General features: G+C 35.2%; 3 protein-coding genes and 1 pseudogene across 3 annotated transcripts; 3 read left to right on the top strand and 1 right to left on the bottom strand.

Annotated features, from left to right (window-relative positions):
- The first annotated feature begins 5,377 nt into the window (after window positions 1–5,377).
- On the top strand, window positions 5,378–9,990 carry LOC141704535 (aquaporin NIP1-1-like; annotated as a pseudogene).
- A 14,593-nt stretch (window positions 9,991–24,583) lies between these two features.
- Window positions 24,584–29,907, top strand: LOC141704529 (aquaporin NIP1-1-like). The gene is made up of 5 exons (XM_074507766.1): window positions 24,584–24,926; window positions 25,686–25,910; window positions 26,225–26,422; window positions 28,781–28,842; window positions 29,564–29,907. Exons 1-5 carry the CDS (start codon window positions 24,792–24,794, stop codon window positions 29,775–29,777), a joined length of 834 nt encoding a protein of 277 aa, XP_074363867.1. The 5' UTR covers window positions 24,584–24,791; the 3' UTR covers window positions 29,778–29,907.
- Window positions 29,908–44,414: 14,507 nt separating this feature from the next.
- LOC141704528 (aquaporin NIP1-1-like) lies at window positions 44,415–49,738 on the top strand. The gene is made up of 5 exons (XM_074507765.1): window positions 44,415–44,757; window positions 45,518–45,742; window positions 46,057–46,254; window positions 48,612–48,673; window positions 49,395–49,738. The coding sequence occupies exons 1-5, from the start codon at window positions 44,623–44,625 to the stop codon at window positions 49,606–49,608; spliced, it is 834 nt and encodes a 277-aa protein (XP_074363866.1). The 5' UTR covers window positions 44,415–44,622; the 3' UTR covers window positions 49,609–49,738.
- A 696-nt stretch (window positions 49,739–50,434) lies between these two features.
- On the bottom strand, window positions 50,435–50,842 carry LOC141704534 (secreted RxLR effector protein 161-like). Its single transcript, XM_074507769.1, has one exon. It carries the CDS (start codon window positions 50,840–50,842, stop codon window positions 50,435–50,437), a length of 408 nt encoding a protein of 135 aa, XP_074363870.1.
- Window positions 50,843–59,831: the final 8,989 nt, after the last annotated feature.

Below are 59,831 nucleotides of genomic sequence, written 5' to 3'. Positions count from 1 at the left end.
CCGACCTCCCGAAGGGCGCCCAAGTTCGACCAAAGTGCCAAAATCTGGCGGAACCTCCGGCGAATTTTCCGGCGAACTTTTCCGACCATTTTTCAAAAGTGGTTAGTTTTAGCTTCTTATATGTTCTTTGTATTTAAGCTTTGTACTTAACTTCTCCACTTCATCTTAAGCTCTAATAGCTCTAATACAAGTTCTCTTATAAAAGAAGTTCTCGGGGAGAACTTAGATTCGAACTCGGAATTCGAATAAGTACTTGAACTTCATAAAAATCATTCCAACGAGAAGATCTAAAAAGAAAAGTACTTTATCTCCAAGGGGAGATTATATTTGACACATGTACGAGTTAGCCATTATTTCTTGCACTTTAATTGGATCTTGGCTAACACTCATTCGTGCTCATAAAATAATTACGAAGTTTAAGTGTAATCCCTTCTAGCATCTTTAGTGCTCTCCGGGGGATTATTACTTGTCTCATATAAACATTTCGTAATTTGTCAAATCTTAAAACGGAACGTACGAGTTAGACAATTACTAACGCTCTTTAATTGGATCTTGTCTAACTAATAATGTACATATAAAATATTACGAAGTAAAAGTGTAATCCCTTCTAACATCTTTAGTGTTCCGGGGGATTATAGCTTGTCTCATATAAACTACTTCGTAATCATCCGTTATTTAAAGACGAATCAAATCCACGAGTTAGCCAATTATTTTCACGCTCTTTAATTGGATCTTGGCTAACACATATCGTGTATATAAACAATTACGAGACATATCGTATAATCCCCTTCTAACATCTTTCAGTGTTTGTGGGGTTATTATTCGATATATATAAACTACTCGTAATTATTCGTCTAAACTTCAAAAGCACGATCTTACACCAATTACTTGCACTTCTATTATTTGGATCTTGGCTAAAAATCATAAAACTTATACAAGTACTTGAAGTTAAAAGTATACTTTGACCACATAAGTGTCAAAATATAAGTATACTAAAATCCTTAAGCCTACGAGCGTAGATGATAAGTTACAATTCCGAGATTGTAACTAAAGTATTCTTCGATTTATAAATACATAATCGAAAGAAGAAGAATACTAAAGAAGTCATAAGCCATAAGTGCTTAACATAAAAAGGGACTTCTCATATTATTCCACAACTTTATCAAAACTATAAAGGAGTAATTGTAAATATACTTGACCATCTTGTATTATTCTTAAGTCAAGTATTGTTATTTAGTTTTAATATTCTTATTGGAATATTATACTACTTGTGGGGTAGTACAGTAAAATACTAGTTCAAACCATCTTTTCAATACTTGGTTTGTTTATGAATTGTCTTATTAGTTTTGTAGTGAGGTGAAGTGACGTGAGGTGATTCTCGTTCTAAGACCCAAGTCCTAGACGTACTCACGGGGAGTTAGTAGTCTTCGCACCGTGAAGAAGAGGAAAGACCCAAGACCGGATCACTAAGATCCAAGACCGACAAAAGCTAAGGAAGCCAAGTCCACACAAATGCTCTACAACAACTTTGAAGAAATAGCGGGGAGTTATTGTCTAAGATAAGTTGTGTAGGTATTACATTTATTTTGAGGTGGTGACCCTTGTGTTACGCACCAAGATAAATACTTGTAAAGGGTGTAAAGGCTTCTCCGCCTACTAAATGAGCGAGTTTATTATAAGGGAAAATCCCGAGTCCGGGAGAGGAGCTCGGGGACTGGAGTAGGGGTGAGCGAATCTATTAGAGGTTGCGCCATCGCGAACCAGGATAAAATCACCGTGTGGTATTTTATTTCCTTGCACTTTATCTTCCGCACATATAAACTGCATAACCACTCGGTAAAGTTTTAAAAAGGGATAAAATATTTTTAAAAGCCACAACAATTTTTAAATTGGTAATTAAGCTATTCAACCCCCCCCTTTAAGCTTAAAATAGCCCTCATACGGGACCTTACATCAGCGATAACAAACATCATCCTTATAGACATTATTCTCATTACTGGAGAATATGTGTCAAAGTAGTCCAGACCTTTATGTTGCTTGTATCCTTTAATTACAAGTCTTGCCTTGTACTTGTCGATAGTACCATCAGTTTTAACTTCTTCTTGAAAACCCACTTGTTGCCTAACAGTTTACAACCGTTTGGAAAATCAACTAATTCCCAAGTATGATTCTGCAGAATTGAATCAACTTTTTTTTAATGGCCTCTTTCACATGGGGCCATCGGGTGAGGTAACCGCTTCCTCATAGGATTTCGGGTCACCTTCCTCGAGCAAATATGTCATAAAGTCAGACCCATAAGATTTCTCCGTACGTTGTCTTTTGCTCTTTCTCACTACCCCCACATTTTCATCCTCACTTTCTTCACTCTCATTATTGTTATCTATAGACTTATGAGCTCATTTAGACGTTGTAGGAGGTTCTTTTCCTGGATTGCAAGGAAATGTCGTCTAAAAAAATGAGGCATTCCTAGATTTTATAATCATATTCTTCTGAATGTCAGGAATCTTAGAATCATATACGAGAAATCGATATGCAGTTCTATGTGGTGGATATCCGATAAAGATACAATCCACAGTCTTTGGACCAATCTTCACCTTCTTAGGTGTAGGGACCAATACCTTTTCCAGGCACCCCCACACTTTCAGGTGTTGGTAACTTGGTTTCTTTTTCTTCCACATTTCATAAGGACTTACATCCTTATTCTTGCGCATAGTAATATTTAAAATATTATTCACGCTTAAAATGGCTTCCCCACACATCGACTGCGGAAGTCCAGGGCTTAGCAACATTGCATTCATCATTTTTTTGAGAGTGCGATTCTTCCTCTCAGCCACTCCATTTGGCTGAGGGGAGTATGGTACAGTGACCTCATGGATTATACCATGTTGTGAACAGAATTCCCCAAAGGGTTCAACATATTCACCTCCACGATCATTTCGTATCGTTTTGATTTTCTCAGTTTGTCGTGTCTTAACTTCTTCCTTATAGATTTTAAATTTATCTATACTTGGTCTTTGCTTTTCAGCAAATATACATAGCAGTATTTTGTACAGTCATCTATGAATGTAATAAAATACTTGTTTCCTCCTCTAGTTGGAGCGAATTTTAAATCACATATATCGCTATGTATTAGGTCTAGCACTTTGGTGTTTCTTTCCACACGTTTAAATGACGATCTCGTTAATTTTGCCTCAACACAAGTCTGACACTTATATTTTGTATCAATTGTTAATTTTGGTATGTATTATTTTACACTTAACCTTCGTAAAGTGTCATAATTAACATGTTCTAATCTAGCATGCCATAAATTAGGAGACTCAAGCAAGTAAGCAGAAGAATTCTTCATTTCATTATCGTCCTTAATGGACATAACATTGAGCTTAAATAGCCCATCAGTTACATAGCCCTTGCCTACAAACATACCACTCTTAGATAAAACAACTTTATCTGACTCAATTACAAAATGAAAGCCATGATTATTCAACAAAGAACCAGACACAAGGTTTTTGCGAATATCAGGCACATACAGTACATTCTTCAAAGTCAGATTCTTCCCAGAGTTCATCTTTAGAATCATCGTGCCTTCACCTTCAACAGTAGAAGTCGCTGAATTCCCCATGCAAAGCTTCTCACCAGCATCGGAAGCCTTAAGGCTAGAGAAAATCGCCTTGTCTGAGCAAACATGCCTAATAGCACCAGTATTAATCCACCACTCACGCGGATTGGAGCCGACTAGGTTCACTTCAGAGACCGTAGCACAGAGGTCTATATCACCCATCTCCTTGGACATGTGATCGACCATGTTTGCTTCTTTCTTCTTGTTGGCCTTTTTGGGCCTCTTGCAATCAGAAGACCTATGACCCACTGTATCACAGTTGTAGCACTTCCCTTGGAATTTCGATTTCGAAATCCCTCCATTGGGTGCCAGTTTTTCCCTTTTACCAGAAGTGGCCTTCTTTTGCTTGGAGCTTTCAACATGCTCCACCATGTTTGCCTTCTCAGTAGCAACATTCATGCGTTAGGGTTAGTCGCCTGCTGGTGAACCCCATCAGATCCAGTGATCTGTGCGTTGGGATCAGCCGTCATATTTCATCGTATTGTTCACAGTGTTATCGTTCATAGATCTGTTACTCTACAAAACAGGTAGAGAAACAGATGTATTAGTCACATATATTAATACTAATAGCTTTAAGATTGTGATTCACAATCTGCGATAATAACATACAAACATACGAATAACAGAAAGAACAAAAATGATATAAATGGAGAAGTTCTCGAGTCCAGGGTATAACTGTCTCATTAAAGCTATTACGGCCCTCACTGTATGTGCGAGTCGTTAGCCTCCCAGGATAAAACGAGAAAACGACGTTGCTGCACGCACAGCGCCTTCGGCGAACAAGAACGGAGCAAGAAACTATCACCAGAATAGAGTATGGTTTTTGTTTAGGAGGCGACTGTGTGGTATATTTCGAATTAATGAATAAACCCTAAACCTGATATATAATATATGGGCTTGAGGGAAAATGTGTGAGGTACTTCACGTGTAAGTAAATAAACCGCGGTAATTAATAATCAAATCCACAATTGAATCAGATTATTATTATGCAAATCAATTATAATAATTCGTATAAAAAATGAATTAAGAATTTAAGAGCCCAATCCCAGTGGAAATTAATTTAGCAAAACCAGTCCATCCGTAATTATTCGGGCCAATTTTTCAGCTACATTCGTGTCCGCACCGCGCACACGCGGGTAACCTCGAGGGCTTCGCAAGCCTCTGATTGGCCCTCGAAGCCCAAGATTTGCACCCCTGCGGGCAAGTAGGTGTTGGAGCAATACATAAGTAACACATTTGAACACTACATAAGTGTTTTACTATTTAAAGCTATGCATTCTCCTTTGCACATTCAATGTGGGACTTTCATTATTCTACACAAATTTCCACCAGCTAAGAGGACTAACTTTGAATGATCATATCGCATCCATCTCTTAGTCATTTTGAGTGATTCAAAGTGCCTCATAAGCTCTCTTAGTCGCCCGCACGCGACATTCGTCCACTCATACTATGTCTCAAATTGACTTGACAATGTGGTACTACTACCCAGATTTTCCAACAATAAATCTTAAGTTCGTAGAGTAAGCTCCAATGATCTTATAATTTCTGCAAAAACAACTTTGGGGAAAAAACTGTATATGGAATAGTTATCCTTTACAGCTTATTTTACATGTAAAATTTATGTTACTGCAAGTTGCATTTGCAATATCTGCAGTCACCAGGCGGGCCTGCCCTTGCATTTTCAGTGAATAAACTAGTCCAATTCATGCACTCACCTTGGTGAATAAACTAGCGTCTCTTGGTTACCTCAAAGCCCCCAGCATGTGTGGCTTGTACATTATCTCTAGACCTACGGCCTCAACTTTGTTATGGACAGAAACTTTACATCCAGCTATGTTGCCTATTACGGATGCACTCAGATTAGTTGGTCTTTTCGCAAGCAACGAACAGTGGCACGCTCATCCACTGAAGCAGACTACAGAACTGTTTCCGCTGAGCAAAAAATGGTGTACTAATCTGCTTCAAGAGCTCCAGCTACCACTATGCTCAATTCCACGGATATGCTGTGAAAATGTAGGATCTACATATCTATGTAAATATCCAGTATTTCACAGTCGTATGAAGCACAGAACCATGTATTTTCACTTTGTGTGTGACCAAGTTTATAAAAAGGCATGGTAGACGTCACTCATGTTGGTTCTAGCCAGCAGTTTGCCAATTCTCACACAAACCCATTTTCCAGGTCTTTATTTCAGTCTCAGATAAGCAAGCTCATCCTCATAGACACGACACCGATCTTGACTTCCAGAGTAAGGATGATAATTGATAAACTATAGTTACTTCAGTTACTACAATCAAACTAGAACTGATGTAATTACAGTTACTTCTTGGATTAATATTAGTTTACCATATTAAGTTACGACCAATCAAAGACTGTTTTGAATAATTGTATAAAGATTGCCTACTTGTTATATTTCAACTGATAAATCTGTTCAAGTGATAAGTTAGAAGAATTTAACAAACCAGAAATAGTACTTCTAACTTATTATAGATTATAAGTAACCAACCGAAGATCTGAAAACATATATAATCCAACTACAACACATTTTACATGTCATTTGCTTCCGCATATTACACACTTTGCACTAATACATACTCCATCTGCTATAAATATAACAATGACTTGATAATATTATTATGTGAAAAGTCTGCTTTGTCTTTTGCAGCAAGTCATTATTTGGTGGCTTGGTATTCAGTAATATTCCCTGTGTAGTTGGTGCTGGAACAAGATCTGTCTCTATAAATCTATAATTCAAAGACAGTTACATATATTGCAGATATGGCTCAGGAGATGACAGACAGGAACGGGAACGATGGAGATATTGCTCTCTCTGTACTTGAGGATAATATGCATGAACCCTCCGGTGACCACTCCAGTGACGGCTGTTTGTAACTCTTCCTTTTATACAAAAGGTAAGTAGGTAACAAATAATAACAAATACTACAATCTATAAGTGTTTTGGCTAGATTGATAATTAAAGTTAAGTTTTCTTTCCGGTTCTCTGTTTTGTTAAGTAGCTAGAGACTTAGGTTTTTAATTTCCCTTAACCTGGAAATAAAATCAAAAGAGTTTTTTTTTATATATAGATAGCAGGCACATGCCAGGAGTCCAATCCTTGACATCTTTATGAGAAACCAAGATCTCGACCACAGCACCAACCCTCTCCAATCCTTGACATCTTTAAGAAAAACTAAGACCTCGATCACTGTATGAACCCTATGTTGGCAAAGAAGTTTCCTTGTCTTTTTTCTCGGAACGTTATAGTTTCAGAGAGTTGCTCAGATTTGTATCAATGAGCATGCTTATATAGAAGTCTTGAATTCGAAAATGGAACTCTTCTTTACAATCCCAAAAATGAAGTTTTAAGTGAAGGACAGTTTTGGTAGCATGAAATTTATTTAGTAACTATCAATCGGCACCATTCGGAATATTGTCCCATAAACAAGATCTTAAACTCATTGTATCATCTTTAATTTTGTAAACTAATAATGAGAACTATAAACAGGGAAACCACAACACAGAGCTATTTGCAGAAATATTAAGCAACTCTAACACAGCAACACTGTATCGAGTTTATGAATTACATTACATACTTCGATAAGTATGATTGAATCTATTATTAACCTTGTCATGAATATACTAGTCAATGAATTACTGAAATATTTACATGCAGCTAATTGCAGAGATGTTGGGCACATATTTTCTAATATTTGCGGGAGATTGCGCGGTGACGGTTAATTTGTCAAAGGACAAAGTGGTTACATTGCCGGGAGTTGCTATGGTATGGGGACTGGCTGTAATGGTGATGATTTACTCAATTGGACACATTTCTGGTGCTCATATTAATCCTGCTGTCACCATTGCATTCGCCTCTGTCAAGAGATTTCCGTGGAAACATGTAACTAACTATCTCCTGTGTTAACCCGTTAATGACCTAAATTTTGGTTTCTATTAACTTTATATATTCATTTTTATGATGATTTTAGCAAGTTTAAATATTTTTTATGACTAAATTTTGATACATTTACGAACACAACCTAGACTCATCTAAGAGCACGCCTTAAGATAGCCTCTCACATTTAAAAACAGACATCACGCCACAAACGATGAAATATAATAGCCTAACAGTACCTACACTCATCTAAGAGCATGCTTTGAGCTAAATTTTGTACAACATTTGCTAGCACGATCTTAAATTTTTTATAATGTTAGGTACCAGCTTATGTTGCAGCACAAATTATAGGGGCAACGTTAGCCAGCGAAACGATCAGGTTAATTTTTCAGGGTACTAAAGACATATCTCCGGGAACATTTCCGACAGGGACAAACCTGCAGTCTTTGGTGTTGGAGTTTATAATCACATTCTTCCTGATGTTTGTTATATCTGGTGTGGCCACCGATAACAGAGCTGTAAGTCTTCTTTCTTCACCTTGTTAATTAACCTGGTTAAAATGATATCCGAATTCCTAATACTCATTCGAGTTGAACAGATTTTTTAAATCCGCCTTCTATATACTTTGTCACGTTTAGGAATTGTTTTTTTCATGATGATTGGCTTCATTCAGTTTTAAATCGCTGTCGTCTATGTCAATGGCGTGTATTATTGAAGGAAATTTGCAACTTGAATAGATTAATAGTATAACAAAAAAAAATTCTCAACTATGCCTTGATAATTTTATTTTAAGCAATAAGCATCGAACAAATGCATGGGACCCTAATTTCTATCAACACTCTAGCCGAAAAAATCTAGTAGTTGAATTCTTTTTTCCTTGCGGAGATCAAGAGTTCGAGTAAATAAAGTGTTAGTAGAGTGATTGAGGAATAATGGACCAAAATGTCGCTTTTGAGTGCTAAATGGTCCAAAATGTCACTTTTGAAAATAATGGCCCAAAATGTTATTTCATAACGATACTTCGTCTTCCGTTTTGTATTTTTAATGTAAAACGGTACTTAGTGTGCCGTTTTGGTACTTTAATATTTTTTTTAATTTTTTTATAATGTGCAAAACGGTGGTTGAAGTAGCGTTTTGGCTCAAAACGGTACATCATATAGCGTTTTGTACCAAAACAGAACTTTATCTACCGTTTTACGCATAAAAAAAATTCAAAATGCCAAAACGTCACACGAAGTTCCGTTTTAGGTGTTTTGCATAAACGGTACACAGTGTACCGTTTTGAAGTGACATTTATGGTTATTTTTAACCCCCAAAGTGATATTTAGAACCAACACCCGTGATTGACCTCTCAGATATACGGAAAATTAACCGAGTCCTAGATTTTTTGGAGACGTACGGAATAGATCCGATATCTGAATTTTAAGGCCTTGATTTTTGTTAAACGTTAATGCAGATTGGCGAACTTGCAGGGCTTGCAATTGGAGCTATTGTGTTACTTAATGTGATTATTGCAGGGTACGTATAATGTACAACATTATTTTCTCTCCCCAATTTTTATTTCAAATATAATCAATACTCGCTCTATCTTATTGTTTCTTATATTTTTTGATTTATTATTCAACTTTTTACATTTCTATAAACAATAAAAACTTCAATGGATCATTATAGGACTTCAAGAAATAGGTGAAAAAGTAGTATCATCGTAATATACTGTTTGACAAATATGATAAGTCGACTGAATAACTTATAAGTCCGCAACAACTTATCGACGAACGTTTGTCGACTCAATTTATAAGTTGAATTTATAATTTATAAGATATTAAGTTGAATGTTAGTAACGACGTACTTTTCTCAACTTATTTTTAATTTTTCGTTTTTTATTAATTTTAGTTTTAAAAATATTTTTTAATATTAATCTAACTTTAAATATAAGAATTAAGATATTATATTTAAAATATTATTTATTTTAGTCGATTTAAGTAAAAAAATTGAATTATAAGTAAAATTATCTAAACACTTATATAACTTATAAGCATTCATCAATTTATCACTTATAAATCATTTATTTAGTTTAAGTTTAAATCATAATTTATTTATTTTAAGATTTATGAAAGGGGTACCCTATGGTTGAAGTATCTATCCTAAACCTTTTTTTTTCTGTTATTCTGATTCTCTGAACTTTTCTTGGAGTCGTTTTTATGATGGCTCATTTGTGAAATGGGTTGTTTGACAGACCAATAACAGGGGCATCAATGAATCCAGCAAGAAGTTTGGGCCCAGTTTTGGTGACGAGCCGCTACGACGGGATTTGGATATATCTGTTGGGTCCAATAGCTGGGGCAATATCTGGTGCCTGGATTTACAATATTATGAGATTCACAAACAAGCCACTTCGTGAAATTACCAAAAATGCCTCCTTTCTTACTAGAATTTCGCCCAGGAAATAATTCATCTAATATTTTTGTGCTCAATATTAACAGTGATGTAAAAACTAGCTATATAGTGTTATATCGAACCTCTGTAAAATTAAATAGAGCAGAAAGATAGATAAAGAGAGTGATTAGGGAGAAAAAAGAAGCTGCTTGGTACATTTTCATTTTTAACAAATGAGGTTATTTATAGCCAATACAAGCAACATGTTCATTAAATGCAATGTGAAATATCTACTCCTATGAATCTAGCATTACTATTTAACTTTTGACTACATGACAATCAACTTATAACACTCCCCTCTGATTGTCATGATAGTATGGATCATAAATTGCCTCGTTAAAATCTTGTCAAAGAAAAACCCAGTGGGATAAAAACTTTGGCGAAGGAAAAAAAGTACAATCTCCCCTTGGAAAAACTAATCATTCTCCGAAGTTTTGTTTTAAAAAATTTTTGAATCGTCGCATTCCAATGTTATGTCGTAACTTCCCAAATGTTTGAATTCGGTAATGATTTCGTGAATAAATCCGCAAGGTTGTCACATGATCGAATTTGTTGTATATCAATTTCTCCATTCTTTTGAAGTTCGTGAGTGTAAAAGAATTTTGGTGAAATGTGTTTCGTCCTGTCTCCTTTGATATATCCTTCCTTAAGTTGATCATGCACGCAGTGTTGTCCTCAAACATGACAGTAGGACTTCTTGTGATGTCCGGTAATCCACATGATTCTTGAATATTCTTGATGATAGACCGCAATCAAACACATTCTCTACTGCCTTTAGGAATTGCAATAAGTTCCGAGTGATTTGTTGAGGTTGCCATTGTAGTTTGTTTCGTGGATTTTCAGGAAATGGCTGCACCGCAACATGTAAATACATATCCAGTTTGTGATTTGCCAAAATGAGGATCTGATAAATATTCAACGTCTGCATATCCGATCAACTGAGATGTTGAGTTTTTCAAGAAATATAACCCAACATCAATTGTTCCACGAAGATAATGAAATATATGTTTGATCCCATTCCAATATCTGTCCATCGAAGCAGAGCTAAATCTAGCCAATAAGTTCACAGCAAAAGCAATATCTGGCCTTGCATTATTTGCAAGATACATAAGTGCACCAATTACACATAGATATGGAATTTCAGGACCAAAAACCTCTTCATCATCTTCTCGTGGTCGAAATGGATCTTTATCAGGCTCTAAAGATCTAACCACCATTGGAGTAGTCAATGGATAAGATTTATCCATGTAAAATCTGTTCAAAACCTTTTCTGTATATGTGGATTGGTGGAGGAAAATTCCTGTTGACAAGTGCTCGACTTGTATCCCAAGACAATATTTTGTCCTTCCAAAATCTTTCATTTCAAACTCTGTCTTTAGGTATATGACAGCATCATTAACCTCCGTAGCTATTCCTATAAGATTTAAATCATCCACATATACAGCAATAATTACAAAACCAGATTGTGATTTTTTGATAAAAACACATGGAGAAATTTGGTTATTAATATACCCATCTTTTTTAAATAACGACGTAGTCTGTTATACCACATACGACTAGATTGTTTCAGTCCATACAATGATCGTTGAAGTTTAATGGAGTATATATGACGAGGTTTCTTGAACTCATCCATTTTTAACCCTTCTGGGATTTTCATAAAAATTTCACTATCAAGTGAACCATACAGGTATGCAGTAACGACGTCCATAAGACGTGTTTCCAATTTTTCTTTAGATGCCATACCTAGTATAAAACGAAAAGTAATTCCATCCATCACCAACGAGTATGTCTCTTGATAATCAATGTCAGGCCTTTGAGAAAATCCCTGTGCTACAAGTCAGGCTTTATATCTCATAATTTCATTGTTTTCATTTCATTTTCTTATTAATACCCATTTATTCCCAACAGGGTTCACACCAATTGGTGTTTGGACAACAGGTCGAAATACTTCTCTTTTACGCAATAAATTTAATTCTGTTTGGATTGCGTCTTTCCATTTTGGCCAGTCTTTTCTTCGACGACATTCATCCACACTTTGTGGTTTAGGATCAGAATTTATGTCTACATTCAATGCTGTAGAATACACAAATACATCATCGATTATGGCTTACTTCGATCCCATAATTTCATATCATGCACATAATTTATTGAAATTTCATGATTGTTTAATCCCGTATCTTCAGGGACTGGAATCTCTTCAGGATATAATACCACTTCAGGGGTATTTGCTTCTTCTGGAGCATGTGCCACTTCCGGGGCAATTTTCTTTATTTTTCTTTTTCGTGGTGCAACATCTTTTACACTGACCGGTCTACCACGCTTCAGGCGTGGCTTTGATTCTATAACCAATTCTTTTGTATCTGATTTTTGAATTGGTATATCTATTCTAGCTGGAGTATTTACTGCAGGTATATGAGATTTAGTTATATTTCTAGAATCGTTAAATGCGTCAGACATTTGGATTACGATATTTTGCATATAAATAATTGTTTTAACTTCAAGTTCGCATTGACCGGTACGTGATCTAGAAAATATAATCCTGAAGCATTCCATGTTATGTCAGGATTAACTTTATTTAATTGTTTATCTCCCAATAAGGGAGGAAACATAGACTTGTCAAAATGACAATCTGCATATCTTGCGGTATATAAGTCTCCGGTTAGAGGCTCCAGATATTTAATTATTGATGTGGAATCAAAACCAATGTAGATACCTACTCTTCTTTGAGCTCCCATCTTCGATCTTTGTGGTGGAGCAATCGATACATATACAGCACTTCCGAAAATTTTGAAGTGAGAAATATTAGGAACTTGACCAAGTACCAGTTGTAGCGGAGAATGTTGGTTGTAGGAAGTTGGTCTAATCCTAATAATATTAGCAGCATGAAGTATTGCGTGACCCCAAATAGATGTAGGTAATTTTGTTTCAACAACAATGGTCTTGCAGTAAGTTGGAGTCTTTGATAATGGACTCGGCTAACCCATTTTGTGTATGTACATGAGGAAGTGGGTGTTCAACTGAGATTCCTATAGACATGCAATAGTCGAAAAAAGTTACAAATGTGAATTCTCCGACATTATCTAAATGAATTGACTTAATGCAATGATCTAGGAATTGAGCTCGTAATTTGATTATTTGGGCAAGTAATTTTGCAAAAGTATCATTATGAGTTGAGAGAAGACAAACATGAGACCATCTAGTTGAGGCATCGATTCATGTATCTTGTATATCCTACACCTATAAATAACCATATAAGTGGAACTTGTAAACTTACTTGGAAATAATATATTCTCTCATCTTCTCTCTTTCTCTTCTTCTCTTGGTTTATCTATTACTATATTTATAATAAAAAAATAATTCTACACTTATTTTTTTATTTAATTAAAATATTACATTTTTATTGAGAAAACCGTTAAGTAACGAGTGGTTCTAAATGTGATCCACAATCTGCGATTAATACATACAAAATATACGAATAACAGAAAGAACAAAAAGGATATAAAAGGAGAAGTTCTCAAGTCCAACGTATAACTGTCTCCTTATAACTATTACGGCCCTCACCGTATGTGCGAGTCGTTAGCCTCCCAGGATAAAATGAGAAAACAGCGTTGCTGCACGAACAGCGCCTTCGGCGAACAAGAACGGAGCAAGAAACTATCACCAGAAGAGAGTATGATTTTTGTTTAGGAGGCGGCTGTGTGGTATATTTCGAATAAATGAATAAACCCTAAACCTGATATGATAATATATAGGCTCGAGGGAAAACGTGTGAGCTACTTCACGCGTAATTAAATAAACCGCGTTAATTAATAATCAAATCCGTAATTGAATTAGATTATTATTATTATGCCAAATCAATTATAATAATTCTTATTAAAAACGAATTAAGAATTTAAGAGCCCAAACCCAGTGGAAATTAAATTTAGCAAAACTAGTCCGTCCGTAATTATTCGGGCCAATTTTCTGCTACATTCGTGTCCGCACGTCGCACACGCGGGCAACCTTGAAGGCTTCGCAAGCCTCGGATTGCCCCTCGAAAGCCCAAGATTTGCACCCCCCGCGCGCACGTAGGTGTTGAAACAATACATAAGTAACACATTTGAACACTACATAAGTGTTTTTATATACAGTTATGCATTCTCCTTAGCAAAATCAATGTGGGACTTTCATTATTCTACACAAATTTCCACAACTAAGAGACTAAGTGCATGTTTGGCGTTCCGTTTTTGTAACTTATATGCTGAAAATCTCATTCTGTATTTCATGCGACAGTTTGGGAACTTCGTTTATCGTGACATTTTAACACTTATATGACCATTATTCGAAAGTAGGGAAGTGCTAAAATTCCACTTCTCATTTTCCCGTTAGCGTCGATTTCCTCCTTTATTTTCTTCTTCACCCTACTATTGCATTGATTAAACTATTTTTCTTTATTCCAAAATTTATGATTAAAAGTTCCATTTTATTTAAATTGAATTTGAAGAAGTTTTAGTATTATTCTAATTTATGCCCCTTATCAATGTTATGTTGCAAAACGGAATGATATTGCCGCACATATTAAGTTAATATTTTATAATTTTTTTTATTTTGGGAAATACTAAAACCCCCAAATATTGTTACATTTTTTCCCAAATACTTTATAAATGGTAATTTTCATCGTAATATTATGTGACTCCGCGTGCATTCATACGCGCCCAATTGTTAAATCTTGACACATGTCATGCGACGTAATTTTACAATTTAAATTTTGGGTTACATAGCATTACTCTATCATTTTTAGTAATTTGAATTTCAATATTTATAGTTTATTTTTTTTCATTAATTATATATTCTTATATTAAATTATTATATTAAATTTATTTATTTTTAAAAAATTATGACTTATAAGTTATGATTTACCAAACACATTAGTAACTTATAAGTAACTTATACATAAAATTATCCAAACACTTAACTAACTTATAATTTACTATGTTCATATCACTTATATTGCACTTTTTAACTTTAAGTTATAAGTTACATTTTTTAAGGAACCCCAAACGGGCCCTAACTTTGGATGATCATATCTCATCCATCTCTCAGTCATTTTGAGTGATTCAAAGTGCCTCAGAAAGCTCTCCTGGGGGAGAACACATTCCAAATGTCACTTGTCGTGCGTACGTGACATTCGTCCACTCAAACTATGGATCAAATTGACTTGACAATGTGGGACTACAACCCACATTTTCCAACAATCCCCCACATGGATGAGATTGACATTTCAGTAGCACACACCAAATAGACAGACGCGGAGTTTGACTTGGTGATAGTTTCTTGATCAGATATAACATACGATAGGTAGATAATGCTCCTTGAACCTTCGCTCGAATAAGCATACCGACTTTACTGGTAGACAGTAGAAGTGCTTGTCCTTGAACTGTTCGATCGTTTGTGTAAACGATGATATACTTATCACTATATCCTTTCTGACTCGTTCAGTTCTCCTTTGAAGCGGCCCCACTTCTCTCCCATATAAGTGATCTTTATCTTATAAAGTAACCCGCATTTACTCAGCGTTCACTCCTGAACTCCATGTATTCACCAAAAGATCATTAAAAGCTCAAAGGACTAACCTCGTACCATACGGGTCTCACTGTTTCCTCATCATAGGAACAGGCCATGGGTTTCCCCCAAAATGATTTGGGCATCATGATTTAGTTGGCCCATTGAACCAAGTTATTGGAATCTCCAGTCAGCATTGGTTGGGTGTCCACCATGACGCCGTTAAGCAACAGGCTTAAGGTTTATCCCTCTCGATGATTTCTCAACCACTTCTCTTGATAACCCTTTGGTTAGCGGATCCGCGATATTATCCTTTGACGATATATAGTCAATAGTGATAATTCCGGTTGAGATCAATTATCTAATGAAACTATGTCGTCATCGTATATGATGAGACTTTCCATTATACATCGTGCTCTGTGCTCTACCAATAGCGGATTGACTGTCACAGTGTATCCCTATTGTAGTCACAAGCTTTGGCCATCTTGGAATATCCTTTAAAAATTGGCGTAGATATTCACCCACTTAGGCACATTTATCTAGTGCCACGAACTCAGCTTCCATCGTGGAATGACTTATCACAGTTTTCTTTGAGGATTTCCATGAGATTGTCGCGCCAGCTAGTGTAAACACATAGCCACTCGTAGACTTAGAGCCTTCTTACTAGATATCCAATTCGCGTCAGTATATCCCTCTAATACTGCTGGATATCTGCCATAGTGCAGTCCATAGTCTCGAGTTTCTCTCAAGTACCTCAGTATCCTTATGATCGCTTTCCAGTGATCAGTTCCCAGATAACTCGTAAACCTACTCAACTTGCTGATTGAGTATGGAATGTCTGATCTTGTACAACTGAATAAGTACATCAGACTTCCAATTATCCTCGAGTATTCCAACTGGGAAACCGCTACACCTTTGTTCTTGGATAAATGTAAAGTCATATCCACATGTGTCCTAGCTTTCTCAAAGTCATCTTTAAGAAACTTCTCAAGGATTTTGTCAACATAATGAGGTTGACTCAATGCGAGTCCTTCTGATGTTCTAGAAATTTGGATTTTTAGAATCACATTTGCTAGTCCCATGTCTTTCATGTCAAATCTTGCCTTTAGCATATCTTTTGTAGATTTGATCACTTTATCATTGCTTCCGATAATAAGTAGATCGTCTACATACAATGTCATCATGACATAACCATTGTCATTGTCCTTGATATAACTACTTTCATTATCTTTGTAATATGCACAACTATCACATTCATTGATCTTGAAGCTGTTGGCCAGCACGACCTCATCAAATTTCTCATGCCATTTCATAGGCGCTTGTTTTAAGCCATACAGTGACTTCACTAATCTATAGACTTTCCTTTCTTGACCAGGGACAACGAATCCTTCAGGTTATTTCATATAGATTTCCTCATCTATATCTCCATTTAGAAAAGCTATTTTCACATCCATTTGATGTACTACTAAATTTCGCATTGCAGCTGAAAGGATATTTTCGATATATTATTTATTTTGGTATTTGTACGATTAGACATAAAATTAAGAACACGTAGATCCTCTCCATTAGGACATGAATTTAATTGATCCAAATCAGAGTCAAAAAGTCAAACTAGCAAAATCATGTCTTTTAAACAGATAAAAGAGATATTCCATTTTTGCAAAATATCAAAACTATATCTTTATGGAATATATCTCTAAGGCAATATGATCAAAAAAGAAACATCAAGATATAATATTTCTTAGATCTGTGTTGCAACAGGAATATAGCAACAAGCTCGAATAAGGAATATTGCAGAAATATTCTTTAGAGGTCCCGTGCTATATCAAAAATATTTAACTCTTCACTCCAAAATATATCTCTATATATATTCAAAGATTATTAATATTCAAGGTTGGAATATTAATATCCAGTTCTGCAACTCATTTATGAATACTTACAGTAATTTTCTCTCGTTTCGTAAAATCAGCATTTCACGGAGAAAATTATTCAAAAATACTCAAACACATTTCCTATCATCCAAATATATTTTATATATTAGAAAATATATTTTAAGTATTTATACAAGTCAAAAATTTGGTCAAAAGATCCATCTCCTTTATTTCAAGACCAACGATATTTTTATTCGGAAGAAAGGCTGACAGAACAGTTTCATTTTTAGATAAAATACTTCCACATGATAGAATTACTTGAAATTTAGTATGGATCATTTAAATGGTATTTTATAAGTATGGTAAAAATTTTGTAGCATTCAGAGAATTTTTGTCTGGGCACAAATATCGAGGCAGTTGGTCCCACAGTTGACCACGTTTGACCTAGTTACCATTGACTAAAATTTATCAAAACTTGCAGGACATCATTTTATAATATTTAGGTAATTATCATATTTTTTATGATATTTATTTAAGAATTTTTGGGGTGGTCATAATTAATGGTGCTTAATCCTTAATTAAAGTAATTAAAGAATGATTAAAAGAAAAGTAAAATATATATTTAATATATATATATATATATATATCAGCTGAGATTTAAATGAATACTAGCTTGTTCTTCCTTCCCACTTGCAAAGAATCACAACCTACTTGCTATGTCTCAATCCATGTGATACACTCCATCCACCATTCATTCCTTCTCAAATCTCAACCATTCAATCCACCCAACTTCTCCTATAAATAACCCCCACCCTAACCCATTTTCTTCAAGCTAAAGAGCCACAAAGTTGCTGAGATTTTTTCAAGAAGTGTTTCTCTTCATCTCTTTCAAATTCTATACACACACTTCTTCTCAAAAACCTTATCTCTCTTCTATATACTTACATATATACAAGGTTTTTAAAACCCAAGCTTAGCTTCACCTAACCAAGCTTTATCTCAACAAGTGAGCTCATCCACTACCACTTTCCGACCTCCCGAAGGGCTGCCCAAGTTCGACCAAAGTGCCAAAATCTGGCGGAACCTCCGGCGAATTTTTCCGGCGAACTTTTCCGACCGTTTTTCAAAAGTGGTTAGTTTTAGCTTCTTATTTGAGTTCTTTGTATTTAAGCTTTGTACTTAACTTCTATACTTCATCTTAAGCTCTAATACAAGTTCTCTTATAAAAGAAGTTCTCGGGGAGAACTTAGATTCGAACTCGGAATTCGAATAAGTACTTGAACTTCATAAAAATCATTCCAACGAGAAGATCTAAAAAGAAAAGTACTTTATCTCCAAGGGGAGATTATATTTGACACATGTACGAGTTAGCCCATTATTTCTTGCACTTTAATTGGATCTTGGCTAACACTCATTCGTGCTCATAAAATAATTACGAAGTTTAAGTGTAATCCCTTCTAGCATCTTTAGTGCTCTCCGGGGGATTATTACTTGTCTCATATAAACATTTCGTAATTTGTCAAATCTTAAAACGGAACGTACGAGTTAGACAATTACTTAACGCTCTTTAATTGGATCTTGTCTAACTAATAACGTACATATAAAATATTACGAAGTAAAAGTGTAATCCCTTTTAACATCTTTAGTGTTCCGGGGGATTATAGCTTGTCTAATATAAACTACTTCGTAATCATCCGTTATTTAAAGACGAATCAAATCCACGAGTTAGCCAATTATTTTCACGCTCTTTAATTGGATCTTGGCTAACACATATCGTGTATATAAACAATTACGAGACATATCGTATAATCCCCTTCTAACATCTTTCAGTGTTCTGTGGGGTTATTATTCGATATATATAAACTACTCGTAATTATTCGTCTAAACTTCAAAAGCACGATCTTACACCAATTACTTGCACTTCTATTATTTGGATCTTGGCTAAAAATCATAAAACTTATACAAGTACTTGAAGTTAAAAGTATACTTTGACCACATAAGTGTCAAAATATAAGTATACTAAAATCCTTAAGCCTACGAGCGTAGATGATAAGTTACAATTCCGAGATTGTAACTAAAGTATTCTTCAATTTATAAATACATAATCGAAAGAAGAAGAATACTAAAGAAGTCATAAGCCATAAGTGCTTAACATAAAAAGGGACTTCTCATATTATTCCACAACTTTATCAAAACTATAAAGGAGTAATTGTAAATATACTTGACCATCTTGTATTATTCTTAAGTCAAGTATTGTTATTTAGTTTTAATATTCTTATTGGAATATTATACTACTTGTGGGGTAGTACAGTAAAATACTAGTTCAAACCATCTTTTCAATACTTGGTTTGTTTCATGAATTGTCTTATTAGTTTTGTAGTGAGGTGAAGTGACGTGAGGTGATTCTCGTTCTAAGACCCAAGTCCTAGACGTACTCACGGGGAGTTAGTAGTCTTCGCACCGTGAAGAAGAGGAAAGACCCAAGACCGGATCACTAAGATCCAAGACCGACAAAAGCTAAGGAAGCCAAGTCCACACAAATGCTCTACAACAATTTTGAAGAAATAGCGGGGAGTTATTGTCTAAGATAAGTTGTGTAGGTATTACATTTATTTTGAGGTGGTGACCCTTGTGTTACGCACCAAGATAAATACTTGTAAAGGGTGTAAAGGCTTATCCGCCTACTAAATGAGCGAGTTTATTATAAGGGAAAATCCCGAGTCCGGGAGAGGAGCTCGGGGACTGGAGTAGGGGTGAGCGAATCTATTAGAGGTTGCGCCATCGCGAACCAGGATAAAATCACCGTGTGGTATTTTATTTCCTTGCACTTTATCTTCCGCACATATAAACTGCATAACCACTCGGTAAAGTTTTAAAAAGGGATAAAATATTTTTAAAATGCCACAACAATTTTTAAATTGGTAATTAAGCTATTCAACCCCCCCCTTTAAGCTTAAAATAGCCCTCATACGGGACCTTACATCAGCGATAACAAACATCATCCTTATAGACATTATTCTCATTACTGGAGAATATGTGTCAAAGTAGTCCAGACCTTTATGTTGCTTGTATCCTTTAATTACAAGTCTTGCCTTGTACTTATCGATAGTACCATCAGTTTTCAACTTCTTCTTGAAAACCCACTTGTTGCCTAACAGTTTACAACCATTTGGAAAATCAACTAATTCCCAAGTATGATTCTGCAGAATTGAATCAACTTTATTTTTAATGGCCTCTTTCACCATGGGGCCATCGGGTGAGGTAACCGCTTCCTCATAGGATTTCGGGTCACCTTCCTCGAGCAAATATGTCATAAAGTCAGACCCATAAGATTTCTCCGTACATTGTCTTTTGCTCTTTCTCACTACCCCCACATTTTCATCCTCACTTTCTTCACTCTCATTATTGTTATCTATAGACTTATGAGCTCATTTAGACGTTGTAGGAGGTTCTTTTCCTGGATTGCAAGGAAATGTCGTCTAAAAAAATGAGGCATTCCTAGATTTTATAATCATATTCTTCTGAATGTCAGGAATCTTAGAATCATATACGAGAAATCGATATGCAGTTCTATGTGGTGGATATCCGATAAAGATACAATCCACAGTCTTTGGACCAATCTTCACCTTCTTAGGTGTAGGGACCAATACCTTTTCCAGGCACCCCCACACTTTCAGGTGTTGGTAACTTGGTTTCTTTTTCTTCCACATTTCATAAGGACTTACATCCTTATTCTTGCGCATAGTAATATTTAAAATATTATTCACGCTTAAAATGGCTTCCCCCCACATCGACTGCGGAAGTCCAGGGCTTAGCAACATTGTATTCATCATTTTTTTGAGAGTGCGATTCTTCCTCTCAGCCACTCCATTTGGCTGAGGGGAGTATGGTACAGTGACCTCATGGATTATACCATGTTGTGAACAGAATTCCCCAAAGGGTTCAACATATTCACCTCCACGATCATTTCGTATCGTTTTGATTTTCTCAGTTTGTCGTGTCTTAACTTCTTCCTTATAGATTTTAAATTTATCTATAACTTGGTCTTTGCTTTTCAGCAAATATACATAGCAGTATTTTGTACAGTCATCTATGAATGTAATAAAATACTTGTTTCCTCCTCTAGTTGGAGCGAATTTTAAATCACATATATCGCTATGTATTAGGTCTAGCACTTTGGTGTTTCTTTCCACACGTTTAAATGACGATCTCGTTAATTTTGCCTCAACACAAGTCTGACACTTATATTTTGTATCAATTGTTAATTTTGGTATGTATTATTTTACACTTAACCTTCGTAAAGTGTCATAATTAACATGTTCTAATCTAGCATGCCATAAATTAGGAGACTCAAGCAAGTAAGCAGAAGAATTCTTCATTTCATTATCGTCCTTAATGGACATAACATTGAGCTTAAATAGCCCATCAGTTACATAGCCCTTGCCTACAAACATACCACTCTTAGATAAAACAACTTTATCTGACTCAATTACAAAATGAAAGCCATGATTATTCAACAAAGAACCAGACACAAGGTTTTTGCGAATATCAGGCACATACAGTACATTCTTCAAAGTCAGATTCTTCCCAGAGTTCATCTTTAGAATCATCGTGCCTTCACCTTCAACAGTAGAAGTCGCTGAATTCCCCATGCAAAGCTTCTCACCAGCATCGGAAGCCTTAAGGCTAGAGAAAATCGCCTTGTCTGAGCAAACATGCCTAATAGCACCAGTATTAATCCACCACTCACAGCGGATTGGAGCCGACTAGGTTCACTTCAGAGACCGTAGCACAGAGGTCTATATCACCCATCTCCTTGGACATGTGATCGACCATGTTTGCTTCTTTCTTCTTGTTGGCCTTTTTGGGCCTCTTGCAATCAGAAGACCTATGACCCACTGTATCACAGTTGTAGCACTTCCCTTGGAATTTCGATTTCGAAATCCCTCCATTTGGTGCCAGTTTTTCCCTTTTACCAGAAGTGCCCTTCTTTTGCTTGGAGCTTTCAACATGCTCCACCATGTTTGCCTTCTCAGTAGCAACATTCATGCGTTAGGGTTAGTCGCCTGCTGGTGAACCCCATCAGATCCAGTGATCTGTGCGTTGGGATCAGCCGTCATATTTATCGTATTGTTCACAGTGTTATCGTTCATAGATCTGTTACTCTACAAAACAGGTAGAAACAGATGTATTAGTCACATATATTAAATACTAATAGCTTTAAGATTGTGATTCACAATCTGCGATTAATACATACAAAACATACGAATAACAGAAAGAACAAAAATGATATAAATGGAGAAGTTCTCAAGTCCAGGGTATAACTGTCTCATTAAAGCTATTACGGCCCTCACTGTATGTGCGAGTCGTTAGCCTCCCAGGATAAAACGAGAAAACGACGTTGCTGGCACGAACAGCGCCTTCGGCGAACAAGAACGGAGCAAGAAACTATCACCAGAATAGAGTATGGTTTTTGTTTAGGAGGCGACTGTGTGGTATATTTCGAATTAATGAATAAACCCTAAACCTGATATGATAATATATGGGCTTGAGGGAAAATGTGTGAGGTACTTCACGTGTAAGTAAATAAACCGCGGTAATTAATAATCAAATCCACAATTGAATCAGATTATTATTATGCCAAATCAATTATAATAATTCGTAATAAAAAACGAATTAAGAATTTAAGAGCCCAATCCCAGTGTAAATTAAATTTAGCAAAACCAGTCCATCCGTAATTATTCGGGCCAATTTTTCAGCTACATTCGTGTCCGCACGCGCACACGCGGGTAACCTCGAGGGCTTCGCAATCCTCTGATTGGCCCTCGAAAGCCCAAGATTTGCACCCCTGCGGGCAAGTAGGTGTTGGAGCAATACATAAGTAACACATTTGAACACTACATAAGTGTTTTACTATTTAAAGCTATGCATTCTCCTTTGCACATTCAATGTGGGACTTCATTATTCTACACAAATTTCCACAGCTAAGAGACTAACTTTGAATGATCATATCGCATCCATCTCTTAGTCATTTTGAGTGATTCAAAGTGCCTCATAAAGCTCTCTTAGTCGCCCGCACGCGACATTCGTCCACTCATACTATGTCTCAAATTGACTTGACAATGTGGTACTACTACCCAGATTTTCCAACAATAAAATCTTAAGTTCGTAGAGTAAGCTCCAATGATCTTATAATTTCTGCAAAAACAACTTTGGGGAAAAACTGTATATGGAATAGTTATCCTTTACAGCTTATTTTACATGTAAAATTTATGTTACTGCAAGTTGCATTTGCAATATCTGCAGTCACCAGGCGGGCCTGCCCTTGCATTTTCAGTGAATAAACTAGTCCAATTCATGCACTCACCTTGGTGAATAAACTAGCGTCTCTTGGTTACCTCAAAGCCCCCAGCATGTGTGGCTTGTACATTATCTCTAGACCTACGGCCTCAACTTTGTTATGGACAGAAACTTTACATCCAGCTATGTTGCCTATTACGGATGCACTCAGATTAGTTGGTCTTTTCGCAAGCAACGAACAGTGGCACGCTCATCCACTGAAGCAGACTACAGAACTGTTTCCGCTGAGCAAAAAATGGTGTACTAATCTGCTTCAAGAGCTCCAGCTACCACTATGCTCAATTCCACGGATATGCTGTGAAAATGTAGGATCTACATATCTATGTAAATATCCAGTATTTCACAGTCGTATGAAGCACAGAACCATGTATTTTCACTTTGTGTGTGACCAAGTTTATAAAAAGGCATGGTAGACGTCACTCATGTTGGTTCTAGCCAGCAGTTTGCCAATTCTCACACAAACCCATTTTCCAGGTCTTTATTTCAGTCTCAGATAAGCAAGCTCATCCTCATAGACACGACACCGATCTTGACTTCCAGAGTAAGGATGATAATTGATAAACTATAGTTACTTCAGTTACTACAATCAAACTAGAACTTGATGTAATTACAGTTACTTCTTGGATTAATATTAGTTTACCATATTAAGTTCGACCAATCAAAGACTGTTTTGAATAATTGTATAAAAGATTGCCTACTTGTTATATTTCAACTGATAAATCTGTTCAAGTGATAAGTTAGAAGAATTTAACAAACCAGAAATAGTACTTCTAACTTATTATAGATTATAAGTAACCGACCGAAGATCTGAAAACATATATAATCCAACTACAAACACATTTTACATGTCATTTGCTTCCGCATATTACACACTTTGCACTAATACATACTCCATCTGCTATAAATATAACAATGACTTGATAATATTATTATGTGAAAAGTCTGCTTTGTCTTTTGCAGCAAGTCATTATTTGGTGGCTTGGTATTCAGTAATATTCCCTGTGTAGTTGGTGCTGGAACAAGATCTGTCTCTATAAATCTATAATTTCAAAGACAGTTACATATATTGCAGATATGGCTCAGGAGATGACAGACAGGAACGGGAACGATGGAGATATTGCTCTCTCTGTACTTGAGGATAATATGCATGAACCCTCCGGTGACCACTCCAGTGACGGCTGTTTTGTAACTCTTCCTTTTATACAAAAGGTAAGTAGGTAACAAATAATAACAAATACTACAATCTATAAGTGTTTGGCTAGATTGATAATTAAAGTTAAGTTTCTTTCCGGTTCTCTGTTTTGTTAAGTAGCTAGAGACTTAGGTTTTTAATTTCCCTTAACCTGGAAATAAAATCAAAAGAGTTTTTTTTTATATATAGATAGCAGGCACATGCCAGGAGTCCAATCCTTGACATCTTTATGAGAAACCAAGATCTCGACCACAGCACCAACCCTCTCCAATCCTTGACATCTTTAAGAAAAACTAAGACCTCGATCACTGTATGAACCCTATGTTGGCAAAGAAGTTTCCTTGTCTTTTTTCTCGGAACGTTATAGTTTCAGAGAGTTGCTCAGATTTGTATCAATGAGCATGCTTATATAGAAGTCTTGAATTCGAAAATGGAACTCTTCTTTACAATCCCAAAAATGAAGTTTTAAGTGAAGGACAGTTTTGGTAGCATGAAATTTATTTAGTAACTATCAATCGGCACCATTCGGAATATTGTCCCATAAACAAGATCTTAAACTCATTGTATCATCTTTAATTTTGTAAACTAATAATGAGAACTATAAACAGGGAAACCACAACACAGAGCTATTTGCAGAAATATTAAGCAACTCTAACACAGCAACACTGTATCGAGTTTATGAATTACATTACATACTTCGATAAGTATGATTGAATCTATTATTAACCTTGTCATGAATATACTAGTCAATGAATTACTGAAATATTTACATGCAGCTAATTGCAGAGATGTTGGGCACATATTTTCTAATATTTGCGGGAGATTGCGCGGTGACGGTTAATTTGTCAAAGGACAAAGTGGTTACATTGCCGGGAGTTGCTATGGTATGGGGACTGGCTGTAATGGTGATGATTTACTCAATTGGACACATTTCTGGTGCTCATATTAATCCTGCTGTCACCATTGCATTCGCCTCTGTCAAGAGATTTCCGTGGAAACATGTAACTAACTATCTCCTGTGTTAACCCGTTAATGACCTAAATTTTGGTTTCTATTAACTTTATATATTCATTTTTATGATGATTTTAGCAAGTTTAAATATTTTTTATGACTAAATTTTGATACATTTACGAACACAACCTAGACTCATCTAAGAGCACGCCTTAAGATAGCCTCTCACATTTAAAAACAGACATCACGCCACAAACGATGAAATATAATAGCCTAACAGTACCTACACTCATCTAAGAGCATGCTTTGAGCTAAATTTTGTACAACATTTGCTAGCACGATCTTAAATTTTTTATAATGTTAGGTACCAGCTTATGTTGCAGCACAAATTATAGGGGCAACGTTAGCCAGCGAAACGATCAGGTTAATTTTTCAGGGTACTAAAGACATATCTCCGGGAACATTTCCGACAGGGACAAACCTGCAGTCTTTGGTGTTGGAGTTTATAATCACATTCTTCCTGATGTTTGTTATATCTGGTGTGGCCACCGATAACAGAGCTGTAAGTCTTCTTTCTTCACCTTGTTAATTAACCTGGTTAAAATGATATCCGAATTCCTAATACTCATTCGAGTTGAACAGATTTTTTAAATCCGCCTTCTATATACTTTGTCACGTTTAGGGAATTGTTTTTTCATGATGATTGGCTTCATTCAGTTTTAAATCGCTGTCGTCTATGTCAATGGCGTGTATTATTGAAGGAAATTTGCAACTTGAATAGATTAATAGTATAACAAAAAAAAAATTCTCAACTATGCCTTGATAATTTTATTTTAAGCAATAAGCATCGAACAAATGCATGGGACCCTAATTTCTATCAACACTCTAGCCGAAAAAATCTAGTAGTTGAATTCTTTTTTCCTTGCGGAGATCAAGAGTTCGAGTAAATAAAGTGTTAGTAGAGTGATTGAGGAATAATGGACCAAAATGTCGCTTTTGAGTGCTAAATGGTCCAAAATGTCACTTTTGAAAATAATGGCCCAAAATGTTATTTCATAACGATACTTCGTCTTCCGTTTTGTATTTTTAATGTAAAACGGTACTTAGTGTGCCGTTTTGGTACTTTAATATTTTTTTTTAATTTTTTTATAATGTGCAAAACGGTGGTTGAAGTAGCGTTTTGGCTCAAAACGGTACATCATATAGCGTTTTGTACCAAAACAGAACTTTATCTATCGTTTTACGCATAAAAAAAATTCAAAATGCCAAAACGTCACACGAAGTTCCGTTTTAGGTGTTTTGCATAAACGGTACACAGTGTACCGTTTTGAAGTGACATTTATGGTTATTTTTAACCCCCAAAGTGATATTTAGAACCAACACCCGTGATTGACCTCTCAGATATACGGAAAATTAACCCTGCTGTCACCATTGCATTCGCCTCTGTCAAGAGATTTCCGTGGAAACATGTAACTAACTATCTCCTGTGTTAACCCGTTAATGACCTAAATTTTGGTTTCTATTAACTTTATATATTCATTTTTATGATGATTTTAGCAAGTTTAAATATTTTTTATGACTAAATTTTGATACATTTACGAACACAACCTAGACTCATCTAAGAGCACGCCTTAAGATAGCCTCTCACATTTAAAAACAGATATCACGCCACAAACGATGAAATATAATAGCCTAACAGTACCTACACTCATCTAAGAGCATGCTTTGAGCTAAATTTTGTACAACATTTGCTAGCACGATCTTAAATTTTTTATAATGTTAGGTACCAGCTTATGTTGCAGCACAAATTATAGGGGCAACGTTAGCCAGCGAAACGATCAGGTTAATTTTTCAGGGTACTAAAGACATATCTCCGGGAACATTTCCGACAGGGACAAACCTGCAGTCTTTGGTGTTGGAGTTTATAATCACATTCTTCCTGATGTTTGTTATATCTGGTGTGGCCACCGATAACAGAGCTGTAAGTCTTCTTTCTTCACCTTGTTAATTAACCTGGTTAAAATGATATCCGAATTCCTAATACTCATTCGAGTTGAACAGATTTTTTAAATCCGCCTTCTATATACTTTGTCACGTTTAGGGAATTGTTTTTTCATGATGATTGGCTTCATTCAGTTTTAAATCGCTGTCGTCTATGTCAATGGCGTGTATTATTGAAGGAAATTTGCAACTTGAATAGATTAATAGTATAACAAAAAAAAAATTCTCAACTATGCCTTGATAATTTTATTTTAAGCAATAAGCATCGAACAAATGCATGGGACCCTAATTTCTATCAACACTCTAGCCGAAAAAATCTAGTAGTTGAATTCTTTTTTCCTTGCGGAGATCAAGAGTTCGAGTAAATAAAGTGTTAGTAGAGTGATTGAGGAATAATGGACCAAAATGTCGCTTTTGAGTGCTAAATGGTCCAAAATGTCACTTTTGAAAATAATGGCCCAAAATGTTATTTCATAACGATACTTCGTCTTCCGTTTTGTATTTTTAATGTAAAACGGTACTTAGTGTGCCGTTTTGGTACTTTAATATTTTTTTTTAATTTTTTTATAATGTGCAAAACGGTGGTTGAAGTAGCGTTTTGGCTCAAAACGGTACATCATATAGCGTTTTGTACCAAAACAGAACTTTATCTACCGTTTTACGCATAAAAAAAATTCAAAATGCCAAAACGTCACACGAAGTTCCGTTTTAGGTGTTTTGCATAAACGGTACACAGTGTACCGTTTTGAAGTGACATTTATGGTTATTTTTAACCCCCAAAGTGATATTTAGAACCAACACCCGTGATTGACCTCTCAGATATACGGAAAATTAACCGAGTCCTAGATTTTTTGGAGACGTACGGAATAGATCCGATATCTGAATTTTAAGGCCTTGATTTTGTTAAACGTTAATGCAGATTGGCGAACTTGCAGGGCTTGCAATTGGAGCTATTGTGTTACTTAATGTGATTATTGCAGGGTACGTATAATGTACAACATTATTTTTCTCTCCCCAATTTTTATTTCAAATATAATCAATACTCGCTCTATCTTATTGTTTCTTATATTTTTTTGATTTATTATTCAACTTTTTACATTTCTATAAACAATAAAAACTTCAATGGATCATTATAGGACTTCAAGAAATAGGTGAAAAAGTAGTATCATCGTAATATACTGTTTGACAAATATGATAAGTCGACTGAATAACTTATAAGTCCGCAACAACTTATCGACGAACGTTTGTCGACTCAATTTATAAGTTGAATTTATAATTTATAAGATATTAAGTTGAATGTTAGTAACGACGTACTTTTCTCAACTTATTTTTAATTTTTCGTTTTTTTATTAATTTTAGTTTTAAAAATATTTTTTAATATTAATCTAACTTTAAATATAAGAATTAAGATATTATATTTAAAATATTATTTATTTTAGTCGATTTAAGTAAAAAAATTGAATTATAAGTAAAATTATCTAAACACTTATATAACTTATAAGCATTCATCAATTTATCACTTATAAATCATTTATTTAGTTTAAGTTTAAATCATAATTTATTTATTTTAAGATTTATGAAAGGGGTACCCTATGGTTGAAGTATCTATCCTAAACCTTTTTTTTTCTGTTATTCTGATTCTCTGAACTTTTCTTGGAGTCGTTTTTATGATGGCTCATTTGTGAAATGGGTTGTTTGACAGACCAATAACAGGGGCATCAATGAATCCAGCAAGAAGTTTGGGCCCAGTTTTGGTGACGAGCCGCTACGACGGGATTTGGATATATCTGTTGGGTCCAATAGCTGGGGCAATATCTGGTGCCTGGATTTACAATATTATGAGATTCACAAACAAGCCACTTCGTGAAATTACCAAAAATGCCTCCTTTCTTACTAGAATTTCGCCCAGGAAATAATTCATCTAATATTTTTGTGCTCAATATTAACAGTGATGTAAAAACTAGCTATAATAGTGTTATATCGAACCTCTGTAAAATTAAATAGAGCAGAAAGATAGATAAAGAGAGTGATTAGGGAGAAAAAAGAAGCTGCTTGGTACATTTTCATTTTTAACAAATGAGGTTATTTATAGCCAATACAAGCAACATGTTCATTAAATGCAATGTGAAATATCTACTCCTATGAATCCAGCATTACTATTTAACTTTTGACTACATGACAATCAACTTATAACACTCCCCTCTGATTGTCATGATAGTATGGATCATAAATTGCCTCGTTAAAATCTTGTCAAAGAAAAACCCAGTGGGATAAAAACTTTGGCGAAGGAAAAAAAGTACAATCTCCCCTTGGAAAAACTAATCATTCTCCGAAGTTTTGTTTTAAAAAATTTTTGAATCGTCGCATTCCAATGTTATGTCGTAACTTCCCAAATGTTGAATTCGGTAATGATTTCGTGAATAAATCCGCAAGGTTGTCACATGATCGAATTTGTTGTATATCAATTTCTCCATTCTTTTGAAGTTCGTGAGTGTAAAAGAATTTTGGTGAAATGTGTTTCGTCCTGTCTCCTTTGATATATCCTTCCTTAAGTTGATCAATGCACGCAGTGTTGTCCTCAAACATGACAGTAGGACTTCTTGTGATGTCCGGTAATCCACATGATTCTTGAATATTCTTGATGATAGACCGCAATCAAACACATTCTCTACTGCCTTTACGAATTACAATAAGTTCCGAGTGATTTGTTGAGGTTGCCATTGTAGTTTGTTTCGTGGATTTTCAGGAAATGGCTGCACCGCAACATGTAAATACATATCCAGTTTGTGATTTGCCAAAATGAGGATCTGATAAATATTCAACGTCTGCATATCCGATCAACTGAGATGTTGAGTTTTTCAAGAAATATAACCCAACATCAATTGTTCCACGAAGATAATGAAATATATGTTTGATCCCATTCCAATATCTGTCCATCGAAGCAGAGCTAAATCTAGCCAATAAGTTCACAGCAAAAGCAATATCTGGCCTTGTATTATTTGCAAGATACATAAGTGCACCAATTACACATAGATATGGAATTTCAGGACCAAAAACCTCTTCATCATCTTCTCGTGGTCGAAATGGATCTTTATCAGGCTCTAAAGATCTAACCACCATTGGAGTAGTCAATGGATAAGATTTATCCATGTAAAATCTGTTCAAAACCTTTTCTGTATATGTGGATTGGTGGAGGAAAATTCCTGTTGACAAGTGCTCGACTTGTATCCCAAGACAATATTTTGTCCTTCCAAAATCTTTCATTTCAAACTCTGTCTTTAGGTATATGACAGCATCATTAACCTCCGTAGCTATTCCTATAAGATTTAAATCATCCACATATACAGCAATAATTACAAAACCAGATTGTGATTTTTTGATAAAAACACATGGAGAAATTTGGTTATTAATATACCCATCTTTTTTAAATAACGACGTAGTCTGTTATACCACATACGACTAGATTGTTTCAGTCCATACAATGATCGTTGAAGTTTAATGGAGTATATATGACGAGGTTTCTTGAACTCATCCATTTTTAACCCTTCTGGGATTTTCATAAAAATTTCACTATCAAGTGAACCATACAGGTATGCAGTAACGACGTCCATAAGACGTGTTTCCAATTTTTCTTTAGATGCCATACCTAGTATAAAACGAAAAGTAATTCCATCCATCACCAACGAGTATGTCTCTTGATAATCAATGTCAGGCCTTTGAGAAAATCCCTGTGCTACAAGTCAGGCTTTATATCTCATAATTTCATTGTTTTCATTTCATTTTCTTATTAATACCCATTTATTCCCAACAGGGTTCACACCAATTGGTGTTTGGACAACAGGTCGAAATACTTCTCTTTTACGCAATAAATTTAATTCTGTTTGGATTGCGTCTTTCCATTTTGGCCAGTCTTTTCTTCGACGACATTCATCCACACTTTGTGGTTTAGGATCAGAATTTATGTCTACATTCAATGCTGTAGAATACACAAATACATCATCGATTATGGCTTACTTCGATCCCATAATTTCATATCATGCACATAATTTATTGAAATTTCATGATTGTTTAATCCCGTATCTTCAGGGACTGGAATCTCTTCAGGATATAATACCACTTCAGGGGTATTTGCTTCTTCTGGAGCATGTGCCACTTCCGGGGCAATTTTCTTTATTTTTCTTTTTCGTGGTGCAACATCTTTTACACTGACCAGTCTACCACCCTTCAGGCGTGGCTTTGATTCTATAACCAATTCTTTTGTATCTGATTTTTGAATTGGTATATCTATTCTAGCTGGAGTATTTACTGCAGGTATATGAGATTTAGTTATATTTCTAGAATCGTTAAATGCGTCAGACATTTGGATTGCGATATTTTGCATATAAATAATTGTTTTAACTTCAAGTTCGCATTGACCGGTACGTGATCTAGAAAATATAATCCTGAAGCATTCCATGTTATGTCAGGATTAACTTTATTTAATTGTTTATCTCCCAATAAGGGAGGAAACATAGACTTGTCAAAATGACAATCTGCATATCTTGCGGTATATAAGTCTCCGGTTAGAGGCTCCAGATATTTAATTATTGATGTGGAATCAAAACCAATGTAGATACCTACTCTTCTTTGAGCTCCCATCTTCGATCTTTGTGGTGGAGCAATCGATACATATACAGCACTTCCGAAAATTTTGAAGTGAGAAATATTAGGAACTTGACCAAGTACCAGTTGTAGCGGAGAATGTTGGTTGTAGGAAGTTGGTCTAATCCTAATAATATTAGCAGCATGAAGTATTGCGTGACCCCAAATAGATGTAGGTAATTTTGTTTCAACAACAATGGTCTTGCAGTAAGTTGGAGTCTTTGATAATGGACTCGGCTAACCCATTTTGTGTATGTACATGAGGAAGTGGGTGTTCAACTGAGATTCCTATAGACATGCAATAGTCGAAAAAAGTTACAAATGTGAATTCTCCGACATTATCTAAATGAATTGACTTAATGCAATGATCTAGGAATTGAGCTCGTAATTTGATTATTTGGGCAAGTAATTTTGCAAAAGTATCATTATGAGTTGAGAGAAGACAAACATGAGACCATCTAGTTGAGGCATCGATTCATGTATCTTGTATATCCTACACCTATAAATAACCATATAAGTGGAACTTGTAAACTTACTTGGAAATAATATATTCTCTCATCTTCTCTCTTTCTCTTCTTCTCTTGGTTTATCTATTACTATATTTATAATAAAAAAATAATTCTACACTTATTTTTTTATTTAATTAAAATATTACATTTTTATTGAGAAAACCGTTAAGTAACGAGTGGTTCTAAATGTGATCCACAATCTGCGATTAATACATACAAAATATACGAATAACAGAAAGAACAAAAAGGATATAAAAGGAGAAGTTCTCAAGTCCAACGTATAACTGTCTCCTTATAACTATTACGGCCCTCACCGTATGTGCGAGTCGTTAGCCTCCCAGGATAAAATGAGAAAACAGCGTTGCTGCACGAACAGCGCCTTCGGCGAACAAGAACGGAGCAAGAAACTATCACCAGAAGAGAGTATGATTTTTGTTTAGGAGGCGGCTGTGTGGTATATTTCGAATAAATGAATAAACCCTAAACCTGATATGATAATATATAGGCTCGAGGGAAAACGTGTGAGCTACTTCACGCGTAATTAAATAAACCGCGTTAATTAATAATCAAATCCGTAATTGAATTAGATTATTATTATTATGCCAAATCAATTATAATAATTCTTATTAAAAACGAATTAAGAATTTAAGAGCCCAAACCCAGTGGAAATTAAATTTAGCAAAACTAGTCCGTCCGTAATTATTCGGGCCAATTTTCTGCTACATTCGTGTCCGCACGTCGCACACGCGGGCAACCTTGAAGGCTTCGCAAGCCTCGGATTGCCCCTCGAAAGCCCAAGATTTGCACCCCCCGCGCGCACGTAGGTGTTGAAACAATACATAAGTAACACATTTGAACACTACATAAGTGTTTTTATATACAGTTATGCATTCTCCTTAGCAAAATCAATGTGGGACTTTCATTATTCTACACAAATTTCCACAACTAAGAGACTAAGTGCATGTTTGGCGTTCCGTTTTTGTAACTTATATGCTGAAAATCTCATTCTGTATTTCATGCGACAGTTTGGGAACTTCGTTTATCGTGACATTTTAACACTTATATGACCATTATTCGAAAGTAGGGAAGTGCTAAAATTCCACTTCTCATTTTCCCGTTAGCGTCGATTTCCTCCTTTATTTTCTTCTTCACCCTACTATTGCATTGATTAAACTATTTTTCTTTATTCCAAAATTTATGATTAAAAGTTCCATTTTATTTAAATTGAATTTGAAGAAGTTTTAATATTATTCTAATTTATGCCCCTTATCAATGTTATGTTATGCAAAACGGAATGATATTGCCGCACATATTAAGTTAATATTTTATAATTTTTTTTATTTTGGGAAATACTAAAACCCCCAAATATTGTTACATTTTTTCCCAAATACTTTATAAATGGTAATTTTCATCGTAATATTATGTGACTCCGCGTGCATTCATACGCGCCCAATTGTTAAATCTTGACACATGTCATGCGACGTAATTTTACAATTTAAATTTTGGGTTACATAGCATTACTCTATCATTTTTAGTAATTTGAATTTCAATATTTATAGTTTATTTTTTTTCATTAATTATATATTCTTATATTAAATTATTATATTAAATTTATTTATTTTTAAAAAATTATGACTTATAAGTTATGATTTACCAAACACATTAGTAACTTATAAGTAACTTATACATAAAATTATCCAAACACTTAACTAACTTATAATTTACTATGTTCATATCACTTATATTGCACTTTTTAACTTTAAGTTATAAGTTACATTTTTTAAGGAACCCCAAACGGGCCCTAACTTTGGATGATCATATCTCATCCATCTCTCAGTCATTTTGAGTGATTCAAAGTGCCTCAGAAAGCTCTCCTGGGGGAGAACACATTCCAAATGTCACTTGTCGTGCGTACGTGACATTCGTCCACTCAAACTATGGATCAAATTGACTTGACAATGTGGGACTACAACCCACATTTTCCAACAATCCCCCACATGGATGAGATTGACATTTCAGTAGCACACACCAAATAGACAGACGCGGAGTTTGACTTGGTGATAGTTTCTTGATCAGATATAACATACGATAGGTAGATAATGCTCCTTGAACCTTCGCTCGAATAAGCATACCGACTTTACTGGTAGACAGTAGAAGTGCTTGTCCTTGAACTGTTCGATCGTTTGTGTAAACGATGATATACTTATCACTATATCCTTTCTGACTCGTTCAGTTCTCCTTTGAAGCGGCCCCACTTCTCTCCCATATAAGTGATCTTTATCTTATAAAGTAACCCGCATTTACTCAGCGTTCACTCCTGAACTCCATGTATTCACCAAAAGATCATTAAAAGCTCAAAGGACTAACCTCGTACCATACGGGTCTCACTGTTTCCTCATCATAGGAACAGGCCATGGGTTTCCCCCAAAATGATTTGGGCATCATGATTTAGTTGGCCCATTGAACCAAGTTATTGGAATCTCCAGTCAGCATTGGTTGGGTGTCCACCATGACGCCGTTAAGCAACAGGCTTAAGGTTTATCCCTCTCGATGATTTCTCAACCACTTCTCTTGATAACCCTTTGGTTAGCGGATCCGCGATATTATCCTTTGACGATATATAGTCAATAGTGATAATTCCGGTTGAGATCAATTATCTAATGAAACTATGTCGTCATCATATATGATGAGACTTTCCATTATACATCGTGCTCTGTGCTCTACCAATAGCGGATTGACTGTCACAGTGTATCCCTATTGTAGTCACAAGCTTTGGCCATCTTGGAATATCCTTTAAAAATTGGCGTAGATATTCACCCACTTAGGCACATTTATCTAGTGCCACGAACTCAGCTTCCATCGTGGAATGACTTATCACAGTTTTCTTTGAGGATTTCCATGAGATTGTCGCGCCAGCTAGTGTAAACACATAGCCACTCGTAGACTTTAGAGCCTTCTTACTAGATATCCAATTCGCGTCAGTATATCCCTCTAATACTGCTGGATATCTGCCATAGTGCAGTCCATAGTCTCGAGTTTCTCTCAAGTACCTCAGTATCCTTATGATCGCTTTCCAGTGATCAGTTCCCAGATAACTCGTAAACCTACTCAACTTGCTGATTGAGTATGGAATGTCTGATCTTGTACAACTGAATAAGTACATCAGACTTCCAATTATCCTCGAGTATTCCAACTGGGAAACCGCTACACCTTTGTTCTTGGATAAATGTAAAGTCATATCCACATGTGTCCTAGCTTTCTCAAAGTCATCTTTAAGAAACTTCTCAAGGATTTTGTCAACATAATGAGGTTGACTCAATGCGAGTCCTTCTGATGTTCTAGAAATTTGGATTTTTAGAATCACATTTGCTAGTCCCATGTCTTTCATGTCAAATCTTGCCTTTAGCATGTCTTTTGTAGATTTGATCACTTTATCATTGCTTCCGATAATAAGTAGATCGTCTACATACAATGTCATCATGACATAACCATTGTCATTGTCCTTGATATAACTACTTTCATTATCTTTGTAATATGCACAACTATCACATTCATTGATCTTGAAGCTGTTGGCCAGCACGACCTCATCAAATTTCTCATGCCATTTCATAGGCGCTTGTTTTAAGCCATACAGTGACTTCACTAATCTATAGACTTTCCTTTCTTGACCAGGGACAACGAATCCTTCAGGTTATTTCATATAGATTTCCTCATCTATATCTCCATTTAGAAAAGCTATTTTCACATCCATTTGATGTACTACTAAATTTCGCATTGCAGCTGAAAGGATATTTTCGATATATTATTTATTTTGGTATTTGTACGATTAGACATAAAATTAAGAACACGTAGATCCTCTCCATTAGGACATGAATTTAATTGATCCAAATCAGAGTCAAAAAGTCAAACTAGCAAAATCATGTCTTTTAAACAGATAAAAGAGATATTCCATTTTTGCAAAATATCAAAACTATATCTTTATGGAATATATCTCTAAGGCAATATGATCAAAAAAGAAACATCAAGATATAATATTTCTTAGATCTGTGTTGCAACAGGAATATAGCAACAAGCTCGAATAAGGAATATTGCAGAAATATTCTTTAGAGGTCCCGTGCTATATCAAAAATATTTAACTCTTCACTCCAAAATATATCTCTATATATATTCAAAGATTATTAATATTCAAGGTTGGAATATTAATATCCAGTTCTGCAACTCATTTATGAATACTTACAGTAATTTTCTCTCGTTTCGTAAAATCAGCATTTCACGGAGAAAATTATTCAAAAATACTCAAACACATTTCCTATCATCCAAATATATTTTATATATTAGAAAATATATTTTAAGTATTTATACAAGTCAAAAATTTGGTCAAAAGATCCATCTCCTTTATTTCAAGACCAACGATATTTTTATTCGGAAGAAAGGCTGACAGAACAGTTTCATTTTTAGATAAAATACTTCCACATGATAGAATTACTTGAAATTTAGTATGGATCATTTAAATGGTATTTTATAAGTATGGTAAAAATTTTGTAGCATTCAGAGAATTTTTGTCTGGGCACAAATATCGAGGCAGTTGGTCCCACAGTTGACCACGTTTGACCTAGTTATCATTGACTAAAATTTATCAAAACTTGCAGGACATCATTTTATAATATTTAGGTAATTATCATATTTTTTATGATATTTATTTAAGAATTTTTGGGGTGGTCATAATTAATGGTGCTTAATCCTTAATTAAAGTAATTAAAGAATGATTAAAAGAAAAGTAAAATATATATTTAATATATATATATATATATATATATATATATCAGCTGAGATTTAAATGAATACTAGCTTGTTCTTCCTTCCCACTTGCAAAGAATCACAACCTACTTGCCATGTCTCAATCCATGTGATACACTCCATCCACCATTCATTCCTTCTCAAATCTCAACCATTCAATCCACCCAACTTCTCCTATAAATAAACCCCCACCCTAACCCATTTTCTTCAAGCTAAAGAGCCACAAAGTTGCTGGGATTTTTTCAAGAAGTGTTTCTCTTCATCTCTTTCAAATTCTATACACACACTTCTTCTCAAAAACCTTATCTCTCTTCTATATACTTACATATATACAAGGTTTTTAAAACCCAAGCTTAGCTTCACCTAACCAAGCTTTATCCCAATAAGTGAGCTCATCCACTACCATTTTCCGACCTCCCGAAGGGCTGCCCAAGTTCGACCAAAGTGCCAAAATCTGGCGGAACCTCCGGCGAATTTTTCCGGCGAACTTTTCCGACCGTTTTTCAAAAGTGGTTAGTTTTAGCTTCTTATTTGAGTTCTTTGTATTTAAGCTTTGTACTTAACTTCTCTACTTCATCTTAAGCTCTAATACAAGTTCTCTTATAAAAGAAGTTCTCGGGGAGAACTTAGATTCGAACTCGGAATTCGAATAAGTACTTGAACTTCATAAAAATCATTCCAACGAGAAGATCTAAAAAGAAAAGTACTTTATCTCCAAGGGGAGATTATATTTGACACATGTACGAGTTAGCCCATTATTTCTTGCACTTTAATTGGATCTTGGCTAACACTCATTCGTGCTCATAAAATAATTACGAAGTTTAAGTGTAATCCCTTCTAGCATCTTTAGTGCTCTCCGGGGGATTATTACTTGTCTCATATAAACATTTCGTAATTTGTCAAATCTTAAAACGGAACGTACGAGTTAGACAATTACTTAACGCTCTTTAATTGGATCTTGTCTAACTAATAACGTACATATAAAATATTACGAAGTAAAAGTGTAATCCCTTTTAACATCTTTAGTGTTCCGGGGGATTATAGCTTGTCTAATATAAACTACTTCGTAATCATCCGTTATTTAAAGACGAATCAAATCCACGAGTTAGCCAATTATTTTCACGCTCTTTAATTGGATCTTGGCTAACACATATCGTGTATATAAACAATTACGAGACATATCGTATAATCCCCTTCTAACATCTTTCAGTGTTCTGTGGGGTTATTATTCGATATATATAAACTACTCGTAATTATTCGTCTAAACTTCAAAAGCACGATCTTACACCAATTACTTGCACTTCTATTATTTGGATCTTGGCTAAAAATCATAAAACTTATACAAGTACTTGAAGTTAAAAGTATACTTTGACCACATAAGTGTCAAAATATAAGTATACTAAAATCCTTAAGCCTACGAGCGTAGATGATAAGTTACAATTCCGAGATTGTAACTAAAGTATTCTTCAATTTATAAATACATAATCGAAAGAAGAAGAATACTAAAGAAGTCATAAGCCATAAGTGCTTAACATAAAAAGGGACTTCTCATATTATTCCACAACTTTATCAAAACTATAAAGGAGTAATTATAAATATACTTGACCATCTTGTATTATTCTTAAGTCAAGTATTGTTATTTAGTTTTAATATTCTTATTGGAATATTATACTACTTGTGGGGTAGTACAGTAAAATACTAGTTCAAACCATCTTTTCAATACTTGGTTTGTTTCATGAATTGTCTTATTAGTTTTGTAGTGAGGTGAAGTGACGTGAGGTGATTCTCGTTCTAAGACCCAAGTCCTAGACGTACTCACGGGGAGTTAGTAGTCTTCGCACCGTGAAGAAGAGGAAAGACCCAAGACCGGATCACTAAGATCCAAGACCGACAAAAGCTAAGGAAGCCAAGTCCACACAAATGCTCTACAACAATTTTGAAGAAATAGCGGGGAGTTATTGTCTAAGATAAGTTGTGTAGGTATTACATTTATTTTGAGGTGGTGACCCTTGTGTTACGCACCAAGATAAATACTTGTAAAGGGTGTAAAGGCTTATCCGCCTACTAAATGAGCGAGTTTATTATAAGGGAAAATCCCGAGTCCGGGAGAGGAGCTCGGGGACTGGAGTAGGGGTGAGCGAATCTATTAGAGGTTGCGCCATCGCGAACCAGGATAAAATCACCGTGTGGTATTTTATTTCCTTGCACTTTATCTTCCGCACATATAAACTGCATAACCACTCGGTAAAGTTTTAAAAAGGGATAAAATATTTTTAAAATGCCACAACAATTTTTAAATTGGTAATTAAGCTATTCAACCCCCCCCCTTTAAGCTTAAAATAGCCCTCATACGGGACCTTACATCAGCGATAACAAACATCATCCTTATAGACATTATTCTCATTACTGGAGAATATGTGTCAAAGTAGTCCAGACCTTTATGTTGCTTGTATCCTTTAATTACAAGTCTTGCCTTGTACTTATCGATAGTACCATCAGTTTTCAACTTCTTCTTGAAAACCCACTTGTTGCCTAACAGTTTACAACCATTTGGAAAATCAACTAATTCCCAAGTATGATTCTGCAGAATTGAATCAACTTTATTTTTAATGGCCTCTTTCACCATGGGGCCATCGGGTGAGGTAACCGCTTCCTCATAGGATTTCGGGTCACCTTCCTCGAGCAAATATGTCATAAAGTCAGACCCATAAGATTTCTCCGTACATTGTCTTTTGCTCTTTCTCACTACCCCCACATTTTCATCCTCACTTTCTTCACTCTCATTATTGTTATCTATAGACTTATGAGCTCATTTAGACGTTGTAGGAGGTTCTTTTCCTGGATTGCAAGGAAATGTCGTCTAAAAAAATGAGGCATTCCTAGATTTTATAATCATATTCTTCTGAATGTCAGGAATCTTAGAATCATATACGAGAAATCGATATGCAGTTCTATGTGGTGGATATCCGATAAAGATACAATCCACAGTCTTTGGACCAATCTTCACCTTCTTAGGTGTAGGGACCAATACCTTTTCCAGGCACCCCCACACTTTCAGGTGTTGGTAACTTGGTTTCTTTTTCTTCCACATTTCATAAGGACTTACATCCTTATTCTTGCGCATAGTAATATTTAAAATATTATTCACGCTTAAAATGGCTTCCCCCCACATCGACTGCGGAAGTCCAGGGCTTAGCAACATTGTATTCATCATTTTTTTGAGAGTGCGATTCTTCCTCTCAGCCACTCCATTTGGCTGAGGGGAGTATGGTACAGTGACCTCATGGATTATACCATGTTGTGAACAGAATTCCCCAAAGGGTTCAACATATTCACCTCCACGATCATTTCGTATCGTTTTGATTTTCTCAGTTTGTCGTGTCTTAACTTCTTCCTTATAGATTTTAAATTTATCTATAACTTGGTCTTTGCTTTTCAGCAAATATACATAGCAGTATTTTGTACAGTCATCTATGAATGTAATAAAATACTTGTTTCCTCCTCTAGTTGGAGCGAATTTTAAATCACATATATCGCTATGTATTAGGTCTAGCACTTTGGTGTTTCTTTCCACACGTTTAAATGACGATCTCGTTAATTTTGCCTCAACACAAGTCTGACACTTATATTTTGTATCAATTGTTAATTTTGGTATGTATTATTTTACACTTAACCTTCGTAAAGTGTCATAATTAACATGTTCTAATCTAGCATGCCATAAATTAGGAGACTCAAGCAAGTAAGCAGAAGAATTCTTCATTTCATTATCGTCCTTAATGGACATAACATTGAGCTTAAATAGCCCATCAGTTACATAGCCCTTGCCTACAAACATACCACTCTTAGATAAAACAACTTTATCTGACTCAATTACAAAATGAAAGCCATGATTATTCAACAAAGAACCAGACACAAGGTTTTTGCGAATATCAGGCACATACAGTACATTCTTCAAAGTCAGATTCTTCCCAGAGTTCATCTTTAGAATCATCGTGCCTTCACCTTCAACAGTAGAAGTCGCTGAATTCCCCATGCAAAGCTTCTCACCAGCATCGGAAGCCTTAAGGCTAGAGAAAATCGCCTTGTCTGAGCAAACATGCCTAATAGCACCAGTATTAATCCACCACTCACGCGGATTGGAGCCGACTAGGTTCACTTCAGAGACCGTAGCACAGAGGTCTATATCACCCATCTCCTTGGACATGTGATCGACCATGTTTGCTTCTTTCTTCTTGTTGGCCTTTTTGGGCCTCTTGCAATCAGAAGACCTATGACCCACTGTATCACAGTTGTAGCACTTCCCTTGGAATTTCGATTTCGAAATCCCTCCATTTGGTGCCAGTTTTTCCCTTTTACCAGAAGTGCCCTTCTTTTGCTTGGAGCTTTCAACATGCTCCACCATGTTTGCCTTCTCAGTAGCAACATTCATGCGTTAGGGTTAGTCGCCTGCTGGTGAACCCCATCAGATCCAGTGATCTGTGCGTTGGGATCAGCCGTCATATTTATCGTATTGTTCACAGTGTTATCGTTCATAGATCTGTTACTCTACAAAACAGGTAGAAACAGATGTATTAGTCACATATATTAAATACTAATAGCTTTAAGATTGTGATTCACAATCTGCGATTAATACATACAAAACATACGAATAACAGAAAGAACAAAAATGATATAAATGGAGAAGTTCTCAAGTCCAGGGTATAACTGTCTCATTAAAGCTATTACGGCCCTCACTGTATGTGCGAGTCGTTAGCCTCCCAGGATAAAACGAGAAAACGACGTTGCTGCACGAACAGCGCCTTCGGCGAACAAGAACGGAGCAAGAAACTATCACCAGAATAGAGTATGGTTTTTGTTTAGGAGGCGACTGTGTGGTATATTTCGAATTAATGAATAAACCCTAAACCTGATATGATAATATATGGGTTTGAGGGAAAATGTGTGAGGTACTTCACGTGTAAGTAAATAAACCGCGGTAATTAATAATCAAATCCACAATTGAATCAGATTATTATTATGCCAAATCAATTATAATAATTCGTAATAAAAAACGAATTAAGAATTTAAGAGCCCAATCCCAGTGTAAATTAAATTTAGCAAAACCAGTCCATCCGTAATTATTCGGGCCAATTTTTCAGCTACATTCGTGTCCGCACGCGCACACGCGGGTAACCTCGAGGGCTTCGCAAGCCTCTGATTGGCCCTCGAAAGCCCAAGATTTGCACCCCTGCGGGCAAGTAGGTGTTGGAGCAATACATAAGTAACACATTTGAACACTACATAAGTGTTTTACTATTTAAAGCTATGCATTCTCCTTTGCACATTCAATGTGGGACTTTCATTATTCTACACAAATTTCCACAGCTAAGAGACTAACTTTGAATGATCATATCGCATCCATCTCTTAGTCATTTTGAGTGATTCAAAGTGCCTCATAAAGCTCTCTTAGTCGCCCGCACGCGACATTCGTCCACTCATACTATGTCTCAAATTGACTTGACAATGTGGTACTACTACCCAGATTTTCCAACAATAAAATCTTAAGTTCGTAGAGTAAGCTCCAATGATCTTATAATTTCTGCAAAAACAACTTTGGGGAAAAACTGTATATGGAATAGTTATCCTTTACAGCTTATTTTACATGTAAAATTTATGTTACTGCAAGTTGCATTTGCAATATCTGCAGTCACCAGGCGGGCCTGCCCTTGCATTTTCAGTGAATAAACTAGTCCAATTCATGCACTCACCTTGGTGAATAAACTAGCGTCTCTTGGTTACCTCAAAGCCCCCAGCATGTGTGGCTTGTACATTATCTCTAGACCTACGGCCTCAACTTTGTTATGGACAGAAACTTTACATCCAGCTATGTTGCCTATTACGGATGCACTCAGATTAGTTGGTCTTTTCGCAAGCAACGAACAGTGGCACGCTCATCCACTGAAGCAGACTACAGAACTGTTTCCGCTGAGCAAAAAATGGTGTACTAATCTGCTTCAAGAGCTCCAGCTACCACTATGCTCAATTCCACGGATATGCTGTGAAAATGTAGGATCTACATATCTATGTAAATATCCAGTATTTCACAGTCGTATGAAGCACAGAACCATGTATTTTCACTTTGTGTGTGACCAAGTTTATAAAAAGGCATGGTAGACGTCACTCATGTTGGTTCTAGCCAGCAGTTTGCCAATTCTCACACAAACCCATTTTCCAGGTCTTTATTTCAGTCTCAGATAAGCAAGCTCATCCTCATAGACACGACACCGATCTTGACTTCCAGAGTAAGGATGATAATTGATAAACTATAGTTACTTCAGTTACTACAATCAAACTAGAACTTGATGTAATTACAGTTACTTCTTGGATTAATATTAGTTTACCATATTAAGTTCGACCAATCAAAGACTGTTTTGAATAATTGTATAAAAGATTGCCTACTTGTTATATTTCAACTGATAAATCTGTTCAAGTGATAAGTTAGAAGAATTTAACAAACCAGAAATAGTACTTCTAACTTATTATAGATTATAAGTAACCGACCGAAGATCTGAAAACATATATAATCCAACTACAAACACATTTTACATGTCATTTGCTTCCGCATATTACACACTTTGCACTAATACATACTCCATCTGCTATAAATATAACAATGACTTGATAATATTATTATGTGAAAAGTCTGCTTTGTCTTTTGCAGCAAGTCATTATTTGGTGGCTTGGTATTCAGTAATATTCCCTGTGTAGTTGGTGCTGGAACAAGATCTGTCTCTATAAATCTATAATTTCAAAGACAGTTACATATATTGCAGATATGGCTCAGGAGATGACAGACAGGAACGGGAACGATGGAGATATTGCTCTCTCTGTACTTGAGGATAATATGCATGAACCCTCCGGTGACCACTCCAGTGACGGCTGTTTTGTAACTCTTCCTTTTATACAAAAGGTAAGTAGGTAACAAATAATAACAAATACTACAATCTATAAGTGTTTGGCTAGATTGATAATTAAAGTTAAGTTTCTTTCCGGTTCTCTGTTTTGTTAAGTAGCTAGAGACTTAGGTTTTTAATTTCCCTTAACCTGGAAATAAAATCAAAAGAGTTTTTTTTTTATATATAGATAGCAGGCACATGCCAGGAGTCCAATCCTTGACATCTTTATGAGAAACCAAGATCTCGACCACAGCACCAACCCTCTCCAATCCTTGACATCTTTAAGAAAAACTAAGACCTCGATCACTGTATGAACCCTATGTTGGCAAAGAAGTTTCCTTGTCTTTTTTCTCGGAACGTTATAGTTTCAGAGAGTTGCTCAGATTTGTATCAATGAGCATGCTTATATAGAAGTCTTGAATTCGAAAATGGAACTCTTCTTTACAATCCCAAAAATGAAGTTTTAAGTGAAGGACAGTTTTGGTAGCATGAAATTTATTTAGTAACTATCAATCGGCACCATTCGGAATATTGTCCCATAAACAAGATCTTAAACTCATTGTATCATCTTTAATTTTGTAAACTAATAATGAGAACTATAAACAGGGAAACCACAACACAGAGCTATTTGCAGAAATATTAAGCAACTCTAACACAGCAACACTGTATCGAGTTTATGAATTACATTACATACTTCGATAAGTATGATTGAATCTATTATTAACCTTGTCATGAATATACTAGTCAATGAATTACTGAAATATTTACATGCAGCTAATTGCAGAGATGTTGGGCACATATTTTCTAATATTTGCGGGAGATTGCGCGGTGACGGTTAATTTGTCAAAGGACAAAGTGGTTACATTGCCGGGAGTTGCTATGGTATGGGGACTGGCTGTAATGGTGATGATTTACTCAATTGGACACATTTCTGGTGCTCATATTAACCCTGCTGTCACCATTGCATTCGCCTCTGTCAAGAGATTTCCGTGGAAACATGTAACTAACTATCTCCTGTGTTAACCCGTTAATGACCTAAATTTTGGTTTCTATTAACTTTATATATTCATTTTTATGATGATTTTAGCAAGTTTAAATATTTTTTATGACTAAATTTTGATACATTTACGAACACAACCTAGACTCATCTAAGAGCACGCCTTAAGATAGCCTCTCACATTTAAAAACAGACATCACGCCACAAACGATGAAATATAATAGCCTAACAGTACCTACACTCATCTAAGAGCATGCTTTGAGCTAAATTTTGTACAACATTTGCTAGCACGATCTTAAATTTTTTATAATGTTAGGTACCAGCTTATGTTGCAGCACAAATTATAGGGGCAACGTTAGCCAGCGAAACGATCAGGTTAATTTTTCAGGGTACTAAAGACATATCTCCGGGAACATTTCCGACAGGGACAAACCTGCAGTCTTTGGTGTTGGAGTTTATAATCACATTCTTCCTGATGTTTGTTATATCTGGTGTGGCCACCGATAACAGAGCTGTAAGTCTTCTTTCTTCACCTTGTTAATTAACCTGGTTAAAATGATATCCGAATTCCTAATACTCATTCGAGTTGAACAGATTTTTTAAATCCGCCTTCTATATACTTTGTCACGTTTAGGGAATTGTTTTTTCATGATGATTGGCTTCATTCAGTTTTAAATCGCTGTCGTCTATGTCAATGGCGTGTATTATTGAAGGAAATTTGCAACTTGAATAGATTAATAGTATAACAAAAAAAAAATTCTCAACTATGCCTTGATAATTTTATTTTAAGCAATAAGCATCGAACAAATGCATGGGACCCTAATTTCTATCAACACTCTAGCCGAAAAAATCTAGTAGTTGAATTCTTTTTTCCTTGCGGAGATCAAGAGTTCGAGTAAATAAAGTGTTAGTAGAGTGATTGAGGAATAATGGACCAAAATGTCGCTTTTGAGTGCTAAATGGTCCAAAATGTCACTTTTGAAAATAATGGCCCAAAATGTTATTTCATAACGATACTTCGTCTTCCGTTTTGTATTTTTAATGTAAAACGGTACTTAGTGTGCCGTTTTGGTACTTTAATATTTTTTTTTAATTTTTTTATAATGTGCAAAACGGTGGTTGAAGTAGCGTTTTGGCTCAAAACGGTACATCATATAGCGTTTTGTACCAAAACAGAACTTTATCTACCGTTTTACGCATAAAAAAAATTCAAAATGCCAAAACGTCACACGAAGTTCCGTTTTAGGTGTTTTGCATAAACGGTACACAGTGTACCGTTTTGAAGTGACATTTATGGTTATTTTTAACCCCCAAAGTGATATTTAGAACCAACACCCGTGATTGACCTCTCAGATATACGGAAAATTAACCCTGCTGTCACCATTGCATTCGCCTCTGTCAAGAGATTTCCGTGGAAACATGTAACTAACTATCTCCTGTGTTAACCCGTTAATGACCTAAATTTTGGTTTCTATTAACTTTATATATTCATTTTTATGATGATTTTAGCAAGTTTAAATATTTTTTATGACTAAATTTTGATACATTTACGAACACAACCTAGACTCATCTAAGAGCACGCCTTAAGATAGCCTCTCACATTTAAAAACAGACATCACGCCACAAACGATGAAATATAATAGCCTAACAGTACCTACACTCATCTAAGAGCATGCTTTGAGCTAAATTTTGTACAACATTTGCTAGCACGATCTTAAATTTTTTATAATGTTAGGTACCAGCTTATGTTGCAGCACAAATTATAGGGGCAACGTTAGCCAGCGAAACGATCAGGTTAATTTTTCAGGGTACTAAAGACATATCTCCGGGAACATTTCCGACAGGGACAAACCTGCAGTCTTTGGTGTTGGAGTTTATAATCACATTCTTCCTGATGTTTGTTATATCTGGTGTGGCCACCGATAACAGAGCTGTAAGTCTTCTTTCTTCACCTTGTTAATTAACCTGGTTAAAATGATATCCGAATTCCTAATACTCATTCGAGTTGAACAGATTTTTTAAATCCGCCTTCTATATACTTTGTCACGTTTAGGGAATTGTTTTTTCATGATGATTGGCTTCATTCAGTTTTAAATCGCTGTCGTCTATGTCAATGGCGTGTATTATTGAAGGAAATTTGCAACTTGAATAGATTAATAGTATAACAAAAAAAAAATTCTCAACTATGCCTTGATAATTTTATTTTAAGCAATAAGCATCGAACAAATGCATGGGACCCTAATTTCTATCAACACTCTAGCCGAAAAAATCTAGTAGTTGAATTCTTTTTTCCTTGCGGAGATCAAGATTCGAGTAAATAAAGTGTTAGTAGAGTGATTGAGGAATAATGGACCAAAATGTCGCTTTTGAGTGCTAAATGGTCCAAAATGTCACTTTTGAAAATAATGGCCCAAAATGTTATTTCATAACGATACTTCGTCTTCCGTTTTGTATTTTTAATGTAAAACGGTACTTAGTGTGCCGTTTTGGTACTTTAATATTTTTTTTAATTTTTTTATAATGTGCAAAACGGTGGTTGAAGTAGCGTTTTGGCTCAAAACGGTACATCATATAGCGTTTTGTACCAAAACAGAACTTTATCTACCGTTTTACGCATAAAAAAAATTCAAAATGCCAAAACGTCACACGAAGTTCCGTTTTAGGTGTTTTGCATAAACGGTACACAGTGTACCGTTTTGAAGTGACATTTATGGTTATTTTTAACCCCCAAAGTGATATTTAGAACCAACACCCGTGATTGACCTCTCAGATATACGGAAAATTAACGGAGTCCTAGATTTTTTGGAGACGTACGGAATAGATCCGATATCTGAATTTTAAGGCCTTGATTTTTGTTAAACGTTAATGCAGATTGGCGAACTTGCAGGGCTTGCAATTGGAGCTATTGTGTTACTTAATGTGATTATTGCAGGGTACGTATAATGTACAACATTATTTTTCTCTCCCCAATTTTTATTTCAAATATAATCAATACTCGCTCTATCTTATTGTTTCTTATATTTTTTTGATTTATTATTCAACTTTTTACATTTCTATAAACAATAAAAACTTCAATGGATCATTATAGGACTTCAAGAAATAGGTGAAAAAGTAGTATCATCGTAATATACTGTTTGACAAATATGATAAGTCGACTGAATAACTTATAAGTCCGCAACAACTTATCGACGAACGTTTGTCGACTCAATTTATAAGTTGAATTTATAATTTATAAGATATTAAGTTGAATGTTAGTAACGACGTACTTTTCTCAACTTATTTTTAATTTTTCGTTTTTTTATTAATTTTAGTTTTAAAAATATTTTTTAATATTAATCTAACTTTAAATATAAGAATTAAGATATTATATTTAAAATATTATTTATTTTAGTCGATTTAAGTAAAAAAATTGAATTATAAGTAAAATTATCTAAACACTTATATAACTTATAAGCATTCATCAATTTATCACTTATAAATCATTTATTTAGTTTAAGTTTAAATCATAATTTATTTATTTTAAGATTTATGAAAGGGGTACCCTATGGTTGAAGTATCTATCCTAAACCTTTTTTTTTCTGTTATTCTGATTCTCTGAACTTTTCTTGGAGTCATTTTTATGATGGCTCATTTGTGAAATGGGTTGTTTGACAGACCAATAACAGGGGCATCAATGAATCCAGCAAGAAGTTTGGGCCCAGTTTTGGTGACGAGCCGCTACGACGGGATTTGGATATATCTGTTGGGTCCAATAGCTGGGGCAATATCTGGTGCCTGGATTTACAATATTATGAGATTCACAAACAAGCCACTTCGTGAAATTACCAAAAATGCCTCCTTTCTTACTAGAATTTCGCCCAGGAAATAATTCATCTAATATTTTTGTGCTCAATATTAACAGTGATGTAAAAACTAGCTATAATAGTGTTATATCGAACCTCTGTAAAATTAAATAGAGCAGAAAGATAGATAAAGAGAGTGATTAGGGAGAAAAAAGAAGCTGCTTGGTACATTTTCATTTTTAACAAATGAGGTTATTTATAGCCAATACAAGCAACATGTTCATTAAATGCAATGTGAAATATCTACTCCTATGAATCTAGCATTACTATTTAACTTTTGACTACATGACAATCAACTTATAACACTCCCCTCTGATTGTCATGATAGTATGGATCATAAATTGCCTCGTTAAAATCTTGTCAAAGAAAAACCCAGTGGGATAAAAACTTTGGCGAAGGAAAAAAAGTACAATCTCCCCTTGGAAAAACTAATCATTCTCCGAAGTTTTGTTTTAAAAAATTTTTGAATCGTCGCATTCCAATGTTATGTCGTAACTTCCCAAATGTTGAATTCGGTAATGATTTCGTGAATAAATCCGCAAGGTTGTCACATGATCGAATTTGTTGTATATCAATTTCTCCATTCTTTTGAAGTTCGTGAGTGTAAAAGAATTTTGGTGAAATGTGTTTCGTCCTGTCTCCTTTGATATATCCTTCCTTAAGTTGATCAATGCACGCAGTGTTGTCCTCAAACATGACAGTAGGACTTCTTGTGATGTCCGGTAATCCACATGATTCTTGAATATTCTTGATGATAGACCGCAATCAAACACATTCTCTACTGCCTTTACGAATTACAATAAGTTCCGAGTGATTTGTTGAGGTTGCCATTGTAGTTTGTTTCGTGGATTTTCAGGAAATGGCTGCACCGCAACATGTAAATACATATCCAGTTTGTGATTTGCCAAAATGAGGATCTGATAAATATTCAACGTCTGCATATCCGATCAACTGAGATGTTGAGTTTTTCAAGAAATATAACCCAACATCAATTGTTCCACGAAGATAATGAAATATATGTTTGATCCCATTCCAATATCTGTCCATCGAAGCAGAGCTAAATCTAGCCAATAAGTTCACAGCAAAAGCAATATCTGGCCTTGTATTATTTGCAAGATACATAAGTGCACCAATTACACATAGATATGGAATTTCAGGACCAAAAACCTCTTCATCATCTTCTCGTGGTCGAAATGGATCTTTATCAGGCTCTAAAGATCTAACCACCATTGGAGTAGTCAATGGATAAGATTTATCCATGTAAAATCTGTTCAAAACCTTTTCTGTATATGTGGATTGGTGGAGGAAAATTCCTGTTGACAAGTGCTCGACTTGTATCCCAAGACAATATTTTGTCCTTCCAAAATCTTTCATTTCAAACTCTGTCTTTAGGTATATGACAACATCATTAACCTCCGTAGCTATTCCTATAAGATTTAAATCATCCACATATACAGCAATAATTACAAAACCAGATTGTGATTTTTTGATAAAAACACATGGAGAAATTTGGTTATTAATATACCCATCTTTTTTAAATAACGACGTAGTCTGTTATACCACATACGACTAGATTGTTTCAGTCCATACAATGATCGTTGAAGTTTAATGGAGTATATATGACGAGGTTTCTTGAACTCATCCATTTTTAACCCTTCTGGGATTTTCATAAAAATTTCACTATCAAGTGAACCATACAGGTATGCAGTAACGACGTCCATAAGACGTGTTTCCAATTTTTCTTTAGATGCCATACCTAGTATAAAACGAAAAGTAATTCCATCCATCACCAACGAGTATGTCTCTTGATAATCAATGTCAGGCCTTTGAGAAAATCCCTGTGCTACAAGTCAGGCTTTATATCTCATAATTTCATTGTTTTCATTTCATTTTCTTATTAATACCCATTTATTCCCAACAGGGTTCACACCAATTGGTGTTTGGACAACAGGTCGAAATACTTCTCTTTTACGCAATAAATTTAATTCTGTTTGGATTGCGTCTTTCCATTTTGGCCAGTCTTTTCTTCGACGACATTCATCCACACTTTGTGGTTTAGGATCAGAATTTATGTCTACATTCAATGCTGTAGAATACACAAATACATCATCGATTATGGCTTACTTCGATCCCATAATTTCATATCATGCACATAATTTATTGAAATTTCATGATTGTTTAATCCCGTATCTTCAGGGACTGGAATCTCTTCAGGATATAATACCACTTCAGGGGTATTTGCTTCTTCTGGAGCATGTGCCACTTCCGGGGCAATTTTCTTTATTTTTCTTTTTCGTGGTGCAACATCTTTTACACTGACCAGTCTACCACCCTTCAGGCGTGGCTTTGATTCTATAACCAATTCTTTTGTATCTGATTTTTGAATTGGTATATCTATTCTAGCTGGAGTATTTACTGCAGGTATATGAGATTTAGTTATATTTCTAGAATCGTTAAATGCGTCAGACATTTGGATTGCGATATTTTGCATATAAATAATTGTTTTAACTTCAAGTTCGCATTGACCGGTACGTGATCTAGAAAATATAATCCTGAAGCATTCCATGTTATGTCAGGATTAACTTTATTTAATTGTTTATCTCCCAATAAGGGAGGAAACATAGACTTGTCAAAATGACAATCTGCATATCTTGCGGTATATAAGTCTCCGGTTAGAGGCTCCAGATATTTAATTATTGATGTGGAATCAAAACCAATGTAGATACCTACTCTTCTTTGAGCTCCCATCTTCGATCTTTGTGGTGGAGCAATCGATACATATACAGCACTTCCGAAAATTTTGAAGTGAGAAATATTAGGAACTTGACCAAGTACCAGTTGTAGCGGAGAATGTTGGTTGTAGGAAGTTGGTCTAATCCTAATAATATTAGCAGCATGAAGTATTGCGTGACCCCAAATAGATGTAGGTAATTTTGTTTCAACAACAATGGTCTTGCAGTAAGTTGGAGTCTTTGATAATGGACTCGGCTAACCCATTTTGTGTATGTACATGAGGAAGTGGGTGTTCAACTGAGATTCCTATAGACATGCAATAGTCGAAAAAAGTTACAAATGTGAATTCTCCGACATTATCTAAATGAATTGACTTAATGCAATGATCTAGGAATTGAGCTCGTAATTTGATTATTTGGGCAAGTAATTTTGCAAAAGTATCATTATGAGTTGAGAGAAGACAAACATGAGACCATCTAGTTGAGGCATCGATTCATGTATCTTGTATATCCTACACCTATAAATAACCATATAAGTGGAACTTGTAAACTTACTTGGAAATAATATATTCTCTCATCTTCTCTCTTTCTCTTCTTCTCTTGGTTTATCTATTACTATATTTATAATAAAAAAATAATTCTACACTTATTTTTTTATTTAATTAAAATATTACATTTTTATTGAGAAAACCGTTAAGTAACGAGTGGTTCTAAATGTGATCCACAATCTGCGATTAATACATACAAAATATACGAATAACAGAAAGAACAAAAAGGATATAAAAGGAGAAGTTCTCAAGTCCAACGTATAACTGTCTCCTTATAACTATTACGGCCCTCACCGTATGTGCGAGTCGTTAGCCTCCCAGGATAAAATGAGAAAACAGCGTTGCTGCACGAACAGCGCCTTCGGCGAACAAGAACGGAGCAAGAAACTATCACCAGAAGAGAGTATGATTTTTGTTTAGGAGGCGGCTGTGTGGTATATTTCGAATAAATGAATAAACCCTAAACCTGATATGATAATATATAGGCTCGAGGGAAAACGTGTGAGCTACTTCACGCGTAATTAAATAAACCGCGTTAATTAATAATCAAATCCGTAATTGAATTAGATTATTATTATTATGCCAAATCAATTATAATAATTCTTATTAAAAACGAATTAAGAATTTAAGAGCCCAAACCCAGTGGAAATTAAATTTAGCAAAACTAGTCCGTCCGTAATTATTCGGGCCAATTTTCTGCTACATTCGTGTCCGCACGTCGCACACGCGGGCAACCTTGAAGGCTTCGCAAGCCTCGGATTGCCCCTCGAAAGCCCAAGATTTGCACCCCCCGCGCGCACGTAGGTGTTGAAACAATACATAAGTAACACATTTGAACACTACATAAGTGTTTTTATATACAGTTATGCATTCTCCTTAGCAAAATCAATGTGGGACTTTCATTATTCTACACAAATTTCCACAACTAAGAGACTAAGTGCATGTTTGGCGTTCCGTTTTTGTAACTTATATGCTGAAAATCTCATTCTGTATTTCATGCGACAGTTTGGGAACTTCGTTTATCGTGACATTTTAACACTTATATGACCATTATTCGAAAGTAGGGAAGTGCTAAAATTCCACTTCTCATTTTCCCGTTAGCGTCGATTTCCTCCTTTATTTTCTTCTTCACCCTACTATTGCATTGATTAAACTATTTTTCTTTATTCCAAAATTTATGATTAAAAGTTCCATTTTATTTAAATTGAATTTGAAGAAGTTTTAGTATTATTCTAATTTATGCCCCTTATCAATGTTATGTTATGCAAAACGGAATGATATTGCCGCACATATTAAGTTAATATTTTATAATTTTTTTATTTTGGGAAATACTAAAACCCCCAAATATTGTTACATTTTTTCCCAAATACTTTATAAATGGTAATTTTCATCGTAATATTATGTGACTCCGCGTGCATTCATACGCGCCCAATTGTTAAATCTTGACACATGTCATGCGACGTAATTTTACAATTTAAATTTTGGGTTACATAGCATTACTCTATCATTTTTAGTAATTTGAATTTCAATATTTATAGTTTATTTTTTTTCATTAATTATATATTCTTATATTAAATTATTATATTAAATTTATTTATTTTTAAAAAATTATGACTTATAAGTTATGATTTACCAAACACATTAGTAACTTATAAGTAACTTATACATAAAATTATCCAAACACTTAACTAACTTATAATTTACTATGTTCATATCACTTATATTGCACTTTTTAACTTTAAGTTATAAGTTACATTTTTTAAGGAACCCCAAACGGGCCCTAACTTTGGATGATCATATCTCATCCATCTCTCAGTCATTTTGAGTGATTCAAAGTGCCTCAGAAAGCTCTCCTGGGGGAGAACACATTCCAAATGTCACTTGTCGTGCGTACGTGACATTCGTCCACTCAAACTATGGATCAAATTGACTTGACAATGTGGGACTACAACCCACATTTTCCAACAATCCCCCACATGGATGAGATTGACATTTCAGTAGCACACACCAAATAGACAGACGCGGAGTTTGACTTGGTGATAGTTTCTTGATCAGATATAACATACGATAGGTAGATAATGCTCCTTGAACCTTCGCTCGAATAAGCATACCGACTTTACTGGTAGACAGTAGAAGTGCTTGTCCTTGAACTGTTCGATCGTTTGTGTAAACGATGATATACTTATCACTATATCCTTTCTGACTCGTTCAGTTCTCCTTTGAAGCGGCCCCACTTCTCTCCCATATAAGTGATCTTTATCTTATAAAGTAACCCGCATTTACTCAGCGTTCACTCCTGAACTCCATGTATTCACCAAAAGATCATTAAAAGCTCAAAGGACTAACCTCGTACCATACGGGTCTCACTGTTTCCTCATCATAGGAACAGGCCATGGGTTTCCCCCAAAATGATTTGGGCATCATGATTTAGTTGGCCCATTGAACCAAGTTATTGGAATCTCCAGTCAGCATTGGTTGGGTGTCCACCATGACGCCGTTAAGCAACAGGCTTAAGGTTTATCCCTCTCGATGATTTCTCAACCACTTCTCTTGATAACCCTTTGGTTAGCGGATCCGCGATATTATCCTTTGACGATATATAGTCAATAGTGATAATTCCGGTTGAGATCAATTATCTAATGAAACTATGTCGTCATCGTATATGATGAGACTTTCCATTATACATCGTGCTCTGTGCTCTACCAATAGCGGATTGACTGTCACAGTGTATCCCTATTGTAGTCACAAGCTTTGGCCATCTTGGAATATCCTTTAAAAATTGGCGTAGATATTCACCCACTTAGGCACATTTATCTAGTGCCACGAACTCAGCTTCCATCGTGGAATGACTTATCACAGTTTTCTTTGAGGATTTCCATGAGATTGTCGCGCCAGCTAGTGTAAACACATAGCCACTCGTAGACTTTAGAGCCTTCTTACTAGATATCCAATTCGCGTCAGTATATCCCTCTAATACTGCTGGATATCTGCCATAGTGCAGTCCATAGTCTCGAGTTTCTCTCAAGTACCTCAGTATCCTTATGATCGCTTTCCAGTGATCAGTTCCCAGATAACTCGTAAACCTACTCAACTTGCTGATTGAGTATGGAATGTCTGATCTTGTACAACTGAATAAGTACATCAGACTTCCAATTATCCTCGAGTATTCCAACTGGGAAACCGCTACACCTTTGTTCTTGGATAAATGTAAAGTCATATCCACATGTGTCCTAGCTTTCTCAAAGTCATCTTTAAGAAACTTCTCAAGGATTTTGTCAACATAATGAGGTTGACTCAATGCGAGTCCTTCTGATGTTCTAGAAATTTGGATTTTTAGAATCACATTTGCTAGTCCCATGTCTTTCATGTCAAATCTTGCCTTTAGCATGTCTTTTGTAGATTTTATCACTTTATCATTGCTTCCGATAATAAGTAGATCGTCTACATACAATGTCATCATGACATAACCATTGTCATTGTCCTTGATATAACTACTTTCATTATCTTTGTAATATGCACAACTATCACATTCATTGATCTTGAAGCTGTTGGCCAGCACGACCTCATCAAATTTCTCATGCCATTTCATAGGCGCTTGTTTTAAGCCATACAGTGACTTCACTAATCTATAGACTTTCCTTTCTTGACCAGGGACAACGAATCCTTCAGGTTATTTCATATAGATTTCCTCATCTATATCTCCATTTAGAAAAGCTATTTTCACATCCATTTGATGTACTACTAAATTTCGCATTGCAGCTGAAAGGATATTTTCGATATATTATTTATTTTGGTATTTGTACGATTAGACATAAAATTAAGAACACGTAGATCCTCTCCATTAGGACATGAATTTAATTGATCCAAATCAGAGTCAAAAAGTCAAACTAGCAAAATCATGTCTTTTAAACAGATAAAAGAGATATTCCATTTTTGTAAAATATCAAAACTATATCTTTATGGAATATATCTCTAAGGCAATATGATCAAAAAAGAAACATCAAGATATAATATTTCTTAGATCTGTGTTGCAACAGGAATATAGCAACAAGCTCGAATAAGGAATATTGCAGAAATATTCTTTAGAGGTCCCGTGCTATATCAAAAATATTTAACTCTTCACTCCAAAATATATCTCTATATATATTCAAAGATTATTAATATTCAAGGTTGGAATATTAATATCCAGTTCTGCAACTCATTTATGAATACTTACAGTAATTTTCTCTCGTTTCGTAAATCAGCATTTCACGGAGAAAATTATTCAAAATACTCAAACACATTTCCTATCATCCAAATATATTTTATATATTAGAAAATATATTTTAAGTATTTATACAAGTCAAAAATTTGGTCAAAAGATCCATCTCCTTTATTTCAAGACCAACGATATTTTTATTCGGAAGAAAGGCTGACAGAACAGTTTCATTTTTAGATAAAATACTTCCACATGATAGAATTACTTGAAATTTAGTATGGATCATTTAAATGGTATTTTATAAGTATGGTAAAAATTTTGTAGCATTCAGAGAATTTTTGTCTGGGCACAAATATCGAGGCAGTTGGTCCCACAGTTGACCACGTTTGACCTAGTTACCATTGACTAAAATTTATCAAAACTTGCAGGACATCATTTTATAATATTTAGGTAATTATCATATTTTTTATGATATTTATTTAAGAATTTTTGGGGTGGTCATAATTAATGGTGCTTAATCCTTAATTAAAGTAATTAAAGAATGATTAAAAGAAAAGTAAAATATATATTTAATATATATATATATATATATATATATATATCAGCTGAGATTTAAATGAATACTAGCTTGTTCTTCCTTCCCACTTGCAAAGAATCACAACCTACTTGCCATGTCTCAATCCATGTGATACACTCCATCCACCATTCATTCCTTCTCAAATCTCAACCATTCAATCCACCCAACTTCTCCTATAAATAAACCCCCACCCTAACCCATTTTCTTCAAGCTAAAGAGCCACAAAGTTGCTGGGATTTTTTCAAGAAGTGTTTCTCTTCATCTCTTTCAAATTCTATACACACACTTCTTCTCAAAAACCTTATCTCTCTTCTATATACTTACATATATACAAGGTTTTTAAAACCCAAGCTTAGCTTCACCTAACCAAGCTTTATCCCAACAAGTGAGCTCATCCACTACCACTTTCCGACCTCCCGAAGGGCTGCCCAGTTCGACCAAAGTGCCAAAATCTGGCGGAACCTCCGGCGAATTTTTCCGGCGAACTTTTCCGACCGTTTTTCAAAAGTGGTTAGTTTTAGCTTCTTATTTGAGTTCTTTGTATTTAAGCTTTGTACTTAACTTCTCTACTTCATCTTAAGCTCTAATACAAGTTCTCTTATAAAAGAAGTTCTCGGGGAGAACTTAGATTCGAACTCGGAATTCGAATAAGTACTTGAACTTCATAAAAATCATTCCAACGAGAAGATCTAAAAAGAAAAGTACTTTATCTCCAAGGGGAGATTATATTTGACACATGTACGAGTTAGCCCATTATTTCTTGCACTTTAATTGGATCTTGGCTAACACTCATTCGTGCTCATAAAATAATTACGAAGTTTAAGTGTAATCCCTTCTAGCATCTTTAGTGCTCTCCGGGGGATTATTACTTGTCTCATATAAACATTTCGTAATTTGTCAAATCTTAAAACGGAACGTACGAGTTAGACAATTACTTAACGCTCTTTAATTGGATCTTGTCTAACTAATAACGTACATATAAAATATTACGAAGTAAAAGTGTAATCCCTTTTAACATCTTTAGTGTTCCGGGGGATTATAGCTTGTCTAATATAAACTACTTCGTAATCATCCGTTATTTAAAGACGAATCAAATCCACGAGTTAGCCAATTATTTTCACGCTCTTTAATTGGATCTTGGCTAACACATATCGTGTATATAAACAATTACGAGACATATCGTATAATCCCCTTCTAACATCTTTCAGTGTTCTGTGGGGTTATTATTCGATATATATAAACTACTCGTAATTATTCGTCTAAACTTCAAAAGCACGATCTTACACCAATTACTTGCACTTCTATTATTTGGATCTTGGCTAAAAATCATAAAACTTATACAAGTACTTGAAGTTAAAAGTATACTTTGACCACATAAGTGTCAAAATATAAGTATACTAAAATCCTTAAGCCTACGAGCGTAGATGATAAGTTACAATTCCGAGATTGTAACTAAAGTATTCTTCAATTTATAAATACATAATCGAAAGAAGAAGAATACTAAAGAAGTCATAAGCCATAAGTGCTTAACATAAAAAGGGACTTCTCATATTATTCCACAACTTTATCAAAACTATAAAGGAGTAATTGTAAATATACTTGACCATCTTGTATTATTCTTAAGTCAAGTATTGTTATTAGTTTTAATATTCTTATTGGAATATTATACTACTTGTGGGGTAGTACAGTAAAATACTAGTTCAAACCATCTTTTCAATACTTGGTTTGTTTCATGAATTGTCTTATTAGTTTTGTAGTGAGGTGAAGTGACGTGAGGTGATTCTCGTTCTAAGACCCAAGTCCTAGACGTACTCACGGGAGTTAGTAGTCTTCGCACCGTGAAGAAGAGGAAAGACCCAAGACCGGATCACTAAGATCCAAGACCGACAAAAGCTAAGGAAGCCAAGTCCACACAAATGCTCTACAACAATTTTGAAGAAATAGCGGGGAGTTATTGTCTAAGATAAGTTGTGTAGGTATTACATTTATTTTGAGGTGGTGACCCTTGTGTTACGCACCAAGATAAATACTTGTAAAGGGTGTAAAGGCTTATCCGCCTACTAAATGAGCGAGTTTATTATAAGGGAAAATCCCGAGTCCGGGAGAGGAGCTCGGGGACTGGAGTAGGGGTGAGCGAATCTATTAGAGGTTGCGCCATCGCGAACCAGGATAAAATCACCGTGTGGTATTTTAT

The sequence above is a fragment of the Apium graveolens genome, unplaced genomic scaffold, assembly GCF_009905375.1.
Source record: "Apium graveolens cultivar Ventura unplaced genomic scaffold, ASM990537v1 ctg7942, whole genome shotgun sequence".
Taxonomy (NCBI): domain Eukaryota; kingdom Viridiplantae; phylum Streptophyta; class Magnoliopsida; order Apiales; family Apiaceae; genus Apium; species Apium graveolens.
The sequence above is the reverse complement of the archived record's forward strand: the minus strand, read 5'-3'. Positions and strand labels throughout refer to the sequence as shown.

What these genes read in the sequence shown, in the direction of transcription:
- LOC141704529 (XM_074507766.1), top strand. Translation starts at nt 24,792, where the DNA reads ATGGCTCAGGAGATGACAGACAGGAACGGGAACGATGGAGATATTGCT. An exon ending in CTCTTCCTTTTATACAAAAG is followed by an intron (nt 24,927 to 25,685) that starts GTAAGTAGGTAA and finishes ATTTACATGCAG; the next exon opens with CTAATTGCAGAGATGTTGGG. An exon ending in TGGCCACCGATAACAGAGCT is followed by an intron (nt 26,423 to 28,780) that starts GTAAGTCTTCTT and finishes ACGTTAATGCAG; the next exon opens with ATTGGCGAACTTGCAGGGCT.
- LOC141704528 (XM_074507765.1), top strand. Translation starts at nt 44,623, where the DNA reads ATGGCTCAGGAGATGACAGACAGGAACGGGAACGATGGAGATATTGCT. An exon ending in AGAGATTTCCGTGGAAACAT is followed by an intron (nt 45,743 to 46,056) that starts GTAACTAACTAT and finishes TTATAATGTTAG; the next exon opens with GTACCAGCTTATGTTGCAGC. An exon ending in TGGCCACCGATAACAGAGCT is followed by an intron (nt 46,255 to 48,611) that starts GTAAGTCTTCTT and finishes ACGTTAATGCAG; the next exon opens with ATTGGCGAACTTGCAGGGCT.
- LOC141704534 (XM_074507769.1), bottom strand. Translation starts at nt 50,842, where the DNA reads ATGGATAAATCTTATCCATTGACTACTCCAATGGTGGTTAGATCTTTA.